The sequence below is a fragment of the Pelecanus crispus genome, chromosome 6, assembly GCF_030463565.1.
Source record: "Pelecanus crispus isolate bPelCri1 chromosome 6, bPelCri1.pri, whole genome shotgun sequence".
Taxonomy (NCBI): domain Eukaryota; kingdom Metazoa; phylum Chordata; class Aves; order Pelecaniformes; family Pelecanidae; genus Pelecanus; species Pelecanus crispus.
Window position 1 is genome coordinate 55550456 of NC_134648.1, and position 72089 is coordinate 55622544.

Below are 72089 nucleotides of genomic sequence, written 5' to 3' on the forward strand. Positions count from 1 at the left end.
CATCTTCCATAAAATCCTAAACATATTAAGAACTGTGATGCAGAACAAAATTACACAGGGTGAAACAGGTACCAGCACAACAGTGAGATTATATTACATCAAAAAATTTTAATGGTCCCAAATATATACTCAACAACTAAGCATACACTCAGGGGGGCAAAAAAAAAATTATGACACAAAAGTGACCACATCTAGAATTCCACTCAATCTTTAATCAAGAAGGGACAAACAAATCCCCCACCTCCAAAAAAAATTCTGCAGTTTAAAGGGCAAAGGGAACAGATTAAAAAAAAAAAAAGAGGAAACTTTATATTCGGCCCTCCCCCATAGAGGTTTTTAAAACCTGTTGTAGCTTGACTAAAATGTTCAGAATGTATGATTTCAAAGGCAGGTCTCTTTTATACAAAGAAACTGCTGGCATTCTTAACTAGTGAAGAATTACGGCAAAAATCGCCTTTTCTTCAGAAGTCTCATACATGGTCCAAGAAAGCATATTCTGATTGTAGCAACTGACCAGCCAATCCCAAGTTCCACTAACAAAACTCCTGCCCTGTTGGCTTTTTTTTTTGTGGGGTTTTTTTTTGTTTGTTTGTTTTGTTTTTTGTTTTCCATTTCCTTCCCTGAGAAAAGGGCAACATGTGGTCCAAGCTGGAGAGCACAAAGGCGTAAGTCTTTCCGCTAAACGAAATATTTCCCCTCCTTCTGCTCCTTTGAATTGGCACTTGATTGGCAGAAATCTGTTTGTACAGGTTGATCTGTGTCACACACAGTTATTCACAAAAGATTGCTGCTTTGCTGTGGGTTTGTTTTGTTTTTGGAAAAAATATCCTTCCTCCAACTGGTAATGTTCTTCAGCAGTTACCATTATGATGACTCAAGCTTTGCTTTCTTTGACAAAGGTAAAGTTTCCTCTTTATCTTCATCTTCATCATCCTCTTCATCATCATCAGGATAATCCACAAGCCCAACGAGGCCTCCCTACAAAGACAGACACAATTACTATAATTAAGAAAATATTTGCACATTGATACTTCATGTTGGTATTGGAAAATGATGTTTGCACAGAATATTGCCATAAGCATATCGCTTCATGAAGTTTTGAATAAAATGAAGCAGAACAAAAATAAATCCTTCAGTATGAATGTAAATGACATTATCTGAAAAATGTTTAAATGAATAAATCCAAAATGGGGTTTTATCTATCCAACTGGATAGAAATACTTCCAGCTGAAACTTAAGAAAATCCAAAAATCTACTTAGTTGTGCTAAGTTTAACTGCAGCTTTATCTGTAAAGACGTACACTTTTTTTTTAACTGAGTATAGCTGACTGCAGCAACAAGCAATCTGGAAGCACTTCAGAAACAAATACAGAATATCCTTCAATTTGAGTTTTTGAATTATGATACTTTTAGAACTCAGTCTGTCTTCACAAAAGCTAGTTTAAATGTGTAGTAACTTAAAGAATTTTTTGTATAATAGAATAGAATGAGGTGTACAGGTTACAAAATTTAAACAACTTGGCAGCTGAAAATGAAAGCATAGCTAGTAATATTAGAATCTCCCTTGTATTGCAAATAACCACAAATTTTAAGAATAGGCTGCTCTGGACACATGAAGAAATGGCATGAACTTCTAAAACTTCCTCTAACTACAGTATGTTGCATTTTCTGAAGCTTAACCAGCATTTGACTACAATGGCACTTACTGGTACTTTACTCAAAGACCGTATTACTTAGGTGTTTAGTGACAGACATCCAAAACTACACACATTCTGCACAGTCACATACAACACTACACTGAGTATACTACACATAAAATAACAGGATCAGATAATTAATGAAAAACCCCATTTCAACACTGTTTCTAGTTTGCAACTGTGGCAACATTTATAAACAGTGTACGTTTTACTGAACGAAGGTAGCTTATGTCTGAATCCATGAATGGTTTTTCAAGCACACTGCATATTCAGTGTAACCTGAACGCTTTTCTTTTGCCAAAACTTGATGTTTTTGAGCCAATGCTGTATGCAATATGCTCCACATGTAAAGACTCCATTTCAGATTCAAGGCATTATACTGTCTGGGAGAGAACAAGCCTCCAGCAGAAATACAGAATAGACTGAACTAAATTCCAAGCCATTTCTATCCCTTTTAAGAAGCGCTTGAGTATCTACTGTATTTTTTCATAAATTAAATAAATCTGCTTCCCCTTCCCACAGAATGATTTAGAGGAAGTGTCACTTAGTTCTTCCATCAGCCCAAATTTTCTCATTCAGGCTTTTTCAACAGAATGTAATCCAAACACAAACTCTTAAGCCATGTTCAACTGTAAGAAAGAAAAAAAATGTAAAACCCCATTTGCCTTTCCTAGAAGTCTAGTGAACAGCGGCACTGAAAAATAAGGATGAATCAGTTATTCCGAGGCTACCTGAGAACTGAGATACATAACTGACCTTTCAGAAATGGAAACTCTTGTTATAAAAGTAAATTCTCATTATCCAAACTACACTGTACCAACACTACCTTATCTGTCCCCCAGTGCTGAGAAAACACCAGTCGGTCGCTCTATTTCCCTGACATGGTTTAAATAGAGTTTTAGCCAAAAATCTGATAAAAACCAACAGCATCCTAAAATGTATTTAAAAATGCTGGGTTTGGATACTTACTGCAAGTTATACTGAGTCTTTTAAATGGGCTTTCTTCTTCTACTTCAATATGTTCCAACCCAAAACTATGTTATTTCAAAAGGTAAAAAAGCCATGCTAGGACATTAAAAATTGTTTACATTCTGGCTTACAGCAACCACCCGTCCATAATACAATTTATTTCTTTCACATGTGCCAGTTATATCATTTTGAACAATATTTAAAATGGTTAACAGGTAAAAATTCTCAGTGGGGGTGGGTGGGACATCGTGGAGTCTGGCAAAATTTGGCAATGTTTCCAAAGTATTTCTATATTTCTACCTGCCAAATATCCCTGTGCAATCTAACAAAAGTAAACTGTTGTCTGTATTTCACAGTAAAGATCACTGCAAACAGCAGCTAGTTGCATGCTTCACACTTTAAGAGTTTGGGCATTAAAAGAGCTTTTATTTCTTCTTTTTATATATGTCAGATCTCCTTAAAGATGCTAAAGGCCAGACAAAAAGTACACAAAAACCAGACAGTCCCCTATTGCTTAACATGTCAGAACTCACACAAACTTGAAAGAGATGCTAAAGGAAATTCCTAGTCTGTAACAACGAAGTCAACCTATGCCACTTCAAAATTACCTTAGTTGTAATAGCTGCCATCTGAGATGTGCTTTTAGAAACTGATCCGGGAGACCCAGGGGACCCTGGGGATCCGGGAGACCCTGGGGATCCAGGCAGATTACTTGCAGATGACTGGCTGGTAAGGTTAGATTTTGTACCACTGGAAAAGGAAAGCTTGAAACTTGGGCTCTGACGACCTGAAAGGTTAGTTTTCAGAAGAACTTCCTTTTCTTCAGTCTCTTTTACTGGAGAGAAAAAAAAGAAGCAAAAAAATGCAAATGTAAAGCAGTATCATTAAGCGAAACATTTAATTACAAATCATTTACTGTGTGGGAAAAGGCTTAATACTTTAAGTACAACTTGGTAAAGTGACTCATCACAGACTTTTTTTTTTTTTTAAACTACCATACCACCTACCAGCTGTTGTCATTGGCCAGGAATGAACACTTTTATTCCACCAATGATATCACCTGAACATTTACATTGAAAATTCTGAATTCTAATCCTGAATAAAACACAGGAAAACTTGACTATCAGCTAAGATTGTCATTCAAATGCTTTAAGAAATCAACAACAATATTTTGTGTCATTCCACCTCTAAAGACAACAAAACTTGTCTTGAAGGAGTGGTCCACCAACTTGGTGCTACAATTTCAAAACCTAAGAACTTCTGAATAAATACATGCAAATCCTTCAGTGCAGCAGGACTAAAGAACACAAGTTATGGCTTCTGCATAAGCCATATGGCATTCTTCTTCTCATCACTTACATTTTTTCCTTTCCATGAATTTACTGATAGGGTCCATAATATCTTCATCATTTTTAGTTTTGTCAGAAGGGGGCACCACTGCCTCTCCATCTTCCATATCATCTTCATCAGTATTAAACCACATTTCCTCCTCATCCTCTAGGGTTCTTGCATCCCTTCTGTATCTATGGTTTCTCAAGATGGAGCGCATACTGCAGAACAGTAAGTTTTAAAACTTTTGAGTCAAAACCCAACTCATATATAATAATAAAACTTCTACTATTTACAGTGACATCTTACAGATACAAATATTATAGAGCAATAAAAATACCAGCAAATCATTCTGTAATGTCAATCTTTGTATTTTCAATGCAGGTATCATCAAAACCTTTTCTTTATAAAGCAAATAAAGTACAACTCTGCTAACAGCACATTCAGAGTACTCTATCTGTCCAAAATTCTGTAGCTTACAACAGCACTATTAAAAGTAATTTTAATAAATGTCACTGAAGTGTTGCATTCAGGCTTGGTTTAACAGTTTGTACCAGTAAATAAAAAGTTGTAAAACAAAGAGTTTAGAAACTATAGACTTTTTCCCTGAAAATACTTTCTAACTCGTCAGTATTTGGGGTTCTATGTGTTAAAGGGAAAAAAAACCCACCAAAACCCCCAACCCAAACTCTAACTTAAATATGACTCCAGTTTAAAATAGATACATTAAAAAGACAGCTATCACTTTCTGCCACATCCACCTGTTACATTTTTTGGTCACTATCAGTATTTTCCATTCATCAGAGCCTTGAATACAAAGTGTTACTTCTCCCTCCCCATTTAATCTATTATTAATGTTGGTCTATCTCAGCTCCACCTTCCTTTTCCTTTTTCTCACAGAAGCAGTATTATGGCTTTGGAGGAGAGGGACAGTAATGTGCACCCTGAAGAACAGGGGGAGGAGAAGTGTAGGAGAGGCTGAAAACACTCTTTTCGTTGCTAGATGTTGATTATAACCGTCAATTTCCAATAAAAGCATGAAACCCTTGACAAATTTTTGTAGCACTTGTGCAAAATTTATGGCCACAATGTAAGTCTGAAATTTAATGTTTTTCATAAAGCCTCTGTTACTAGAATCAAAATGTTAATAATATAATCTGAGCTTATTCTATTTAGAGAAAAGGTCTTGCATTAACTGACCGCAGGAGAAAGCCAGAAGGGAAAAATTAGGAAATTACAAAGTATTAAATATGAACGCTAAATGTACTTTTAAAAATAAATCTAATTCTGAATAATTTGCTTGCCAACACTATCATCTGGATCTATACATACTGCATCATTTTACAATGCATTTAAATTCAAGTTCTGCTAATAGTGCAAAACTTACTTAAGTGGCACTCTCCTGAATACTTGTGGCCCATGTCAACAAAATTTTAGGCCTCCTTCCTCACTGAACTGTTCTTTGCTAAAATGTGTCAACAGATTCTTGTTATTTTTGCATTTTATTATTTCTGAGGTATCACCTACTGTGACAGAGCTTGCACAGCCACTACGGAAGATGGGGGAAGAAGGTAAGAACTGGGCCAGTTGAGCTACAAACCTCTTGAAGCTGTAATTTTCTGTTGCATAAACTCACATGGGACAACTATACACAATCACTTAGCTCAACTTAAGCCATGAAGAGATGAATGTTTTACTTCCTATACTGGTTGGAAATCACTGAAGGAAGCATGTGGGTGTTCCTTCCAACACATGCATTAATGTAAGAATCATAGGCTTGAATTTCACAGCTGTTTAAGTGACAAGCTTAGCTGACACAAGCCAAAATAATATCTCACCTGTAAAACATTAGTACTCAAAACTACAGATCCCACACATACTCTTGAAAGTGCTTCAACATTTTAAAGCAAATTTACAATTATACTCTCATTTTAATTGTACAAGTCTCAAATTTAAATATTGGTTAAGAAATCTTGTGGCAGGAAATAAAATAACTTAAAAGTCTGAAATTTCCAGATGTCCTAGTACAACTCATCAGGATTGTTGTTTTCAAACTAATTCAAGACAACAGAACAAGAACAGATCTCGCTAACAATTCTTAAGAGTAACTTGCCTATTCACACAAGCAGTCCATTTTGTTTGAATGAAACTACACATAAAAGTAACACCATTTGCCAAAAACAGAGTAAGGAGTCCTAAACTTCCTACTTTTATACACCCTAACCTTTTAACCTTGGGTAACTGTGTACTAAGAAAGGGAACTTTTGCTCTGGCAAACAGAAGGAGTGATTCAAGTGTTACATCAGATTGTTTTTATTCCATCAGCAAATCTAACACTGAAAAAAAAGCATCCTCTGAAAATGTATTTGTATATTCTATTTATCAATCATTTTGGTAGAGGTTATCTAAGTATCTACTCCCACAACTAACTAAAATAAAAGGAAATCTGATGCAAATTTTTGAAGGAAAAATCCACAGAATAATAATTCACAACTGAACAATCTTTCAAATCAAACAGTGGGAATATTATTTAAGCAAATGAACTTCAGATACTAGATACTTCCAGCCTCTTTACCATAGTGTACGTAAGTTTGGGATATGACAATTTAGCATTATTCCTGAAGGTCCAGCAACTAATATGTTAGCTGAAAGCTGATCAAGAGTTCGAAGCAACACATCTGGAAATGACACTATCAATCAGGTAAGTTCAACAATACCCGAGATGCAAGCAGGAGTCTAAATTATTTACATTTCCCTCTATCACACAACCACCCACCAATATTCCCAAAACAGAATTAAAGCACTGGTATACTAATAAGAGCATTTAGTGCATTCTACCTGTCAAGTTTTGGATTATCTTGTCTTTCCCTTTGTTGCTCAAATCGTAGTTTCAGTCCTTTGAATGTCTGCACATAATCTACATCTTCCAGTGCCTTCCAGTAATTTTCAATTACATGAGCCGTTAGTGATTTTATATCTTCCTATAGAACAAACAAACATAAAGTGACTTATTTTCATTCAAATTAATTTATTACAATATAAAAAGCAACCGAAATGAGAGATTATTTTTAAACATTCCACAGGAAGCATCGTATTAATTAGCTTATGTAAAAATGAGTATTATGCATACGAGTGTTGTTAAAAATCTAGGGCTTCAAGTATTTGATTAGCAAAGCAGGCATAATAGCAGCAATTTTCTAGCAGTATCTCCTTCAAAACACATGACTAGAACCTAAAACCCTGATAGAAAGTTATACCAAAACCAATTCTAAAAGGTCTTTCCTACTGTAACTTATCAATATTTTTATATTGATGATTAACTGATACCAGTTGTAATCAGTCAAAGAATGTGTTTATGAGATACAGACTTATCATTCTTATTGCTTCTTTCCTTGCTGCAAATAAATTACTTATGTAAAAATAATTATTCAATCTATTTGTTTAGGATGAGAACAAGGAAGATATTTTTCATCAGAAACTAACATCAAGTTTTTCCTTTGTGGCAATACAGTGCTGGTCAAGGTCCTTTACAAAAACCTCCCAACTGTTCTGCTATTTCAGTTTAGTGTTGTGGCTGCCCAAAGCCACTCTAGACATCTGAGATTAGCACGAGTCTGCATCCTGCAACAGAAAAATTTCTCCTGTGCATTGTCTGGCTTTCTTAGCACTGCACAGCCCCTGGAATACACTGCAGAATAAACACCTGAATTACCATCTACTAAGGACAAGCAAAGCAACATAAATCTTAATACACTGGTTATTTTCTTTTTTGGGTATACGCTCAAAAGGTCACCTCTTACGAATGGTAATACATCAGTAATAACAGCACACTTTTTTTATTTGAGCTCTTCAAGAATAACCTGAATGAAATAATATTGACAAAAATTCTTTCCAGATACCAAGAAGCATTCTGGAAATGCAACATGGGTGTCTATGAAAAGGAGGATAAGAAAATAAAAGAAGATTTATTTCCTCAGAGCATGAACTGTAGAATCAGCACACAATCCCATGGAGTACTGAAAGACCACAGCACAAAAGTCAGGGTCAGCTATACGGATTAACTTTTTTCATAGCTTCAAAACCATTTTTAAATCAGCTCTTCCATGATGACAGTCTTGAATGACCTTGAGTCCCAACTCAAAAGGAGGAGGAGGTCATCAGCACAGATTTCAAGAGGTGACAAAGCCTCTTTTTTTCTCACCCACTTACTCCTCCACAACTGTCTGCACCCTAGCTTGGCGCCACATACCACATTTACAGTTTGTACAGCATCTTGTCAAAATCTGGATGCAGACAACAGTGAGGAAACAGTACTGTGCAGCGAGCCAGACTGGCATGAGTATTTTAAGAGACTCCCCATAGAAGGGACTTTGTAGCACTCCACTAATATAACAAAAAAAGACTGGTATCTCTTCTGTATGTTTCTATAGTCCATTAAATTAGCATTACAGACCCAACTAAATTTGATGTTTTTGTAGCAGTAGCTTCAAATGACATTCCTGTCATAACAGGCCCATCCAATCTGCATGATGAAACTTGATTAGGGCTGCCTTTGCAAATCTGGGTACTGTGAGTACACTGAGTATCAAGTGAATTCAATTTTCAAGTCATGGTACTGTTTGAATGTAAGAAAGAACATGTACGAATATGTAACTGATACAAAAGAAAGTTCATTTAAATACAGTATCATATGGTCACATCACTATGATAGCATAATTTAGGGTGCAAGCAAAAAGAAAAGTCTTCTTGAACGACAAAATTAAACAATACAGTAATTATCTTCAGCAGGTAACAGCACTCACCACTCTGATAAATTCAAACATCTCTATTATGGCAGAGTTCATCAGATTGTAACGGGAACCATTATTTAGAAAGGCTTTCACCACAGGTTCAAACAAAAAACTTTTCATTATGTAACGGTTATAGAATTCATCCTTTAGTCCAATTATCTTTCTCTTGAAACGAAGGGCACCTGAAACAGAAGTGTTGTCAAAAGAATTTTTAAATTTAAAAGAACAAAAATCCAGAAATTACTCAGCATTAGTTAGGGCAATTTGCAATGTCAGTTCTTATACAGCATTACATTATTAGGACCAGGTAATACATTCAGCTATTCACTGCTTCTCAACAGTCCTGACTACACTGCTGAAGATTACTTACCTATTTTATCATAAAGAAATCATCCATCATAATTGTAGAAGTGAAACCACCTCTGTTCACTGAAGAAATAATATACTACTGTTTAACTATATTACTACTAACATAAAGGTATATTTTTGATTTTTTAAATTACTTATTATAACGGTAAAATATTTTCTCAGTAGAATTGGGAAATTCGCTTATCATTCGTATTATTCAAATGGAAGTTTGATTACATTTAATTAAGTCCTATTTGATTAGGATGCAAACTATCTCATTTGAAAATTGGTAAATGACATTTTCTTCACACACATAGTAAAGCAAAGACTTAATTTACATCCAGTTTAAAGCTCTTTCTAAAACTCCAAAGTGGACACAAGCATGTGACTGTCCATGCATAAACAGAAAGTAATCATCTGACTGTAAGGCAGCACATTTTGGTTAGCAACTAGGTGTACATAAAAAAGATCAGCCAAGGGTTCTAAAATCAAACTCAGGTGATTCAGTTACAAATTTAAAAGGTACTTCTTATTGTATGGTACTGCTCAAACTTAGGCTTTGTTTTATTCTATGTGCACAAAAGAATCGTGGAAAAAAAAAAAATCTCTTACTTGCCTCCAGAATTAAGTCACACTGCTTTCCTATTACTGTGCTGAGCATGGTCAAGAAACTATCAGAGTTTGAAGAGCAGCACACTGCACTTCTGTGCTGTTTAATGCAGTCAGATAGCCGTATCTCTAATTAAATACCTCTGATAATTTCTACTAAAAAAAAAAAATCAAAACTTACAATGGTTCTCTTAGGATATTCAATATTGAGACACCATCTTTTTGGTTCACCTCTACCCTGAGATTAAGAAAAATCCTTCTGCTTTTTAGAAAAAAAGACATCTATAAATGCAAAATTATTTACTAATACTAACTGACATTATCTATAAATCAGTATGAGAAACAGAGTGTAGTAGTAGTAGAATTTCTGTATTCAGTCACAAATCGTCATGATCTGTGAACAGTTTTCTTCCAGCAGAATGAAGACATGTTAACACTTCACATGCACAAAATACCAGTTTATTCTTTAGCTGTGAAACTTACACAATGCCAAGAAAGCATGCTTTGAGGCCATGAGAACGAGTACCCTTCGCAGGATATCTTTGTTAATGATGTAGTTCTTTATGTGATAAGTATGATGTTCTACACAGAAAGTTAGCAATTCCAGTATTAATGCCAAGAGTTGGGCTGTCTGAAAATCATCTATAATAAAAACAAAACCAAAATAATTAAACAGGTCTAGGATATTGCCTTCAGAAGCTAACTTCGAATATCCAGCTGCAGTCTGGTAAACATTTCCAGGTTCTTGTATATTCCCACAGATAGTTTCAAGAATGTGCTGGAGGGTATGTTTAGTCTTTAAAATAGAAATTGGACAAGCCTGTTATGGACTGAGTATTTTCTGTTTATACAGATATGGCAGGAAACCCTCTTAAACTAGAGAAACAATTACATTTTGTCTGTCTTAAATCAGTGTTTGAAGGTTCAGAGAGTACAGAACTTAACACTAACATAAGCAGTCAGGCTTATTTAACCAAATCTCATTATGATATCCACATGTCTGTATCATAAAATATTGCCCTATATACAGTACCTTGACTAAGTTTGTACCAAAACCATAATCTATTACGTCTCTTAACAAAAGTACTATGCAAGAAATATCTCAGGCTCTTCTAATATTTCTAAGACATAATCATATCAGCATATACAAAAAAAGTAACTCAAATGCTGCTTTTAAGTAGACAAGTAAGAAATTAAATACACATTAGATTTCATCTTTTTTAAAAGGTAATGCTACCTTTTGAAAAATATTGCCAGACTGTTGACCATTAAAGAACATAAGTATTTTAAACAGTAAAAATCTCACTTCCAATCTATCTGGAAGCCAGCTGAGAAAGAACAGATTAATTTAACTAATCCCTTGTAAATCTATACAATAAATTCAAAAGTTTAGAGAACGTTTATGTATCATTTATGTACCTTCTTTTACATCCATTTTGGATGCATTATAATATTAAGAAACAAACAGTACCACTGCTAGTAGCCACCAAGAAGTTACTTCATCAATGATCTCTGCTTTCTTAGTCCGATTTAGAACGAATACCCTCAAATTCAGCACAGCATTGTGATACACACTTTCTTGAGGCAATTTTGCATCCTCTCTAGTAATCCCTGACCTTAAAAGCATTTACGCATGTTTACGAGACTGTCACTGAACAGCACCATGAGTTACTAAAAATTATAAAAATAATTTAATTTTTGCTGAAGGAAAAGCTGCAGCAAGTGCTTTTCATTTCTTAAATCAGATCTCTCTGCTGAATTTTATACCTATAAATTATTCAAATGACTAAATCATGAATCAACATTTTGCTTCAAACTACATATCACAGTCTCAGATTCTCTTTAAGACAGAAAATGTCCTTTGACAGTTAACTCTGTTTTAAACATTGACATTCAACAGCCTTGATGAGCCCAACATCCAGAGTGGCATTACCTTTGCTAGGCTTGTCCTCTGTAGTATTGGCCAATAAAGGGGCTGTCAGAACATGCATGCAATGTTTGTAGAAGAAACCCAAGAACTCTGTCTTTTCTGTTTTCTAAAGAATAATAATAATAAAAAAAAAATTATATATGTAACATATCACCAGATACTCTACAAAAAACAACTGTAATTTCATTTGAAGGTATTTACTTACATTGGCAGTGGCAAGCATGTTTTCTGGATCAACTAAAGTACGAAGCAAACCCATGAGTAGCACCGCCCCTCCAAGTTCTGGATCTGTGTCACAAATCATGTGTTCTATAATGAGGTTAATGAGTAATATATCCTAGCAGGGAGGGGAAAAAAAAAGCAAACATCAATTCTAATGACACTCCCTTACCCCAAAATCTGAAATTATCTTCTAAAAGGGTTACCGCCTGGTTAAAAATGGTGTTACATCAAAATTTTGTAAAATTTAAACAACTACCAAGCAAAAAAACCCCAAACTTAACAGAAACAAATTAACTTTACAAGATACCAATAGTTTTATTTCCACAAACATACAACAGTAAATTTTACAATGCTACTGAACTTGATGAGGTTATTTTCACTTAAAAATAACCCCAACATGTATTTGCAGAAAACAAGAATAACACATAAAAGTAGAAAATAATAGTTACAGTGTGCTAGCACTCTGTATTAATCAGCTACAGAGGATCTCTGGGAAATGTAAACATCTGTCAAAAAGGGTTCTTGAACACTTAGGACCATAATTCCACTTTCAATATGTGTGATAGTAAACTGAACACAGGTTTGTTATGAGTAAATTAAAAACACTTGTACATGTTAAGATTAAGACTGAAATTTTTATTTCGCATTTTAAGGACGCCGTGGTTCAAAAACATTTTGGTTTGCTTCTGTGGTAGCTGATGTTAACCAAAATGGTGGTTTACGGTAACCTGTTTTACTTTACATATTCTTGTTCCATTGTGTGTAAACAGGCAAACACTCATCTCACCTGACTAACAGACCTTTTAAAAACATGGTAGTTCAGTATCCTGTAACCATCATGACTATATTCCCTACTTCTGAAGAACTAGGGCTCATGTCATTAATAGAGTTGTAAATATAACACAGTAAATTCAAAAAACAATACGCACATTGGGGACCCTCTACTTACATCATCATTCTGCTGCGCTTCCTGCATGACAAACTCTCGTACCATGGATGGGTTATATTCAACCAAATATGAGAATATATCAGTGGCTGCACTTCGTACTTGTGCATCATCCATACCCTGGAAAAGTCAAATGTTTCCTTAATGTTTCCATTCATGTTTCCTTAAAAGAAAAGGCTTAAATGGAATGAAAACCAGAGAGCATATAGCTTTTAATTCCTACTTACAAGTCATACCTAACTATTACTAAAACCGTATTCTAAAACTGAAGTGACTCTAACCTCTTCTTTGTACACTTGACAAGTGTTGGGCAAAATACATTTTATGGTTTCCCCACCCTTTGGTCTAGTTCCCTTTTTCTTACTTAATTGTACACCAAGAAGTACATAAGATAGGAAAGCAAATGAGAAAACAAAAATGTAAGAATGCCAGGGCACTTACCAAATATCATATTGTAACTGCTTTTAAAGTTTTACAAGAATATTTTAAATGTTCTGAATCTCCAGCTAAGACAAGACAAATGAAGCAAACACTTCAGAAAAGCATGTGACTGAAGTCTGGCATACTTTTTTTAAAAAAACCCCTCTGGAGATAAAAACAATTGTTATCACAGACAAAATTGAGCTGACTTACCAATATGACTTCTAGTGCTGGCAGTATGCCCATATTTGACAAGGTTTTGAAAAATGCATCTCTGTTTTGAGGTTGCAGTGTTTGAGAGAATGCACAAAACTCTTTCAGAAAATTTACCTGAAAAACAGGAATAATATACTAGTTAGTAATTCAAAAAAAGATGCATGTATCACTTTATAGTAAGTGTCCTGTTCGTGTATATTTTACAGATTTCTTACCAATTCCTGTCTTTTCTCCTCATCTGTGGCTTCATCTGTTAGTTGTGCAAACAAGTCTGTCAGAAATTTTTCATCTTCCTACAAAGGCAAAACAATACCATTTGTTTATTTGACAATTTCAAAAGGTATCCAAGTATAATACACAGTTCTTCTAAACCATGCCTCCTGCAATTAAGAGAACATATGCTTGTGTACTGTAATCATACCAGTATCAACTTTCTAATTCAATTTTCAAACAGATTAATATGAATCTTGGTTTTGAGCTTTTACCATGTTCAACACCACCCCATCCCCCAACACTTCATTCTCAGTTACAGTGTATCTTGTATTGCCTTTTGGCTGTCCTTTCTCTACTGCCATTCTCATCATCTTGTCTATGACTTCTCTAACTTCCCCCCCTTGTCACATGCCCGTCCCCCTAAACCACCCTACAATACCCTTGCTTCAACTGTTTACATACTTTGATAAACATGATCTCCCACTCAGCCCTACACATACATGCATCTTTGGAATGTTACGAGATCTCTGGAGCAGAACTAAAGGAAGGACACGATGAAGGGAGAGCTGCATAATAGCAGGAACAAGGTGAGATTCTTTCCCCCCAGTGTTGTGAAATGGGTGAATTCTAGAAACCAAATCAAAATAACTGTTCCTATTATGTACAGCATTTATTGGGCATTCTAGCCAGCAGCAATCAAAAATGATTCTGTTTTTCATGCTGCTGTACTTTAGCAAAACTACAAACAGCAGCCAACACATCACAAACATGTATTTAGACTGAAAGAATCAGCAATACTTAGCTTCCCATAACCTTTACAGTCCTAACAGCTAGAAGATTATTAAAACAGAAATCAACCTTCCCCAGTATTGCACAGTAATAAGACAGCACTTGCTTGAAAAAGATACCTGTACATCAGGTACGAATAGATGTTTTCAAAAAGCTGGCAGCATGTTGTTTCTTGTGAAGTCAGTAATACTACATGCAATATCCCTCCATCCCAAAACCACAGTGCTAGAAACCTAAGTTGCCTTGCTTATATTTACACAGCATAAAGCAGAACCATGAAAGTACTTCAGATACATCCACATAAACCTTCTTAAATTGCAAATTATCTAGGTACCACATCCAGGCTCACCTTGTAGCCTTGCTGAGAAAATGAGTACCTCAGTTCTGATAGCACACCATGCTAATGCAGCTATAATGCTGTCACAACCCAATCCAGGATCTCTACATGATACCGCACAACATAGATAAACCCAAAATAGGCTGGCATGAGCTACTGCCCTACAAGGCATTTCACCACACTATAAGGTAAACCCTATATTTAGGATATGCCACACGTTTCCTCTTGTTTGATGCTGTGCTTCTAAGCTAACCCAACAGTCTAGTGACAATGAACAAAGAATGATTTCTGGACACAATTTCAGGTGCTATTTCTGTGACTGCTTCAAAATCAAACCAAAAAGAAATAGGAGAGGCCTCATTTGAAGTTTACCAAAATTCACCGTGGAGGATCAAGCACTGGAAGTGTAAAGTTTGACTTTCAGATTTCAACAGTCAAACATGTTCAAAGCAACTATTAAGGTCTTTCATTTCAAGAAACGTAACTTAAGCTGTCACGAAAGAATACAAGGATGTTTGTTTAGCTGCTATCCAGCTGTTATATGGCTTGGTAAGTTTTCTGTTCTAATATTTAACCTGTTAGACATTACAGGTAACATAACTAACCCACAGTACAGATACTGACATACTTGTTTACTGAAATTAAAAAAAAAAAAACAAAAAAACCACCAAACCAAAAAACATAAACCCCAGTTCTTTTGAAAAACATGCAAGCTATTCTCCATCTCATTAGCAGTGCATTTAAGACAAGGCTAAGTAGTTTGCTTTCATTTCTCTTTTTGCTATTTTGATCAAATATGTAAAACTAATCGCAGCTATCAAAAGTTTTGAGAAGATGCATGCTTATCCCCAACTGGAAAGCGTAACCCCTATTTCCATTCTTACTGTGAAACCAACTTTTCACCTCCTTCATAATACCTGATAGTAAGTGCAATTCAATACCACAGAAATATTTCAAAATGCTCACTAGAAACGGAAATTTCAGCATTTAGATGTGTCAGAGCCATGATTAGTGTGCTTCTGCATAAAAAAGGTACACAATTTTTTTTTTTTTTTTTTAAGTCAAAACATGGAAGGAGAGGAGGCAGCCCTGCACCGCTGGCGATACGTGGGTCTCATTTATGACTCGCTGCATTGCCCCAGAGACAGAGGTGGCCAGGGAAGCTGTACCTCCAGCACTGCGTGGCAGAGCACAGCAGGCAGGAAGGCGTGGGCAGGACCCCAGCTCAGCTCTCCGACCAGATCCTGCCACGGCCCTGCCTGATTCAAGATGTGGCCATCAGTCACGGAGGCCAACCCACTCACCCTGTTACTACTGGGCTTGCAAACATTTGGGACTTGTAGAGGGGACTTCCTAACATTGGGAAGTGATCAAGACTTCAATGCTGACACTTAATGTTTCAGGAAGAATTGCAGAAGTTTGGTATGTAACCATTTTTCAACCCTCAACATATATACTATAATACAGTATTTCACAATTCTATATTAAATATAATATTGAAGCATCTTCCACACCATCTCCTCTCCCAAACTCCATTAAATACATTGTACTTCTAAATTAATAGCATTATCTGAAATCGCTAGGCCTCAGAACACCTGTGATCTATTTAAAATCAGACAAATTAAGGTGGATCTGAGTGATTTGAATCATCCCACCCTTACATGGATAGTATGCAGTAAATGGCAGTTATTCCAGGAAAATAAAAACAACTTATTACTAACTTCACAGTTACGTCTTAGCCCTGAAACGCGTTTAGGTGCTGTCTCATTCCAGATGCTTAATGAAAGGCAGACAGGTTGTTATCAATGGGAAAAACCCCAACCCTCTCACATTTACAGAAAAATTGTGATTGCAATGAGCATTCTAAATACAAGATTCTCTCTCTCAAGCTGTAAAATTACTGACAATGGCAGCATATCTAAAGATACATTCCTGAACAACGCTACTAGAATCTGTGGAAATGCACAGTCTGAGAGCAGCGTTCACATATTTTAGAAGTCACAAAGCACCAACACTGAATGCCAGAATTACACAAGCTTAAATGTTTTCTGTTTTTTTCCTAACTTGCAAAAATCCCCAAAATATGTCTGTGAAGTAAACACAGTGCAAATGCATAATTCTTTGCAGCATCTGGCCTCTTCATGCAGAGAGGTATCAAAACCCATTTGGATGTATCTTAGAAGCTGTGAAGATTACAGCTGTTTTCCAAAATAAAACTGCAAATGACAGTTTATGGGGTAGTTGTAGAATCCAGCTATTTTCTCCATGCACAGAAATTATTAAATGTGCAATACGTAAACTATGCATATACCAAACACTTAAGTATATTCATTTATGCTTTTGCAAGACTTAAGTAGGTGCTCCCAGGATTTAATACCTTTCAAAGTTCATGAAGATAAAATTAAGCCAGGCCATCTACTCAACTCAATCATTTATGACTTTAAAAACAAGAAAACCCACCAAGCAGGGTCACAAAAAAAGACACTATTTACATTTGTGATTCAACTTTCAAAGCAGCCCTCCCCCTCCTGAAAGGCACTTAGAAAAGCATTCTTCAAAAGCAGGCCTCTCTTAATTATATTTATCTTTCAGTTATCAGATACTTCATGTCTGATTACAGATAAATGATGAAAAACATCCCTTTCTCAAAAAAAAAAAAAAATCCAAGAAACTCAATGACACCTAAGCTGGAAAAAGAGCATACTCGCCATCCTATTTTCCACTTCCATATTCATTTTAGGCAGAAATAGTATTTCAGCCAGAAAGTGAAAGTTTCATAACATGTTACCAGCAAACAGAGAATTACGGCTTCAAACATACAGTCCTTCTTGCTACCACACCAGAAGATTTCATAGTTTAAAATGTTTCAGTCTCCTTTATCTCAGACTGCCTTCACACATGCCTCCATTCGCTATCAATAAGCGATTTCCACTTGGAACAACATGCTGAAACAGCAGCGGGATCCACCTGATCACATTTGGAGTTTCTGTACACATTGAAAATCATTTTCTACAATGAACAAGTTAACTGCAGAAATCATTAGCACGCACCACTTGCAAACTTCTTTCATTAAGTCATTTCCCCCAGAAAGTGGCATCCTTTTACACATTATTGCAAGGTAAATTTTGCTGCAAGTACATCTCCAGAGTTATTCCTAAGCCAATTACTGCAAAACAGCAGACCGGCAGGAGACATTCCAATCCTAATACCAAATGGCAAAACTACCAACATGGACTTACACACTTCTTCCTCTAAAACAGCTACAGATAATTACGTTGACATCCATGGGGTTCTGTTAAGAATAAGTAACTATCTGTAAAACCACTTTCAAAATTAAAACCAGACTATTGTTATATATAAATCCAGTAAAATACAGATGTACCTACATGCCTACAATTTTTCATTTATTGAAAAGGGGAACAGGGACTACCAGTCATATGATTTCTGTGTTTAAAAAAGCTGATTTACCAGTACAATAATGCCATGTGATCACTGCTCTACTAGGCACATAAGTTATTTTAACGTATATCCAATTTTCCCCTTCCACTCTCCACTTTCCTGAAAATAAAAGACTCTGAAGTCTAAATGCACATACTTGAAAGTAATCCTAACAACGTTCTGTATTCTGGAAGACAAAACCACCACAGGATCTTGCTGGCAAAAAGAACACGCCAATGAGAAAGGGGGTAGAGAATGGGAGGAAACAGTGTTTGCTCACTCTATGGCGCAGTTTTGCAAGTTTTTGGTTTTTAAGAACTAGTTAATAATACAAAGGGAAAGAACTGGTGGCCTCCAGTGTGAACATTAGTATATATTTTTAAAATTGCAAAAGAGCGTCATATAAAGTAAGAAACACCACTTACCTGTCCCACCCCCACTCTCAAAACTTGGCGAACTCCTCAGCAAGTTTTCTTGGTGGCTATGACATCTCAAGACTAGATCAGGTTGGAGCCCAAGCAGTAAGAGCATATTAGGAGGGGCTGAAATTGGAAAAAAATGTTATATACCTCTTTCATATCTTATGTACAGCGAATCATAAAACCTGTAACCGAGCAGGTTTCCACAGCAGTTAATTCTGTAGACTGGAAACACTGGTATCGTGGGTTTACTACCCATCATGACCAACAGTATCTAGTTTAGTGAGATCTTAACATAGTTACTTAAAATAACAGATCTTAGACAATTAAATTACAAATAAACTAACCTCCATTTCTCAGAAAAGCCCATCAGTGTAAGCGTTTTTATACAGATTACGGGAAAGCTAACTTTAATGAAGGAAGGAGGAACACAGTTCGTAACCCTAAGTGCCAAAGGTGACCCATTCTCTACTTTTGGTTTTACCACAGAACAGGCAGAAATTATTTACTTACCAAAGAAAGCAAAATCATGGAAGCAGGTATTTTCTATGACTACAGAATTTATATATTTTTTTTAAGTACATCCAAAATCTCCTAATAAAGCCAGAATTCTTAAGAATCAGCATATTCTTATCTACAGAATTCACTAGTTATAATTGAAAAACTGGCCTTAAATGTCAGTGACCTTTAATGCCCTTAAATGTCCTATCTTGACACAAAATACCTTAAATAACACACAGTGGAAATTTTGAGTAAAGTCACCCAGACTGTCAAAAAGCATAAGGCACAATCTGCACAGTCTAGTACAAATTTCTAGTCACTCTTCTGTAACTAAGGTATGGCTGAGTTAATTTGAGATGAGGGTATTGCAAGTGCCACTTTAGTTAATACACAGCCTGACATGAAAAGGGCTCTTTAGAGCTCATCTGTTTTTTTTCCATGGTGCAGCTACCAGTTCTTCTCTTTTTCTTCACAGCCAGTGAGAGATAAAAAACCAGAATATAAACCAACTCAGCTGTACACCCAATAGTTGCAGTATGTCACAGGATACCAGCTGCTTGGACAGTTTACTTTTAACCTGAGAAGTAAAATTTCCTAAAAAGATATGTCTTTCGCCACACCCTCAATGGTCCAGGAGAGACAACCTGAAGTCAACAGCAGAAGCATAACAACCTGTATTATGCATCAGCTAACTAAGAACTTGAGACTCACCCGTGGCTCCCAATAAGCTACCATGAAGCATACCAGAAATTCTTCAATTAATAATGACTTATAAAAGAAACAGCTTCTTAAGTACCCACGTAAGGTTACTGAGCACCAGGATCTTTTAAGATCTGAAATAATGAATGCCAGGAACTCCAATTACACACAACTTTAAATCTGTCATGAAATAACATGCACATCCCCGCCAAAGCACTGTGATACAACCAGCTACAGAAATGCATGTTAAACCATACACTAATGGAAGAAAGACCTTAAGAATTAGTTATAGAATTGAAATCAATAAAAGCAGTCTTTTTATTCTGCTTGAAGAAATGAGAAGGAACAGTATCATACATTTTATACATGGACTGTGGGAATGGGGAGGTGGAAAAAGTAAAGGGGAGAATGAAACTTTAGGGGGCTGAGATTACAGAAAAGTGCAACCTGACATATTGCTTTATAAATAAATGAATAAATAAATGCCAGGTAAGTAGGTTTAAACATTGACTTAGAGCTACACTGTGAGAACTTGAAAAATCAATCAAACAAGCCTTTTCATCTCGTAGAAATGCAATGGGCATATAATTTGTGATAGCTTCTTTTAATTCCCTCAAAACCAAGAACTGATCATTAATGTCAAATAATTCCCAATATTCTTATTTATAAACTCAGGGAGCTCCCCCTCAATGCTATAGAGCTGTACTGCAAAAGGACTAGGAAAGGCAATATAGCACAGGATAGATTTTCTTCCTTGTGTGCTACCACTCTTGGCTCCTCAAAGCTGTAGAAAGCACTTGAATAACTTGAAATATTTATCGAACTTTGAAAGTTAGGCAATGCTAATTCTTCTGGCTCCACCGCACAGGGAGTATACCTTCTTCTCAACCATAGACAACAGCAGCAGAAGTGAAGATAAGATTCAGAAACCTGCGGTCACACAACAAATCAAAATCAGAGCTGAACCTCTCTTTCAACTGTAAACTGCAGCTAACAAGTTTCGCAACCACACTAAACCTTGATATTCTAACCCAAGCTTACCCTGCATCTATCAACCTAACACAGGTTGCAAGAGACAGAAAAAAGGAAACTAATCAGCCACTAGTCCTTGATCAAGTTACCTCAGGATTTCTGGCAAACATGCCCTTAATGATTTTGCAGGATCAGGTCTTCTTTCTCCTTGCCCAGTTTCCTTTTCAAAGTTCAAGATCCCTCCCAGAATCAGCCATTGACACCAAGACTCCTGAATAATTTTCCCCTCCTCCTCCTCAAGCCAAAATGTATCATCCTCAGGACTTTGCTTTTAGCAACCCTTGCAAGAGGTCAAGATATTTTAGAGACACTAGTCATACTGGATACTCAAGTTGAGACCCCTTAACTGCATCTTTTGCAGCACTCTCTCAAAGACAGGCTTGTGAGCTTTCTCAAACTGGCCACTCCAAAATGATTAAGGCCTTCTGACTGTTTCAGATACGCATTTGTGACTTTTATCAGAGACGCACATACAGACATAAAGAGCTTGGTTCAACTGGGCATAAGCTGGGGTCTAGTACTACTGAAGATGCCATAGGTGTTCCACCGGGCCTCCAGTGGCTGCTCCAATAAGTGATGGTCTGTCTCCAATAACTGAGGCACATACCTCAGCTGCCAGGCCAGGTGACATCTTGCACATCTGGCTGCTTATCAAATACTTTGTGTGTAGACATGACAGATTAAAGCTCCAAGAGAGTAGATTAAATAATGTCAGTATTCTGATCAACTGAGCATGGTGGATGAAAAGTTGGGAGCCCTAGTTTTGACAATGATTTGCTGTATGAGCATGCAAAAGCAATTTCCACTCTCCTTTGCTGTATTTTCCATGAAATTAAATGGGGTGCATTCTGAAGATAAATATGCTTAAGTTAATCAGTAGCATCTAGCACTTTGTCCATTTCTCCAGATCAGACGGGCCCTGCAAAGACAGTGACTATTCATTTATTAAACGTTAGGAGAATTAAGATAATGATAATTAACTTCTACAAACCAAAATACATGTGCTCTAACACTTTGCTGAGTTAGTTGAAAACTTTAGGAAGCTCCCATTACAGAGATGTGCCACCTATTTCTGCACAGTTCAGGAAGTTCATGGGTTGGTGCAGAATACTTAAGACATGTAGGTAAGCTATCTGAACCATCATATAATCTCTTTACATTTGCAGTAAGACATACGTCATGAAAAACTCGTAATTCCAAGCAGCATTATTTAGGTACTTAAGACAAACTAAGAAAACATTCAAGCACCTAAGGCAACATTATGTTCTGAACCTGTACTTTCCAAACAACTTATTTAATTTACTTCAAAATCAGAAACAGTTATATCCTGGTATGAGATTGTATCTGTGAAATTTAGGTGAAGTAGTTTGGGGTTTTTTTTGTCATGGTAACATGCAAATATTATCCTTAACTGTAGTGCCTAAAAAGTCCCAAAATACAGAAGAAAAACCCTAACAAAATCAATTCATCAAAATGCAAACAATACTATTCATCGCAAACAGTCTCACTCAGGATTCTACGTTTGCTCCATTTAAATCAGTTACAGAGAATCTAGTCCAAAATCTGAAATTTAAGAACATATATTTACCAGCTCAGTACTCAAATCCATGCCTTTTATGTCATACTTCAAAATGACTTTCAGAATCACAGAAGCGAAGTTTCCACTGAAGCACCTCAATCTTTCAAAAAAAAAAAATTACCCAACTTTCTCTGCCCAAGCACAAATAAAGAGACTGTGAAGTTCTGAAACTTACCTGTAACATACCAACTATTTCCACTTTATTAAAAAAGATGAAAGAATGAAGTGTTGATAGCATATTTTCCTCAAAAACTGAGGGAGTGGGTAGGACCATATCTTGAATATACTGTACTCTGTATGTCTGATGTATTTTTTGCTTCAGCTCTGGATCAGATATAGGAATCACCTCTTTAAATTTTGCCGTTTTAGTCAGAAATTCCCTGTGTTTCCGTGACTGTGATAAAGACGGATCATATTCTAGGCATCCAATTACGTCCATTATACATTCCTCAGAAAACATGACTTCAAAAAGTGCAGTTCTGTTCAAAAGGAAAATTCCCTTGATAATTTCATATAAGTGGTGTAGTCCTTCAATGTTCTCCAAGTCTTCGCACACATGAAAAATTTCTAAGAGCTTCTTAATATAGCCCTCATTTTCCAGTGCTAGTGCGAGTTTTTCACGACGTAATGGTGAAGGCAGTGAAGATGCCACAAGTTCTGCAATTTCTTCTAGTCGACTTAATTCACAAGATGGCAATTCTAGACCTGGTGATGACATATCATCAAAACGTTCTTCTTCAGATTCATCGACAAGGTCCTGAGTAATATCAACAGAAGGGTCTTTGCCTTGAACCTACAAAATAAGATGTGTTCAAAAAAGTGGAGTTTAATGTTTACTGCTACTTGAACGCTTTTTTAAAAATACCATTTCAAATGTCACACACTTTTTCTATGTATGGCCAAAATAGAAGTGCAAATGTAAGTTTGACATTGAGTACAGCTGCTTTAGAAAATAAGAGATAATGAAAAGACTTCTTTAAACAGAAGGCTTTACAAATTTATTACTACATTAGATATTTAATTCCATTCTTTTTCTATAAAAAGGAGGAAGAATAAAGAAAAAAGCGACATTTTCTGCATACTTCAAATAAAAAAGGAAATTCATATTTACTAGTATGGTGGATAACTTTTTAATAGACTGCTGAACTAAGCTATTTGTTTTGAGTCTTTATTCTCTGCAGACAGATTTTCAAATACAAACCAGTATTACATTATTGCAGCAATAGCTTTAAACATTTATCTATAGGCTATTTAACTGCTCTTGATGCTTTTCAAAGCTTCTGCTATCTCAAACAGAGGAGAGAGGCCAGTCCTCTTAATTTAATTGTTGTTTTCAGTTCTGGATAGCTCAAGTCAAAATCTGTTACCGTGCACTTTCTAAATACTCAACAGAGGCACAGAATCCCCTCTTAAGAACAGAAAACCCCAGACCAACATTAACAAAAAAGCAGTAGAAATCTGCAGCTGTCAGAAAAACAAGACACAGGACCTGCGAAGATCTCTCTCGAGATAGAACGAGGAAACTGCGGAAAGCACAAATTAGTGAAAAAAACCAGACACAGATGCTTGGGCACCAGAGCATTTCAGCTTTAATGACATCTTAATTGCAGTATCTGCTTGGAGCCTGATGTTTCAAATCCAGAAAGGCACTGCTGTGTCGAATGGTAGAAGGTACTATTCTTTTTAATCTTGAAAATCAGCAAAAAAATCTGGGAGAAATAATTCTTCATGGATAACTGCAAGCCTATACGTAAGATTAAAATCCAGAATGCTGTTAAAACCCACATACTGTTCTGCTTACACATCACCAACCACTTCCAGTATAAGTGGTATCAAAGTTTTCCTTTTAGAAGGAGCTTATGATCTTTAAAATACACTAGACACAAATACAATAGCATGGCCTCAAAACAGGATGTAAAGACACTGGTTTCTTACAAAAATATTAGATCTTTACATGAGGCCAAGGAAGCTGGGCTTAATTGGGTGTTTCCAAAGAACACGATTTCCCTTTCCCCCATTTTGTTTCTGTCCCCAGCTTTTGGTCCTTTGACTGCTAAGGTTTCTGGAAATGTTTCTGTACTTACTTACATAAGTGGTAAACTGTTGAAAAGACTCATTCCTAAAAAAAGTAATAATCTATACACATGCAATTATGAAACCAGATTTCTTTTGCTTTATTTCTGAAACCAGTGAGAATAAACTCCAAAAGCCAGAGTGGAGAGAGCTAGGCATTTGTTAAGAACAGAAAGAAAGAATGCACAGAGAGAGAATTAGACAAATCTAGAGAAATTCCACCTAACAGAATCATAGAATCATTTAGGTTGGAAAAGAGCTTTAAGATCATCCAGTCCAACCATTAACCTAACATTACCAAGTCTACCACTAAACCAGTTAAGGGTAGATTAGCAATTTCATGTTTCCTGGCTTGGTGGCTCAACTATAAATAATGAAAGTAAAAACTAGGAATCATTAAGATTGGAAAGGACCTCTACGGTCATCATTCCAACCATCAACCCAACACCACCATGCCCACTAAACCATGTCCCAGAGTGCCACGTCTACACATTTTTTGAACACTTCCAAGGATGGTGACTCCACCACCTCTCCGGGCAGCCTGTTCCAATGCTTGACTACCCTTTCCATGAAGAAATTTTTCCTAATATCCAATCTAAACCTCCCCTGACGCAGCTTAAGCCCATTTCCTCTTGTCCTATCGCTAACTACTTGGGAGAAGAGACCAACACCCACCTCACTACAACCTCCTTTCAGGTAGTTGTAGAGAGCGATAAGGTCTCCCCTCAGCCTCCTCTTCTCCAGACTGAACAGTCCCAGTTCCCTCAGCCGCTCCTCATAAGGCCTGTGCTCCAGACTCTTCACCAGCTTCATTGCCCTTCTCTGAACACGCTCCAGCACCTCAATGTCTTTCTTGCAGTGAGGGGCCCAAAACTGGACACAGTATTCCAGGTGCGGCCTCACCAGTGCTGAGTACAGGGGGACAATCACCTCCCTGCTCCTGCTGCCCACACTATTTCTGATCCAAGCCAGGATGCTGTTGGCCTTCTTGGCCACCTGGGCACACTGCTGGCTCATGTTCAACCGGCTGTCAACCAGCACCCCCAGGTCCTTTCCAGCCAGGCAGCTTTCCAGCCGCTCTTCCCCAAGCCTGTAGTGTTGCATGGGGTTGTTGTGACCCAAGTGCAGGACCTGGCACTTGGCCTTATTGAACCTCATACAACTGGCCTCGGCCCATCGGTCCAGCCTGTCCAGATCCCTCTGCAGGGCCATTCTACCCTCGAGCAGATCGACACTCCCACCCAACTTGGTGTCATCTGCAAACTTACTGAGGGTGCACTCAATCCCCTCATCCAGACTGCAATGTAGCACAGAAATTAAGAAAAGTTGTAATGCTTGGAATGGAAGAAAAAAGCAAACAAGAACTGACAAATTGAACTAACATCAGTGAACATATTGACTAAACTCTTTCAGGTATTGGTCAATAGTTAATACCTGACCAATGTTATCCAGAAACAATACTGATTCAGTGACTATACACTCATCCAGTCATAGTGGTAAAACATAATGAGTTAACTAGCACATATTAAAATATATATATGCTACATATAAATTGTTTGATATCCTTAAACTGTAAAAATTGTAGCTTTGAGGTGATAATACAGGGATAGAGCTATCTCCTACTTCAACTATCAGACCAATCTTTCATACCCTGACAGTTAACAGAAGCATACTGTCACATTTACATGGAAAAAGGTTCTGTTGAGAAACTCAATATTCCCCTCACCTGAAACAGAATGAGATCAGAGAAAGAGAAGAATGAGAAATGCAGAAAGAGAAATGTAAGTGAGATATGGTTAAATCCATGAGAAATATATTATAAAATTCACTAATGTCTCACATGCATTTTTCTCTCTACAATACAACTTTGGACAGACAACCTTTTCCCTTCTGGCCAACCTGGAAAAAGTTAATTATGAATTTAATTATTATGAAACTTTTTAAGCACTCATTTTGAGCTAAACTTCCTTGGGCGACAATAGAGCTAACAAGTTATGTTAAGCAAAAAGACCTGAAAATGCTCTAAAAAAACCCCAAACATAGTTTAAGTTCATGTAACATTTTTGGAGGAAGGAGAAAGTTTCCAAGCTCAAAAATGCAAAATTTGGGGGAGGTGGCTAAGACAACAGTTTTTGCTTTCTAACTACTGTGTTCAGACTCACCTCTCAGTCTAAAAATTTTGAACACAAACATGAAGATGATTTAGGTTGTCTTAATCTTACATTTATCAGACTTACCTGACATATTTTTTCCCATATCTCATCACATCCTGCTTTTTCTTGAAAGCTAAGTGCCAAATCATAATTTTCAGCTTCAGACCACACAATCAAGGTATCCTTTAAAGAAAGGAAGAGTATTTTCAGGCAATGTATTTCAGATTTTACAAATAGTGTTTAAAGAGTTAAATTTTAAAATAAAAACAGCTTGACACCTAATTATGACAGGACAGTATTACAATACAAATGTAATCATCACACTTTGTAAGATTTTTATACGTTCTGAGATTCTTCGGATTAAAAACTTCCCTGCATAAATCAGAATAAGAAAGTTCCAGAAAGATAACTGAAAGTTTTAGTTCTTAATTCACATGACCATAATACTGTAAAGCTCAAAAAGGCTGATCTAGAATATGTACTTCTACCTCAATACATCCTCTGATAAAATACAGTAACAAAAGTAACAGGTTTTGGGTTTTTTTTAAATCTGCTTCAATTGGACCACATAAAACCACACATCTTTTGTAGGATCAAAGTTACAATCATTTTTTTCATTTTTATAGGCCCCAGAAGACACTGTGCTAATGCACAGAACAGCTGCTTAAAAACCAGCCCCAAGATGCCTACAAACTTTAAACAAGAACAGAAACTTGAATATGCACACAGTAACTGCCTAAGAGTATGCATACCTATTACACTGAACCGCACGCACACCATTTTTACTCATTCCAAACTACGATTCTGAAAGGATGTTTTGCCCTAGACTTCTAGAAGTCAGCTGAAACCGTGCTTAGCCATGTTTACTACCCAGACACTTAAGCTCTCATCTACTTACTAGAATAGTTCGAGAGTTTATGAGAGCCCTCACATTGCATGCAAAAACAATACATGGAAGTGTAAGCTGATGCTGCAAACAGGAATATCACACCCTGATGAAGTATTTGATGCAGTAGTTTACAGACAGTCTACTAAATAACAGAATAAAAAAAAACACAAAAAGAGAAGAAAATATGATCTGCATTATCTACATATTGAATCAAGTCTTATTTTAAGTCTTTTGTCTTCCTATAACAGCTAGCTGAAATATAGCCATATTAAATATATACAGCCCTATGAAACTGCATTATTTCAGTTAAGTGCTAAAACAATGCATTTACTCACTAGACAAGAGACATGAGAAGTTTTCTACTTATATTTCAATAAGAACCATAGAGTATTCTTTGCTTATAGTGATTATTCCTAAGGTAATTTTAAATATTTGCAAAAGCACTGCAAGTTGCCAGACATTTATAAAGTTTAAGACAGTTTATTAATTAGGCTTAATTTATTTCAAATATCAAAATGAGCACTGAGGATAAAGAGAAATCTGACATTCAGATTTCAATATGCACTTACTAGAAAACTCCTGAAACTAAACTATAATCTAAATAGCATAATCAGCTAGCTCTGTTAGGATTCAGTCAAGCAACACAATATAATCAATTTGCCATTACCAGAGCAGCTATACTGCTTCAGAGGCACTAATAGCTTTACCTTGCAAATGGCAAATAGTTTACCTTTTCCTTTTCCAAAGGGTTGAGGAAGAGGTGGTACACAGAAGAAAGGGATTTAGGAAGACCACCTCCAAAATACAAAAGGAAGAAGAAAGTCACAATTAATAGTTTATTCTCTACAAGACAGCTCATGGTGCAAATACTCTGGTAATAACAGATTGACAGCACCTAGTACTGCTGACTCCTATAGAGTAAGAAAAGTAAGAGTTTACAAAACTTTAGAAAGGGAAGGTCCAAAAGAAAAAAAGATTTTTTTTGTTTTAACCATCTTTTAAAAACAGCAGGTACCTTACTGCAGTATTCATTGTATGTATCAGGTTCAAAATCTAATACATTAATCTCTGCAATTACTATTTATACTGCAGTAATTTTCAAGGTCACTGCCTCACTGGCTTTCCACTGAGTAGTGCTTATTTCATTTTAAAAAAAACCAGCCCCTAACACTAAACCTTAAGTAGACCCTAGCAGAACTTGCAACATTCCTGTCTAATTACATTTCCATTTAAGTGAAAGTGGTTAGATTTCTAAGCAAGCCATTTCCAAAAGGAGATCTAAATGTATTTTCTTCTCTATAAAGAACATGACTAGCAAATAGGGAAATGACTAAAAGAACACAAATAAGGACAGTGTTATTTCCATTAACTGTGGTGTTTATTCAACAAAAGCTCTAAGTCTCTGAGTAAAATCCAGCACTGGACCAAGACAGGTCTGTCTGCCTGTCTTTTTCCTCTGGGGAGGAAAAATTAAAGGGAAGACACAAAGGTAAAGCTGCTTTTGAAAACTATAGCCACAGATGTACAGAAGTGTATTTGTCCGTAGTATAGCAATTGTTTTTGTTAAACAAGATCATCCACTATCATGCATGGAAGTTCAGACAGTATTTTTTCACCTCTACACATTCTTATTTTTTTTAATTGTTTCTTATTTGGAAAGCAAACCAAAAAACTGCTGAAAGAAATTATCTGAGCAGCAGAACAATAATCTTTAAGTTTGGTTTATTAATATTAGAAAAGTATTTTCCAGTTGCCAACATTAACAGTTTCAAACAATTAGTTATCTGTTGTCTACCACACAAGGATTTCATATTATAGAGTATTATCAGTGTCTCAACAGAAATCTATCAATTGCTACTCTCCGGATGTTTAGTAAGAGAGTATTTACTTGCTCATCCTTTCTTGTCTCAAAGGGCTTTTAAAAACAGAACATGAAACAAAGTGAGAAAAGCATTTCACACTGTTGCATAATACACAGTTCAGTCAAAGTTTAAATTCACTGTTAAATGCAGTTATTAATGTAATTCCATTTCCTTAATCCTACAAAGCTTATAATCATCAAAAAGAAGAGCAGTACAAGACTTACACATGTAGGGAGAAGTGACTGAGGGAAATTCTAGATGTAGTTAAAGATTAAAAAAAAAAAAAGAATAAAAGCCTAGTTTCTGCTTGTTTTATTTAAAGGAATCTTTCTGTGTGTTTGATCTGAAATCTCAGTGTAATTTGAATCCACTAACTACTCTGGATCTCTCAGTTATGGAATAGGACTATCTGTTGCTTCCAAATGCCAAACATTACTTCTTGCAACTCCAAAAAGCAACTGAAATGTCTTAAGGCTGCCTCCTACATTCCAAGAGAAAACAGAAGTGTGAATAAATATGCTTAGTAATAGTAGCTATTGGTTAGAAAGGTAAGGAGATGAATCCTGCTCATTACCCCTCTATGAGCATAAAATCTTGACTCTTGTATGATTCGCAAAAGCATTCTGGCTCAGCTTGATCAAACACTTTTTTTTTTTTTTTTTTGCATTACATACAAAATATTAGCTAGCCTATAGACAAGGAACTGGATGGGATGACCAAAATAAACATCTAAAATTTGTTCTTATCTAGCTTGTCATTAAACACAATTAAAACGTGAAACTGCAGCATTAAATCATAGCCACATTGTGTCAACTGAGTCATAAACACGGACACATGTTTTATCATTGAAGGCTTTTATACTGAGTGCTCTGCAAGAATCCTAGCATTCTAGCTCCTCAAATTTTTCAAGATGCATCAGAGTTTTTGGCAAGATCTTTTTTAAATAGGATGATAATCAGGAAACTACTTATGTAGAGTCCACAATCTTATTCCAAGTTTGAAGATCATTTGCTGTTTCACAAAAAAATATTTTGACAACAATGCCAGTTGGATGTCATCACTACCTGAGCCCATACAAAATCTGCTGTCTCCCTAAGACCGTAAATAAATTTTTCTTCTTTCATAGTATTGTTCATCATGACTGCTCAGATATAATCATGAATTCTTAATTTTAAGCAAAAATTCTGAGCATGGCCTCTTTTTAGAAGACCTACATATTTAACTTTCCCATAGAGAGATATTTATCATTTCTACCAATGAAGGTTAGCTTTTCGTACTCTTATCCATATAAAGATACAGCCTGAGGCAAAAGTTCTTCAGAATACAATCGGGCATTTCTCTGCTGCTTGTCTGATTGTTGGCTGCATCAAGCCCACATGGAGCAAGTTCAGATTAGTTTGAGGTTTTCAAGGAAGCACTACTGTGTGCTACAGCTTTATTTGAGACTTCATTCCTAAGAAGCTAACCTTCAAAAATACTACTGCAATAGCTTAAGCCAGCAAGCAGCCGCAATTGTACTTAGATGGACAAGGCTTAGCATCTACCATGTGATTTCTCCTCACTTTCTGAAATTATTTCCAAAAGTCTTACTTTCCTTATCAGAAAGGTTGTTGCATACACACTATCAGTCTCAAGTTCTCACCATAACACTCACCAGAAATCACACTTTTATTAGACATGAAATCAGTTTTATTTAACTACTAGGAATCTGATTAGCAGGTGTGTTGTACAGCATTCATACAATCTCCAAAGCAAGCCCTGGGATGTCATAATGAAGAATTTCAGAGCAACTAGTAGTCAGGATTTGATTCTGCTGTAAAATTGATTTAAGATTTCTTTCCTAATGTGATAAAATTAAGAAAACTGTTATTGTTTGATAATGCCCTCTCACTGGTGTTCACATCCAAGGAGAATACTAGTCTTCTCTGGAGCTCCAAAATACTCTCTTGGGATCCTATGAGATTTAGGCTACTCTCAAGAAGTAGTGATCCCCCAAATTACATAGGTGTCTCAAATTCTTGCTTTCTGTCGTAAAAAGCAAATTAATTTCTTCCTACTAGCCCTCAAACGATTTGGGCCTATGACACTTTCCTGGCCTGCCCTGGAATTTCAACAGAGCAAGGCTGTTTCTCCCCGTCTTGGACTGCCTGATTGCTGGTCTTCCTTATCTAAGCCCTTACATTGTTTACTGTTACAGACACTTCCCTGGACATGCCAAGCCACCTTTCAGCATCTTGCTAGCTCATTATTTACAGTCAGAAGTACAGTTTCATAAGAAGCTTTCTGCTTATGAAATAAAACTACTGGCTCTACCCAGGCTTTTGAAGTTAAATATATAGTCATCATGGTACGTTGCAGCAGAATCTTCAGGCTAGAAAAACCCACCCCAGTAACGTAATATAAAGTTTCAGTTCTGCATTTGGCTTTGTGCATTTGTTCACCTAGAACCTGGATATCTGGATGTGCTAATAAGTTAGCCCAAAAACTGGAACAACACATCAAGCACACTCAGTCTTTTGCCAGAACGTATTCTATTAGCTTCTACAAAAGCTCAACAATCATATGTGACTTTTCAGTTCGCCATTTCATAGCTGCATTCCCACGAATCACATGGAAATCAGTTTATTAGTTCTGTAACAGAACCTCGACTCACTGGCCAAGTGACCATACCCAGAAACAGCAGAAAGATTAGATTTCACAGGAACACACATGTGAAGATAAAGGAACATGTGATCTTTTAAAACGGATGAACCAACCCACCCCAAAACCAACAGCAGTCACTCCCCTTGTTTCTCCCCTCACCCCACAAAACCACATGCTTTTCCTTACTATCTTAGCTACAACAGGCACAAATTTTATTGAAATAGTTTCACTGTTGGCTTGCTTGTCCTGACAGCAAGGGTAGGAGGTTCATCTTCTCTGAGCATTCTGCCAGTGCCTTTTTGGATCTTTTCGAAATTTAGCTTTGTTACTAGTAAGTCTGCTCTCCATCATTCAAGGACAGCCACCTTCAAGCTAAACAGCTAGTAGATGGTACACTGGATGAATGTAAGCTTTGTATTCTTGTGAGGAACTCAAAAGGGGATGGCAAAAGCAGAGGATACGAGACACTGAAGTTTCTAGCGCAGAGACAAGACTTTGTAGCTGGAAGCTGGAAGCAACTCAAGTCTTCCTTGTTTCAGGCACAAAAAGGGATGCAATACATACTTCGTCTCTGGGCTACAGGATGTACATGGATGCATCTAAAATAAAGTTGAGGATGTAAGTCTTTACTGTTCTATTGCTAAAGCATTGCCAAAGTATATTGAAAGTATATATGCCCCAGTCCACACCCATATCAGCTTTCTCCCTAGATAAATACTATGTATATAGTTTATTTCTTGTTTAAAGTTGCATAGGAAGAGGTGTGTTGCCCTAAAATACTGGTGCAATTATTCATTTTCTAAATAAGGATCGCTTGTTTAAGAACAGCGCCTCTGTCACTAGCATTCTGAAATTGTGTCATTTTAATGCCTTTAAAAAAAAAACCATAAAAAACAGAGCACAAACTGAAGTGTGCAAACTGACTTCACCAGGACATTACAATTAAAGTATCTTCTACCTTTACTAGTGTATTAAAAAAACAATCAACAACAGAAGAGGAAAACTAAGTATCCTACGCATGGTCCAGCAACCCATAGTATAATTAAGTTCCACTTACTAAACAAAATTTGCTTTTAAGCTGTGTGCTACTTATCCATAATTAAATCCAATATATTCCATACCAAAGTTATAGGAGCATTATTGTAACATCTTACAATAAGAATACCAATAAAACTTCACATATAGCCCTAAACAAGAACACAAGTCAGGAGGCTGAATGGCTGTACTGATGCACATTCTGCTTTTTCAGAAGAAATCTTCTACCTGCAAACAGTACCTTAACATAAGAAATACTAGTCCTTTTTCTGAGCCACAGGACATTAGTTTCTCAAGTTGTTTTCTTTCTAGCTTATTTTCCTCATACGGATTCCTTTCTTCCTAGTATAAGTAAGGATGAGTTTGCCAGGAAGCATATGGTTCAGAGCAAACAAAAACTTCCACTAGTAGCAATTCTGTTACGATCAGATACATAGACATATCTTTCTTTTCGAACTCACAGCAGAAACTGACTCTTCATTGTGACTGAAAGACTAGTCTGATTTATCTGACTAGTGAAAAGGTAATTAAAAGGCTACCTATGTGTTTCATGCTTCAAGGAATTATTTCAAACCTCTAGATGGCAAGTAAGTCTGGGGAGACTGGGGACTAGCTTATGCAAACTAAAGTATCTCAGGACCATGTTGATGTATGAAAAATGAATCCCTGAGCAGGTCTCAAAATCTGCCAAGTATTCTTCCTCTCCAAAGGGAAAACCACCGATTAGATCAAGATTTATATGCACACAGAGACCTGACTAATCCACAATAAAGGGCAGTCATTGCTTTCAATCCTAAACCCCAAGAAATCTAAAGCAGACAATTTGTCAAAGTTCTACTTGAAGCTCAGGTTCACAGGGTATGACTTTTGGGTTTTGGTTTTGGGGATTTTTTTGTGGTTTCCATAGATGTTTTACACACCAAGAGAACAGAGGCAGCAAGGCAAACTTGTACTCAGTTCTTCACACTATTATTTTGACAATTAATGATCTAAGCTGTGACAGTTATCATTAAAATGTACATATGTATACACTGAGATTGCCTAATTTGTGGCATCAACAATTACGGAGATAATCTGTTTCACACTGGCACTAATAGTGCAGCATAGGTAGAAGGTTCTTTCATCAGTGGAAGAACTTCACTGTTTATCACAATGGTATCTATAGGCTTGTTGAAGAACCCAAAGCAACTGGCACAGCAAGTTTCCCCAAGAGCTTAACTACCACACATATCTCCTTCCTTCCAACCACAAATTAGGTTAGTTGGTCCAATAAAAGGTTGTTTCTTCTAACAAGCCTCGTATCAGCCTAAACAAAAAGTCAGTACTCATCCATTTATTCCATTAGATACCCAAAGTACCCACAAGCCACATGCTAAGTACGTCACAGTAAAATCGGCTCTGATGTAGTGCTATGTACCCCTTTAAAGGGAATGGAGGTTCACCCTCACAACAAAATTCTGAGATAAAAGGCTGGTAAGACCTTAACACTGAAAAGTTACTTTGAAGTTTTAAGTCTTATGTCTCTAGGAGATTTTTCTTGAAATGTTATGAGTGCAACTGACAGCTGCAGGCCAACTCAAAAGTAAGTCTTCTATCTCAGCCTGCAATTTCACTAGCAGCTGAGGTGACCTAAGAGGCATTCTGCAAGCAAAAAGGGAAGATCTCACTCACTCTTCCATCCCACAGTTCCACAAACACATCTGGTGTGAGGTGGTTCCAAACTTCTGCTGATGTAGAGAGTTACCAGTTTTTGAAGAGGGATTTGGAGTACCAAGTTAATTTTCTTGCGGTCTAGTGAGTTTAGGCAGTTCAGAGTTCTATGAGCAAAGCTGGAAGGAAGCAACTCTTCCTTTCACCTCCTAAGCTCCAAGCTTAGCTCATAGGGAATCAGGTTTAAACTCTGAACTTGCCTTTTACTAAGGGAAAAGATAAGCAGGCCTCACCTGAAAGATAATGTGCTACAAAGTAGGATTAATACATGCACTAAGAAAGATTTGGTATTTCTAAGGCTCACAGTGGAGCCCTATGTTTAATCTATATTAGATACTGCTTTGCTTAAATAACATGAACAATCCACCTGTAAATATAAATTTCTGTCTATGCAGCATTTGAAAACTTTAAGAGCAGCACTTCCTTCTCCAGCACAGAAAACATACAGTGCTGTTCTAACAGGACAGATTCATGTTTAGTATTTTTATTTCTCTAACAATTTTTTCACAATCACTAGTATTGATTTGTGCAGTGCTAAATTACAATAAATGTCTGACCCAGAATAGCAATGAGCACAGATATGAAATGCTGTTGCACTGACAGGCACGTGTGGTGGTTTGCACTGATCTTACAACTCTATGCCTACTTTAAGCAGGCTTCATGTTTGATCTGGCATAAAGCCTACTGATAAAAAGCTTGCCCCTCTAGTGCTCTTTGAACAGATTTGAACCAGCAAAGCAAGTTTACAGTAGATCAGCACTTTATGCTATGGAGCTGTGAAATAATCAATGTCATTTTAGGAGTCCTAAAGCTCAAGTTACAGTATCATAGAATCATGACCTCAAGCTAGTCAGGATTACAAGTAAGAGTTAGCTTGCTTAGCGTTTTTGCTCGTCTTGTCCTTTCTTACTCCCTGCAATTGATTCTCCACCCCACAATGACCTCACCAGTTGTTCAGTACAGACTGTTTATATGGTGCATGATTAAATATACCAAGGGGCAGATACATGTTAGATGTTCCAAGTAAGGATATTTTAAACCCAGACTGGTTCTCCCCATTCAGTTCAACATAAAATCCTACAAACAGCTGCAGCCACACAACCACTGGGACTGCCTGCGAGCAGAACTACAGTTATGTCTGTACTTATTAGAAACTATTAAAGCTGAAGACTGAAGAATGTTTTAATACATTAACTGTACTTGACAGGATTTTAGCAAGTCTGAGCTGACCAGACAGGCAACAAAATACAGTCTGGTTCAGCATTTCTAAACCTCTAAGGGTAATTCTCAGCATCCATGAGATAAGAACAGCAAACAAAATGCAAGACCTACAGTTCACTTCTCACCCATCTTATCAGCATTCTTTAGGGGCTCACAATGTATGGCTTAAATAATTGAAGCAAGGTGCAAACTAGAGGTGAGAAGCTGCTTTTACATATACGGAATGCTTTGAAGCAGTAGTAACTCATATCCATCTTCCAAGTAAAAGCCAAACAAATGTAAACATGCAAATAGCTTTAAAGCCTTCTAGTCTTCTCTTAAATAAAATACACTGAAAGTTGTAGTATCTGAAATACAAAGAAAAAAAAGCCAGATGATACTAAGTTTCAGATACTATAACCCTCAGGAACCTCAGCTACTTTGTGATTTTCACAGCTATGCTCTGCCCATCTCTCCCAAAGCATTTTTTGGTGTAAAACAGAGTGCAAGTTATATAGATAGCTTCACAAAAAATGCAGAGAAATAACACACATGTATCATGAAATACACAAAAATGTTGAGAGTTACTTTGCCTCCTATTTTTGGTACAAGAAAATACAATATAATTTGCAACAGAGGCAAAAAGTGACTGTATTGCTGAAGTTAAACAACCTGCCTTTAAACATGAGGGGGGAGGGCAAAAAAAAAAAAAAAAAAGGTTTACCTGTTGCTTCTGGTACGCTGTGTTCGGGTTAATTTTGGACTCCAAAAGAAGAGAGCCTAGGAAAAAAAAGTTCCACTTATTTACACGTGTACTAAAATTTCAATCTCAACATGAATTTTCTGATCACTCTTTCCTCAGGTAGGTATTAACACCTTTCCTCCCAACAAGAAGCCTGTTAAACCCATATTCTACAGCTTTATATTTCATTTTCCTCTCAAAGATATCATTCACATAGTACAGAACATTCAAGAGTGTTTTAAGGACTGGATTTTTAACATCTTTCTTATTCTGAGTAATGACTTTTCCACAGAAAATTCTTTAGAGATGATAACGTCTGCAAAAAATCTGCACACAAAAAGCATCATAACTGCATTCCATAGATCACCTACTGTTGTTTTGTACAAAATCTGCTAATCATGTGGTATTTGTTTTTAAAGTTTAGCTAGAACACTTAAATTAGTTTGCTGGAAAGCATATTTAGAAACTAATGCTTAGAGCTGCAACCATTGTGACTGCCAATACCAAAAAACTTCAGACATGATAAACTTAGGAACAATGGTTTTACAGCAGCTTATACTGACTTAAGCGAGAACAGCAATTCCATTCTCATGTTTGTGTGTTCTTGCCCTTTTGTCTACATAAGCATTAGTGCTAATACATGTCACATTTAAATGATTCGGAGCATTGATCTAGGTGAAAACAACCTTTAAAACTGCTTTTATTTTTGGTCCAATCACTTCCCTCATCCACCTTGCTGCTCAGCTGCACAAACATCAGCACATGAGGGACTCTTTACAGCCATGACTTAAATTTACGCATCCGCAGAGCTTCACTCAACATACATGAAGAAGTACTGATAAATTAACTTGCATGGTCAGTCTTGTAATTAAAACATAAGGCTGCAAGCACCCCTTTAAAGAGGTACTTCTGCATTCATTTATCTGCTTATATTTATTCTTTAAGAAAAGTCCAAACTTTCTTTAAGAAAAGTCTCAACGTCTCAGTTTCATAGGTACAGTTCTAAGGACAGTCTTATATTTATATTACTAGAGTATCTGCCAAATATTCTCACAAAATCTACACTAAAGAAAAATTAAATTGCTTCAACCACCTCAAATATGGAAGCATGAGAACTTGAAGACAGGACAAGAAAACAGATTACTTGGATTTGAAAAACATACTTGGAATTGAAACTTGTACTTCCAAATCTCACTGTAAAATCAGCAATGACTAGCTAGTTTTTGCTATCTGGAAAGTATACCGATTATAAAATACACAGCAAAAAAATACCCCACACCAATGTTTTTTTATTAAGTAGCACCATCCTCAATCTCATAGGTTACACTTACAAGAAAAACCCACACTCCTTTCCTGAAGAATTGCTACTGACAAACAGAAGATCATAGAATCACAGATTTGGGTTGGAAGGGACCTTTAAAGGTCATCTAGCCCAACCCCCCTGCAATGAGCAGGGACATCTTCAACTAGATCAGGTTGCTCAGAGCCCCATCCAACCTGACCTTGAATGTTGCCAGGGATGGGGCTCCTGCCATCTCTCTGGGCAGCCTGTGCCAGTGTTTTACCACCCTCATCATAAAAAATTTCTTCCCGACATCTAGTCTGAATCTGCCCTCTTTTAGTTTAAAACCATTACCCCTTGTCCTGCCACAACAGGCCCTACTAAAAAGTTTGTCCCCATCTTTCTTATAAGCCCCCTTTAAGTATTGAAAGGCCACAATAAGATCTCCCCAGAGCCTTCTCTTCTCCAGGCTGAACAACCCCAGCTCTCTCAGCCTTTCTTCATAGGGCAGGTGTTCCATCCCTCTGATCATTTTTGTGGCCCTCCTCTGAGCCCGCTCCAACAGGTCCATGTCTTTCCTGTGCTGAGGACTCCAGAGCTGGACACAGTACTCCAGGTAGGGTAAGAAAGGTTATTACTTCATGAATTCAGAAGCTTTACCAAGGATTTTTATATTCATTAGCTTACTATGTATGTGATAATCAGATGCAATTAAGTAATCTTTTTTTTTTTTTTAATTAACGAAGTAACTTACCTGTGATGGCTGCTTCTTCCTAATTTCTAAGTCTGTTGTTCTAACATGAAGCAGCCTTTACTCATGAAGTTGGCTTGAGAAGCTATCGTCCTGTCTCAACTGCTCTTGCACTAAGAGCTGTTTACTAAGATACAATCCAACAACAAAACTGAACTAAACAGTCCTCAAGGGAAAACAAGACACATGAAAAAGCAATCTCCCCCCAAAACCACGTATACTACCCTTTCTTTTTTTAAGAGTTTTTCCAGTTTTCTAACCTGCATCAGCCCTGTTAACAAAGCAGCTTATTTGCTTAAGTGTGGCAGCATAACTAAAGAAAAAAAAAATAATCACAGACTATAGAGCAGGACAAAGAAGGAAAACATTTAAGGTGAGCTTTACTGATGAATCCAAATACATTGTGCTACTTCGGCCACAGTCTCAAGCTCTGACTTTCGGGTTTGCCTAATGAACATCTGAAAACAACATTCCCTTTTCCATTACGATCAGTTATAGGCAGTATTTCACTTCAATCTTACTTTCAGTTTCAAAGCCTCAGCTTCAACTACATGAAGTTTTAGAGTATCATTTTGTGCTATTTACTTGGTTGACTAACTTCTAGAAAGTCTGTACTGTCTAGAGATACTTAATAGCAGCAAATATGAATTAGAATCTTGTAAGAATTAAAAGCAATTGATAATTTCAACATTGTATTTTAACTGCTGAACACAGATCTACAGATGCAGAAATCCTGAAATTAGCAGAATATCATACAGAACTTGAATACCATGTTTGACAAAATACTATTAAAAAAAAAAATCTTGAAGACAATTGAATGCAGACATTTAAACTTCCAGGGTAGAAGCAGACAGTAGAGAATGACCTCTTTACTAAACTTACCACAAAAGAGCATTTCTTCTTCTCTACTAAACGTGATGCTGCAGGAAAGAGAAATCAAGCCTTATAAGGCTTGACTTGCTTCTCATTACCACATGATTCAACTTATTCCTCACCATTCTGGACAATAACTAGAAAAATCTGAATTTGGAGATAGAAACTTACCTAAGCGTAAACCATGCTCTATAACTGCCCCAAATCCATCCTTGTGGAGAATCTGATGCTCCATTTGTGCAATATTTTCCCCAAAAAGGGTTCAATGACTCAAAATCAGTGACTATTCTACTAGTTAGCCCAGTGAGTTTATTTTCATACAGTAAGTTTTACAGGATCAGGCCCCTTCCTGGTATGAGAGAGCCTTAGGTCTCTGTTACTTCTGGGAACCAGGCATCAGTAACAGATGTCTGTAACGCAAATATATTCTTTAGAAAAAGGTTACAGAAATTTAACAAACAGCAAATAAAATTCTTCTCCAAAGTCAGTTTCCTAAATACAGTTCAAGACGCTTCTCTTGCATTTGTCATAAGCAACTACTATGTAGGTATTTTTCTCTTGGTTCTATCCTAGATTATGTTAAGACTATCCAGTCTACTTTATGAAAATACACAACAAAATTTCATCTTCATTGACCCATTGACTCTATCCAAAGTTAGGCAAGATCTCAAAACTCACCTTAATACAAGCTATGGTTTTAATAAACCCCCCAAAATTATGCAGATCTAGTTATTTTCTAAATTATAGCCTTGAATGAATTTGTAAAGTTAACTGCAAAACACTGGTGCCAGAAAGTAACATCTGAAACCACTATAAAGAAGAAAACATTAATTTGCAGAATTCTATTATTTGTCACTGTAATGCAATATAGCACAGCTGGGTTTTTTTGTTAGTATAACACCACCATTCTGTGCTGTGAAAGGAATGCGTGTATATGGAAAGACTTGCTCAAAAGAGATTACGTACAGATATACAATGCTATTTTCAAAGATATTTAGAGAACATCAAATATCCCAATCCAGTAGTCTTAAACAACAAATCTGCAGACTTCTTTACATAAATGCATATGGAGGAGACCTGCTGATACGGAATACTGCTCCTCTCCCATCCAACTGTTATGTGGATCCTTCTCCAAAAGGTAGTGTCAGTCATTACTCCTCACCCGTATAAACATGTTTATGTTTAAACGAAAATTTCAATTCAAGTGCTGTTTTTTTGCAAGATGCACACAGAGGTTTAAGGTCTGCAATCAGTTCTGCTGCTACTGAATCACAGAAACCAATCCACAGAAACTGAGGAAACAGCTCAAACAGAGGTCCACGAAGGCGCTCTGCATTCACAAGAGACTGTTCCTCAGTAACACATTTCTGAAGGGTCAAACCCAAACATTAAGGTGAGGGGAGAACCAGCAGAAAAGAAACATTAAAAAAAAAATCCCTCCCACCCCCCGTATTTTTTTCATTTTAGGCTAAGTACATAACCACAAAATTTTCTGTGTTGCTTTCCTATAAATAAATAAAATTCATTCCTTGAGTTTGAGCACAGTAAAGCAAACTTACACCAAATTTTGGCCAAGCCTTCTGCCAGTACTACGGGGTTACTGATACCTAGTCTAAAGAAACAGCAAGGATGTGAATGCCTACCCTGTGGCAAAAGTCATTAACATACAGAATTCAGAAGTGGCAAACTACAACTTCTGAATAAAAGTGATTAAATAGTTCCTAAAAGAAAGCTGGCAAATATGGCCTCCAATGGGGGAGCTCACTTTGGCTTCTAAAAAGTTTAGTTACAGGACTAGTAAGCTTTAATTAAAAGCTTAAGCCTTCAAATTAACCCAAGTTAGTTGAACAGAAAAGTTGATTTTAGAGGTCACTTCAGTCATCTGGGCTCAGAACAAAAAAAAGCAATCTGAAACCACACAGTGAAAATCTAGAAGCACACAGACATTTTAAGAACAAGGCAGGCCACAGCAGCCTAAAATACCACGTGAGAAACAGGTAAGAAATCAAAGGCTTCTGATTATACACAGAAACTCACGTGGAAGGTGATCCTTTGTAAGAAAAAGAGTTTGCTTTGCTCTACTGCAATTCAGGTAGAATACACTGCAACTAGGAATCACAAAGAGAAAGTTTTCAGGGTTTTAAGTAAAAGAGTTACCAGTTCTTTAAGCGTAAAAAAAAAAATTACAATTCCCTGTTTCAAAGCATCATATATCTGATCTGAAAGCAGCTTATGATATTTCTGTACTATAATAGATTACTCCAAATTGTCTGCAATGACTCTTAAAAGTTTAGTGCCTGGGAGCATTAGACATCTCGGATAGCAACATAAATCACTCATCTGCTCTAAATTCTTTTCTTTTAAGATGGTGTTAAAAAAACACCAACTCAAGATTAAAAAACCCCACTCCTATAGATAAAAAAGAATTGCACTCCTATTCAGTTCTTATTGCTCCTATTCCAGATGATAGCTCACCTTGGACTTGGCATACTGATTGTAGCTCCCTTATCTGAACACCCTGACCCTGACATAAAATCTCAACCGCTTGCAAAGCGGCTATGGAGCTACACCAAGTCACAGCTGCACAATCAAAAGACTGAGCTATGTGCTAGCCCACACCATCAGCCACACGAACCTCTGCTAACTCTGCTGTTGCTCCGTGCACAGCCAAACCAGCCCTTTTAACAGGAGGGGGAATTTCCCATACACAGCAGGAACTACCGCTAACATCCCCCACAGCCTCCCCCACTCAGGAAATGGAGCCCTCAACTTCAGGCAGATCCCAAGGTTTTCAGTCAGCTTCCTGGAGTAAGTCAGTAAGAACCTGCTAGCGTGCACGGGATGAATCTCAGCTCAAACACTAGGAAAAGCTGGTTTAGAAAAGCAGGAAGGAAGAAGTTTCATTGTGGGAAGAGGAGGAGCTGACAAAGACAATACCAGAATGCAGTGGAAACATGGAGGCAAATGGTGTATAGGTCAGGTTCCTAGTAATTGTATGTTTTTGACAACTGGGGGGGTGGGGCCAGGAAATCACAGTCAACTACTTCATGTAGGTTAACAAAGCACACAAGGAAACAGACAAATCACATAGTACCTAAACCACAAGTCTGGCATTACCTTTTTCCAAACCATTTGCTCACATGTAAAAAAGACTGCATTTGCCTTCTAAAATCAGGCCACAAACAATTGACACTGGGAGTAAATATAAATAAAAAAATCAAAACGTAAATCAAATTTTATGAGGTGTTTACACAAGCAAGTTAGAAAAACTAGCCTATTAATAGAGTGCACATTTACCCAGGACTGATACTACCTACTAAATTAAGAACTTAAGCTCTGTATATTATTCAATACTCTTTGAAGTGTGTGTGTGCTGTTTGAGTGAGGTCTAATGTGCATATCCTATTAAATATACTTCTGTGTATTAGCTGCAATTAGTAAGTTTGAGCCAGTTCTGCTTTGATTAGAGTATCTTAGCTATGCAACACAATGTAATGACTTTGTCTTTGGTTTGGGACCATTTATACCTATTTGTATTTTCCTTCTTACAGATGTTCATTTACAACAAATAAGCTTGCAGAAACAGCCCAATTCAGGTTCTAATCAGTCTTAAGCACACATATCCCACTGAAAGTCAAAAAAGAGATTTTAGTTTGAATGGGCTATTTCTTCACAAGCAGGTTATGAACTGGAGGTCTTTTGCTTTCTTTTCTAAAAAAAATAAAAAAAAAATCAGGAAATTGTTTAGTGTATAGAAGACATGACAGTTTTTAAACATGAGCACAGCAGCCATGCAGACAGAAAGGATTCTATCTACAACAAAGTATACTGTAAAGATTAGCCTAAAAATTTAGTAATAACCTTCTTTTTACCTCCCTCCCTCATGTTGAAATTAAACTATTTCCATTTTGAATGTTTTCTCTTACGCTATGAAGCTGGCCAAACTATAAATGCATCTTCTTCAGTGTGAAATAAATAAAATCAAGTATCAATTTAACTTTTTAAAGTATAATCAAGAAACTACAAAACCCTGAGATTCATGCTTATCAGAAGCTCAATTATCAAAATCCTGCTTAGATGAAAGTTTGATTCCTCCATATAAGTTTATAATCTTTGCTGTAGAGATTACTGTACAGTTTGTCAGAACTTTCTCAAGCAGTAAGAATCAATGATTCTCAAGTTGCTTTTCATCCCAGTTCCTAAAATGACAAAACCAAATAAAGAGATCCGTTGACTAGATCTACAAGTCACTAGATACAGTAGCTATACATCTAATGAAGCAGTAGGTCATGCACTGACAGGCTTTACTAGCAAAATGGTACATGCTAGATATTGCAAAGTATACATTTTAAAATCTACTCTGATCATAGCAGTCATGAACCCATTTAACCAATAATCAAGACTAGCCCAAACATGTACCTACACAGGTAGATAGTACTACTCAACCTATACTATTGTCATATGTTGTCAGAAAATGTGAAGGAAGTTGATAGTGCATCGTTTTAAATTTTAGAGGAAGATCTAGAACTGCTGAAGGACTGAGAACTACTATTGCATAAAAAAAAGCATCTCTGAAAATGCTGTTCTGTCCATTGTCTTTACAACAACTGTACTTTGATAACTGCTGATAGCAAGAGTTATGCAAGACATTCTAAAAGCTATCAAAGGAAGGTGGGGGTAGGGGGGAGGAAAAAAAAAGGGTGTTAGCCCTCCAATGACCTTTTTAAAATTTATACTAAAAAGCATGATCTAAGTTTTGAACAACTCCTTTCACGAGGCAATTGTTTCCAGAAACATCTAAGGAAGGATACATCACAATGATCAGTTTTGAAACTGGAGTACATTGGGCGTCTAGTGATAGATCACTAGATATCCAAACCCATACAAGATTTACAACAAGACCTGAACGTGTTTAGCACACAACGCTGTGTATTCACTATGAACCAAGTGCCTACTAGCTTGCACTTGATGGCAATCTTCCATTGCTTCCACTTGGCCTAACACGAATGAACTACGGTTAGTGCCTCCTTGCTTTTAGGAATCTCATTTGAATTACACAGCAAAACATTAAGGCAACAGACAGAAAGCTAAGCCCAGTTCCTTTTCTTGGTAGGATGAGGAAAGATCGTACCTTCAGACATACACACTTACCATCACTCTCTGCCCTGACTAGCAGGGACATGCCCTTCAGCCTCTCCACGTAGCAAGAGGACACATGCCCTGTGCCTCGATCATCCCACTGGCGGTCCTCATTTAGCGTGTAAACCTTCACCCTCCGCCGGGTGTCAGTCATCCTGCCGCCTGCCACACCACAGCCACCACTCTGGCTTGCAATTGCTGGAGGAGCAGGAGGCTGGTCGGGGGCTAGGCCCCCCTCAAAGGAGGGGAGCGGGAAAGAAGGTAGCAGCCCCACACGGGCACACCAAGCGAGCTCTTCTTACTCCTCTTCAGTGCTCCAACGAGATCCTCATTATCGAGGGTAACAGAGAACTGGGGGGCACGGGGGAAGAGGGGGAACAAGAAAAGAAAGGGGAGCTGCTCCAGGCACAGTCAGGCGCTGCACAAAAGGCGAGTAAGCCAACGCAGGGGAGAGCCGCAGAGAGGAGAGAGGCTCTTTGCAGGGTGAAGGGCAGGCAGGAGAGGCGGTGAAGAAGGGATCCCCGAGGAGAAGCGGATCCACGGGAGTGGAAGCTGCGGTGGACAGCAGATGGCACGGGCGGCAGCGCGCAGCCGGCCCGGGGTGACAGGAGCAGGCGACCCTGGAGGCTGGGGCCCTGGCGAGGGAAGCAGGCGGGAGGCTGGCGAGGCCGGAGTGAAGCAGGCGGGGGGAAGCAGGCGGGAGAGGGGCCGCTCGCCCCGGCCTGGAGCTCGGCTCTATTGTGCAGCAGCTGCCCAGGCCCGAAGCCCCTCGCTCGCCGTCCGTCAGCGCGGGGCTTCGAGGAGCCGCCCTCCTTCCCGCCGGGGCTGGCCGGGGCCTGCGGGCACTGCCTGGCCCGGGGCGGGATGAAGCGGGCGGGCGAGCTCAGCGCCCCGTCTCCCCCATGGGCTCCCGTCGCAGGCGGCGGCTTCACTCCCAGCCCGTCTGCGCCGCCATATTATTCTTCTTCCTCCTCCTCCTCCTCCTCCTCCCGGTGCTGCGGCGGCTCAGTCCCCACTCCTCAGCACGCCTGCGACGTGGCTGCGCTTCAGGCACTCAGGAGCCCGGCCGGCAGAGAGGCGCTCTGCCCTGCGGAGGTGGCGAGCGGCGGCGGCGCGGTCCGGCGCGGCGCGGCCCGTCCAGCCCGGCTCCCACCAGCTCCGTCTCCGCCTCAGTCACTGCGCGGCCGCCATCTTGGTTTCACCTCTCACTGGAGGCGCGGGGTCTCCCAGCCAGCGGCGGCACGGGCCGCCCGCCAGCATTTAAAGGGCCAGCGGCCCGGGGCTGGGGGCGCGCTCCGCGCCCACGGGAGGCGCCCGCCGCCCCGCACCGCGCCCGGCGCCGCCCCCGCGCAGCGCCCTGGCGGGATCGCTCTCGGACCGCGCGGGCGGGACACGCGTGAGGCCCTGGCCGGGCCGTTCCCGCGGGCCCAGGGAGCGGAGGCGCGGCGCGGCCCAGGCCGGCGGCGCGGGGGGCAGCGGCGGCTCTTTGCGCCGCGCCTCGGCCCCCGCCGGGAGCTGCCGGGGCCGGGGGTGAGAGCGCGGCGGCGAGGCGGGCTCCGAGCGGGCGGCCCCGGCTCCCAGCGCCGCGGAGCCCCCGGGGAGCGGCTCCCGCCCCTCGGCTCCCTGGCTGCCAGCTGGGACCCCGTTTCGGGCTGCCTTTGCTTTGTTGGGCTCAACCGGACGGTCCTCTCGCAAAAGGGGTTTGGGTTTTTTTTTTTTTTTCCTTTCTTTTTTTTCCAGTCGCCACATGGCTGAGCGATCCAGAAGTTCAACGGCTTCTGGTGAGCGGCTGCTGGATCTCCGTGGACACAGATAGGATCTGACAACTGCGATAACAGACAGAAGCTGTCGAGTCTCTGCCTTTGCCACTGCTGCCGCCATCTAAACATGTGTTTGACAGATTTCCCTAAAATATGCGAAAACACGAGTGCATTTGGGACCCCACAGGCACACCGCTGTGTGAGGGAGTCCATTCCAGAGTACGTTCTAGGTAGGCTACGTACGTGGGAGCTCGTTGCAATTTATATGCTCAATTAGATGGATTTATTCTTATTTTAGACTTTCAAGCAAGTATTGATACTTGTTTGCCAAAGTGACTTATACTGGGGCTGGTTTGAGCCAAACCCACAGATTATGAGCTTTCACCCCAGAATTAATTACACGGCAGGAGGAAGCCTCCAGCCAAGCACTGCTTTTTTTTCCTCTGTCTTCTATTTTGCTTGCCCCATGCGAAAGACACTCGTCACCTTCGTTTGGCAACCTGTGCCAGAATTCTCTTAGGCAGCTCTGGAGATGGATTTTTGTGACTTCAGAAAAGATTGATGTCACTTAGGGAAGCCTCCGTGGGACCGTTATACTCATTTACAATTTACAAATTGTACCCTCTTGTGGCCATCAGGTTAAGCATAGACCACTGCGGTTTTGCGTCTTTCAGGGTTTTTGTGAATTGAAAACAAGAAGTTCAATCAGATTTCAGTTTGCATAGTTTGCTTGATGAAAACTTTGGGTTCAGCTTCTCTTCATTTGCCCTGCGTTATTTTGATATCAGTCTGAACAACGCTCAGCCCAACAGTAGTGCCCACTTGGCAGGTTTTATCCTGATTCTCATTTTATTTGCCAAGGGCTTTTATTTTTTCCAAACGTTTCCACCCCAGTGACTCCAGAAGAAAAGTTGGGTATTGAGGGCAACTTCCCATGCTGGAAAGCAGATGTGAAAGAAAAAAAAACCCACTTGGTTTATTTTTCTAAGAGTCATGAGTTAGAAGGCAAAAGCACATCAGGTCACATCTCAGTTCCTTCTCTCCATCTCCAGAGGTTTGAAGGACTGTGTCCAGAAGGAAATATCTTCAGGGATCGTGAGAGGCCATTCTTAACTGAGTTAAAAAGTTAGGCTCCCTTAGTTCCTGTAAATAATCAAGGACCTTGCCCTGGCAGAGGTTTTGGCCCACGAGGAATTGAGTAATAAATGAGGAAATGGAGTATTGAATACAGTTTTAAATTTCCCATATTCGTAGGAAAGTAACTGCATATGGATCAATGTAGCAGGAATAAGCCTAAAATGGGTTTACCAGTGAGGGCCTCTTGCACAGCAGTCAAGACTAACAAGATAACTTTTTCTTTCTATATCTGCTCATAATTTTAGGAAAGCGAATTACATTGTCGTTATGAGGAACTTCAGATCAGACATATAACTTGGAGCTATGCACTAAAGCATTATTAGAGTTCCTAAAAATCCTAGCTGGCCAAAAAAAATCGTATTAGGGAAACTAACAACTTCAGACTTTATTATGGTAAAGGTAATTGCCAGAATGAAAGTCAGCACTTGCCCGAGTATTTAGATATGGCTACATCCAGTATGTGCAAACAAGGTTACAGTCCATAATATATACACGCACATGGACACTGGCTATGTCTTCCTGTTCCCAAGACGTATGTTTTGACTTGTTCCAAAAAAAGCCGTGGAAAATGAATGAATGGGTGAAAAGAAAAATTACGTAGAAAAACTATCAAAGTAAGGGGAGTCTGTAAAGAAGACATCTATAAAGAAGTCAGGATATTGTGATCAAGAAAGAGGGGAAATTCAGCAAAATACATTTCTAGTTTAGTGGGGAAGTGAATACAGGAGTTTGAAATAAATACATACAAGAAGTAGAAAAAAGGCAAACCTAGCAATCATTACAAGTTATAAAGCATAGAAAAATGGATGAGAACATCAAGGAATATGCATGGTTGGGAGTTTTAGGAACAGCTCAAGTTTTCTAAATCTTAACACTATTATAGGCCTATTTATATCTAGATTTTAAAAAATATCGATACAAAAAAGTAGAACTGTTTAATAAGTAAATTTGTTCTATACTTGAAAGAATGTGTGATGTATTTGTATCATACGACGACGACTAAGTGCCTTCCTGGTCATTATTAAGAAGGATATTGAACAACTTTTCTTAGCAATATTTTAAAGTACACGGGTCCTAAAGAACTTGAATTTGAGAGTCTTAAAGGAATTTGCATGTGTGATCTCAGGAAGCATGAAGCCAATATTAATTTTTAATAAAGCTTGAATTATTCCAGAAATTCTGCAAGATGTGAAGACTGACTATAAATATTCAAATCGGACAAGTGAGAACACAGATAATAATAGACTGATTTATCTGGCATCAATCACAGGCAATAAATACTGATACAGGATACAATAAGGAATTACGAGATGTGAATATAGCAGTAGCAGGTGATGTGGCTTTATGGAAAAAACTGTTTAATTTCATGTTAAATTACAAAGTTGCTCGTAAGCATAATGGTGCAGATATACTTAGATAGTTCTTGGGTATTCTTCTGGGAAGTCAACGTCGTATTATATGAAGAAAGCGCGCTCTGCATGGGTCAGATATGGGCTGACGGAGCTCAAAAGGATTTTTTGATCAGTGGAGATGATTCTAGATGATTGTGCAGAAATCAAGAGTAGGACTGATGCTATTTAGGATTTGTAGTAGTGATTAGAAAGTCAATGTAAAATCTCTGTGAATAAAAATCGTGTATGACTCAGAGAGCCTAGAAGAGTTGTACATACGGCTGAGGACAGAGTGGTCAGAAACAGACAGGTTCACCTACTGAAGGCTCTGATGGCGGAGGAGGAATGGCTTAGCCTAGGACAGCTGGGAAGGTTCCTGGCAGCTGCTTCTGTCTTATTCCAGCTTTACAAATGTCTGTGAGCTCATAAGCACCTCCCAGTCATCACTGCATTTTTAAGGCAAACAATGACACTTTAACTTAAAATTCTGAGCTGTAAACAGTGTTGATTCAAGAGCTGATGGATGAGCAGCTCAGGCAGCCAGGGCGGGGGGCACCATGGTCAGCTAGGGGTGGCCTGGTTGTGTTCTGACTTATACCTCTTAAATGAGACCATTCAGATACAGCCAAATACAAGGTCACACCTATGGAATAAATAGTAAGGCAGTTCTGAAAGAAGCTAGGCCACATAGTAAAGAAGCAACCCAACACAAACTTCTTGTATCACGCTGTATCTACAAGATCTAATACCTTTTGGGTATATTGTAAGCTAGCAAGCTGTGGAAGAATGCAACGTCAGGACTAAAAGCAGCTTTAATGCCATAGAGTCATAGAATCATTTAGGTTGGGAAAGACCTTTAGATCATCGAGCCCAACCATAAATTGTGGTGTCCTCATTGTTAAAAGTTTTTAAGAAATTGAAAGGGTCAGAAAGGACCGCTCTGAAGAACTTTGTTTTTTTGCAGATCCATTTGTTGCACTTCAACATCTTGGGTTCCTGCAGCATGCACTGTTTTGCAGCATGCCCTATGAATCATGTCTCAGGTGCCGCTGCTCCGTTTTCACATCCTGCTGCAGGTCTCCTAGAAGCAGTAGCCCTGTTCTTGTACCTGAACCACAAACCTGACCCCGTGTAGGTCAGCAGTTAAAATTCTGTGACTCTTTCTCCTATATAATGTGCATATGAATCCCCTCAACGGAAATGTAATCTCTTTTCTTTCAACCCATATCATTATCTTAAATTTCACAGTGCTGAAAAGACCCTAGTCCTCCAAGCAGAGCTTCCTTTTAAGAATTCTGTGCAACTGCGTACTCGTGCAAAGGCTGTATTTGTTTTGAATTCCTGTATGCCTCTCTGGAAATGCTGCACTTTATCTAAATATGCAGACCTTGTCATTGAAGACTGAAGAATTTCAAAGCACTGTTGAAGCAATTGGATGCAGAGAACATGTCTGGTCATTTATTCATCCGATGGTGAAAAGTCCCCTTTTTCTGAGAGGGTGTCCTGGTTTCGGCTGGGATAGAGTCAATTTTCCTCCTAGTAGCTGGCATAGTGCTGTGGTTTGGATTTAGTAGGGGAATAATGCTGATAACGCACTGTTGTTTTAGTTGTTGCTAAGTACTGCTGACACTAGTCAAGGACTTTCCAGCTTCCCATGCTCTGCCAGGTGCACAAGGAGCTGGGAGGGGGCACAGCCAGGACAGCTGACCCAAACTGACCAAAGGTCTATTCCATACCATATGACATCATGCTCAGTATAGAAACTGGGGGGGGTTGGCCAGGGAGCAGCGATTGCTGCTCAGGGACTGGCTGGGCATTGGTCGTCGGGTGGCGAGCAATTGCATTGTGCATTACTTGCTTTGTATATTCTTTTATCATTATTATTATTATTATTTTATCTTCCTCTGCTGTCCTATTAAACTGCCTTTATCTCAACCCATGGGTTTCACTTTTTTTCCCGCTACTCTTCCCCATCCCACAAGGGCGGGGAGAGGGTGAGTGAGCGGCTGTGTGGTGCTTAGTTGCAGACTGGGGTTCAACCACGATAGAGGGGAGCTCTGAGACATCTGAATTATGCTAGCTGTCCCTATGCAATGCATATTTCTATTTTTACATTTATTATTGTGCCTGTTGGCTGTATTTGTAAACCTTTTTGGTAAGATGTTATTGAGTACTTTTTCTCCTTCTTCTATGGCAAACTTCCTATTGCTAACTTTTGCTCCGATTATCGGGGTTTTTTTACAAGATTTCAAGTACTTTATCTGTAAACTCAGGCTGCAACAGGCTTCTTTTAGACCCATGCGGTTAGTGGTCTTTTGAGAAAATGATGGATAGAGAGGCAGGAAATATGAGATCCGTGTTATAACCTTGTTTCCAAGAGGCTTTGAAAGTCCACCAAAAATCCAGAAGAAAAAAAACTAGCCCATTTTCCTATTATGTATCTACCTAATCACCTAAAAAATTACTAACCAATGCAATACTCTCATTAAAAAAAATGCCTCGTTACCTTAGGTGCATGCTGGGGTGAGTGTGGGAACTGTTAAAGCTGTTTCCAGTTTGTGTAAATAAGGACTAGATAGGTGGATTTGGAGTGAAAAGGGAGAAAGACCAAAAGGGGAGAAGAAGGGACATTGTCAGAGCCAGAGCAAGACAGCAGCACATGGACACAGACAGATAGACATTGATCCATACACACTCACACACAGAGTCTCCATAGGTTGATCTGGGATGACTGGACTGGACCTGTGTAAATTTAAGATCAGGTTCCTGGACAAAAGCTGGCGAAGCTAACAATACCTCTGTATGTAATGAAATGTAATAAATGTGAAAAAAAGTCAGAAACCTGAAAAAATGTTCTGGAAGAAAAGGATGAAGATGCGTTTTTCGAAGGACGTGTTTTAGAATCAGCCATTGTGCTGACAGCAACTCAAATATAGGCTTATTTTTTCAGTTTTAAGAGTTATGAGACACTTCAAGGTTCATGACAACGATGGCCTTAAAAATGCAAATAATTTGAGACTTGCACAGAGCAGGAATGATTGTGGTACAAGCTGCAACTAGGTAATATGAATAGCAGGCAGACTGGGAGCATGTCCAACTACTAGAGAGATCACTTTACTAATTATCTAAGTCGGCTCTCGTATCTTCCGCTTTGCATATGAAGCTAACAAAGCAGAGGTGAGAACCTGACAGCTAGGCTGTGTAATCTGTGGATGAGCTCTGCAGTGACAGAGGCATTTAGGGAGGCAAATGCACACTGTTCTCACACCACATCTCTTCTCTAGCCAAAAGTGAAGCTTAGTAGACCAAATGCAAAATCGGAGTTTTTGCTCTTATTGTCACCTTGTCCTGGTTTCGGCTGGGATAGAGTTAATTTTCTTCCTAGCAGCAGGCATAGTGCTGTGTTTTGGATTTAGTAGGAGAAGAATGTTGATAACACACTGATGTTTTTAGTTGTTGCTGAGTACTGCTTATGCTAGTCAAGGACTTTTTCAGCTTCCCATGCTCTGCCAGGCGCACAAGAAACTGGGAGGGGGCACAGCCAGAATAGTTGATCCAAACTGACCAAAGGGCTATTCCATACCATATGACGTCATGCTCAGTATATAAACTGGGGGGGGGGGGGGGTGGCCGGGGAGCAGCGATCGCTGCTCGGGAACTGTCTGGGTATCGGTCGGCGGGTGGTGAGCAATTGCATTGTGCATCACTTGCTTCGTGTATCATTATTATTATTATCATTATTATACTGTTACTATTAGCATTACTATTTTACTTTATTTCAATGATTAAACTGTTCTTATCTCAACCCAGGAGTGTTTCTCACTCTTACTCCTCCGATTCTCTCCCCCATCCCATCGGGATAGGGGGAGTGAGCGAGCGGCTGCGTGGTGCTGAGCTGCTGCCTGGGGCTAAACCACGACACACCTAGAAATAACAACCGAAATTGTTTTGGAATGGGTGTGCCTCAGTAGTCACATTGAAATTCTCCTGATTCTGCATTCCCAGCCTAGTCCCCTCATTTTCCATACATGTTGGCTGCTTTCTGGCTCTTGCCAGAGGTAGGATGTGGCAGACGTCTGTAACATCTTGAAAGACATGAAGGTCAGCAATGGTCAGGTGTTTAATGTCTTCTCCAACAGTAGAACTAAAAATTCCGGTTAGTGGGTGGCATGGTCAAAACAAGAAAAAGAGGTCTTTTTTCACACCTCAATGAAGAAAGTGACAGAATGCTCTGCTGCAAGGTGACATGGATGCTGAAGTCCAGCGTACTAATCTACTACCAAGCTCTCTTTCAGAGCACGTGGGTAGCCTCAAAGCAGAGCTCTTAAGTCAGGGCTTTCTGTGACTAACGGGCAAAGGCATTAGCGGCATGTGGGGATTATCAGCGGATGTGCAGGGGGAAGAAGGTTGGGAATGGCGTGTGCGCTAGTCAGTGTCTGTAGCAGTGAGGTGCAAAGGGGGTACGGCAGCTTTCACGCCCCGGCGCGTTGAAGTGTGGTGTGAATGCAGTTACACGTGCTGCAGGGCACCGAGGCCTCTGCTGTGCAGCTGCCTGATGCGTGCCAATAGGACTGGGAATAGTCCTCAATCAACTGGACTAAGAGCACGCTTGGACATTGCTACCAAAGACTGTAAGTGCACACCATTCCATTTAGCATCACTACAGTTTTTCACTATGTAGAAATTACTTAATAGTTATTAACTCACAATTGTCTAAACTAATTAACAAGCAGGATTTATTTATGAGTTTTACAGTTTTCATTGGTGATGAGAAATAATCATGAGAGAATCGATAAGAATATATCTCAGTTCTCCCTGTTTACTTGTGTTGAATACTGACTAAAACAGTACAGTGAGAAGAGAATTCTTTACATTTTCTGAGATCTTATGCATAAAAAAAATCCGGTAAACATACTTTCTGGAGATTTCAAAAACAATTTGGAAATGATAACTCAAATTCTAATGGTGAAGTTACATATTGAAAAATAAACATTTCAGGAGATTATTAATATATTACCAAATCAGGAGCTACTTTTAACATAAAGCATCTGTAAGTGGTTCAATAAACATGCAGGGGAAGAAATAATTTATCTTTTGGATATCTTCTTGTCCGTAATTTGAAAACGCTGCTCCTCCACCTAGGCAGAAGTAGCAGTAGCAGCATTTGAAGTTTGTAATGCTGATCCTTTTTTGTTCACCCTGAATTTATGTTTCTTTGTTCTTTATGATTCCATCATAATTTTCTGTCAGAGATGCTACAAAGATAATGCCCACTAACTATACAATTGCTAATATCCAAATAAAATATTTTTCAGAAAAAATCACAGCATCATCAACATAAATCTGAAACAGAAAAAAATTATCATATCTGTTATTCAATTATTGCTAAAATTCTATATCAAAGTTTTAATGCATTGAATTTATAATTTCTAATACAAACCCTAAATTGTTCTTAGCACAGAGGTGGAAGAGTATGGTCTTTTTCTCTTAGATGCAAACAATCTGGGAGCTCAGCAGAAATTTTGTCCTGCTTCAGTATTTCAGAACAAAAACACTAGGTTGCAAGGTGGAAGGTGGATGGTCACCACAGGAAAGCAATTTCAGTGATGGAATATCAAAAAAGATGTTTTTACGTAGTAGGTATCAATTGTGTTATGGCAACATGGTATTTTGTAAATAAAAAGCTGAGCGAGAAATAATACGTTTCATTAGTTCCTCATTCTACCTTTTTTGTGTTTTCTTTGACTACAGGTGTTTTGGGCTAAGGGCTGTATCTATGTCTACTTTTTTGTAAAACATTGAATCATGAAGCCCCAAACCCCAGTATGGATCTTTGTGTGTTATCATTTTCCAACTGAAAAACACAAAGGTAACGATAATGACCTTTTAAAAGCACTTTCCGGATGTCTTCTAACTATCAATAAACATCATCTTAACAAACAGTATGTACTTCTGAAGGCCCTCTGCGTGTGAACCTCTGTGGGGTCACAAGGGTCACAGGCCAGCAGTGCCTTTTATTGGAAATTTCTCTGCAGGCAGGCAGAGGGCTGGAGGCTGGGTGGGAATTAATGTGCAATCCTTGTGCGCAGTAGGAGTAGGTAGGTCAAGAGCCATGACAGGCCCCAGGGACGAGACCAGAGCTGCAGGCGTTTCAGATCTCTCTGAAGTGACTGGCAGCCGCACTCTAGATGGACTTTGAATTTGACCCAAATGGATTCAGCGTACCTTATTTAGAAAACTATAGCACTATATTTGAGGGGAAAGTGACTCTGAAAATGGCCAAATATGTAATGAGGACACTGTTCAACAAGAGTTGAGGTTGGACTTGCACAAGTGAAGCTTTTGATGTAACTCATTTTCATATGAAATGGCATGATTGTTATTTTTAAATAACAATTATAGTGACACAATGACATATAGTGACTATAAATGACATAAATTACAGAATTTACAGTACCTGAAATTCATTGGACAGGTGACAATGGGAAAGTCCAGGAGTAGTTGATACTTTGAAATGGAAAAGCCCAGATCCCTTTTAAAAGAAATCATCATCGTCATTGATGGATTCTTTGTTTTGCAGAAAAAAAAAATTAAACAAAATGTAGGCTTTGCTGAGCAGAAATATTTGACGTGATTTTCAATGAGTTCCATAAGAATTTTGAATATAAGATCAAGCAAAAGTAAGGCTAGGAAGGAACATACCTATGCTGCTCTTAAAAGCAATCAAGCAATATTTAAATAAGGACCTTCAGCTAACTAAGAATTTTGTCTAGTGGTGGGTATTTTTTGCATTCTGGTGCTCACAAAAGGTCTGCTGTTAAGCAGACTGAAAGCTGGGTCACTGTTTTCTTTACGTATTTTGTTTCTTCTTGATTGATAAGAAAGGTTTCCTTAGGAGTCAGATCGAAATAAAAGTGCAGTTTCCTAGTTTGGGCAGCAGGGCCACATTCCACTGCAGGAGATGTAATCTCATCATCACAGCCCAGCTCTAAGCAGGTGATATGGGCCCAGACTATAGTTCCCATAAGGCAGTGCATTAGGACAAGATGGCTTCCATAGAGGCATTTAGGGGGTTCGAAATCAACTAGTATTATTCAATCCATTCAAATAAGGCATACTTATTCGTCTAAAATCTGTATGTCGATATCATAACACAGATTAATAAGTCATATTTCTAAGGCAAAAAATCTAGGTGACAGTGTATAGAATAAACTGGTTAGTTAAAAAAGGCAGGATTTTTAACAAGATGTCTAAAGCAACTTATTCCAAAGGTTCATACACAAAAGACTCCTCAAAAGTTTCCTTCATTGACTCTGGGGCTACCGCCTTAAACTATTGCATGATGCATAAAATATAACCCCCAATTTATCCCATCTAGATATAGGCCCAAATTATAAATGTGTTGTCAAAAAGGTATTTCAATTCATGTCGATATTGCCTCAAAGGTAAATGGTGTTTAGTTCTGGAACTGTGCTTTATTCCCATTTCTGGTCATAATATTTATTTTAATTTGAAATTATAAAACTTACAGATATGTTTAAGAACATAGACTCTGGAATATATATGGTAGTCTGGAGTATTTTTCCTGAATAGTCTTTTATTTTTAACATTCCTGGTGCTTCATCGATACCTGTAAAATTAACAAAAAAAAACCCACTTCAAAAATATTTTCAATTTTTTGTCTTCCGCAGACATATTAAATGCACCTAATGTAGGTTTTGGTTTCACAGACAGATAGGGAAAGAGAATTAGTTAATTTTTTGTTGTTGTTGTTGTTTCTCCCTGAGTGATTCCTGTGAGGCACTGAGCACTGTCTCCCATTAGGTGACAGATTACATTCACCACTGACAGAGGCGTTTGGGACTGTTTGGAATCCTGTCTCTAACACAATGCTCAAGGGTCAGTAGAGCAAGCTGCTGACTGTGAGAGATTGCCCAAACATATAAAGTGAAGCTTCACAAGAAAGAGAATAAAAACCCAGCATGTCATGCAGGGTCCATACCTGAGTCATCATTCATAAACTCCAGCTCAGTCTGACCGAGCATCATCAATGCCGGACAGTCTGGAGTCCCATTACAAAACAAGCCCAAATTCCTTGCAGGCAGCTGCAGGTGCTGTTCATACTGACTGAGACATTTCAGTAGCCATGGACTTGTATCTTTGGGTCAGCAGCTGGCTCAGGATGCTGTGAAAGCTGTGTGGGGTCATGCTGTAGGGAGGCCAGTACTGGAGGGTAAGCTGGGTAAACAGTCTAACCCCCCACTCATTTGGTGAACATCGTACATGAACAGCAGCAGGAGGTGTCAGATGCATTCTTCACATTCTTGCAGCAGTGCATGGGAAAATTGTGGGCCTGATTTTTTCCTCACTTCCATTTGTTGCCTATTAGACTTTTGGGGTTTTCTGATTTTTATTGGCCTCCACGGATGTTTGAGGCTCACTGATTTCAAGACATTCTCTAGTATTTCAAATATGTGGTACCACAGCCATTCAATTTAATGCATATGTATGGGGACAACAGAATTTCCAGCTGCCAATAGGCATTTGTTGAGGTCCCCTGACACTGCCCTCAAGCCCTGATCACCTAAAGATCTCACAGTGCTTTGCAGGCATGAGAGAATTCTAGGGCAGCTAGTGATAGAGGAAAACAAGACTAATTCCAGTCAGTAAAGCTGCAGCCTTGATCCCTTCCTGCTTTCCTCTGTGCTTCTCACTTCTCATAATCCCAAATCATTGGGATTATGATTTATGCTTTCCTGTTACCTTTTATATATCACATGGAACAGCACTAAATCCCTTCCCTGACCTTCTCACCTAGGAAACCATGGATCCAATCATGCTCATCTCCCTCCTTCACTCATGCAGCTGCCCTCCTTCTATCTTTACTGCATTTCTCCTGATTTCTTTCAGCACACGCAAAAGATGTGTGCGTAGGTGAATCCACTATAACCACAAACTATGGTGAAGGTGTGGACACGAGAAAAGTAGCAGTGTGGGGGAAAAGGGATGTTTTCTTAGAGTAATACTCAGAAAGATTGCTGGCTTCTGTTACTATGCAATGACCTTGAAAGATCATGATTCCTGGTTTCACTGAAATTACTGGGGTTTGTCATGGACTCATTGGGGTCAAAATTGTTCTGTAATTTCAAATTTCAAATTATCCTTCCCTTTAACTTCCCAGCCTGTAGGAAATGACAGATGGACCTGAAATCCTTAAGTTGGAAATGGATTGGATGCATTGTAACTGGATACTTCATTCTTCGAACCTGAAATTGAAGTTGTATATTGGCATATGGCTACATTTAAAGGAAAAACTGCTCTGGTTATTTCAGGCATTCATTAAGCCTTTCAAGCCTTGGTGGTGGTTTGGAATGTCTCCTCTATAGTCCAGTTTAAGCACAATTTTCCTTGAGCAGTTCTTACTCTAATACTGGTTGAGTGTCTGGCCAACTACCAGAATTTAGCTTAGAGACAATAACTTTCATACTTTTGCTTTATTTCTTACCTTCTCTGTACAGTCTGAGAAAGCTGGAAGTGAAGACATTTTCTCAGCCAAGGTACAGCTGCATTCAGCTTGAGATGACTTGTTAGCACAGTTTTTATACAATTCAGGAAGAATCTGTGGAAAGGCCATGAAAACTGATTCTAGCGCAGTTTCTTGACTAAATCCGGAATGCAAAACTTTACAGAAGTTATGAGGAAACCAATGCAACTATCTCTATATGGTGTAGGTGGTTTCAAAATAATGATATTTGCTACAAATCAGAAACCAGCAGATGCCAGGCCAAAAATTTTATTTCATTTCTAATCAGGAAAAATATTGAAATCTTAGGATTTTTCAAAGAATCTGGTATTAAAAAAAAGTTTTTCAGACTTACAAAATGTTTTTGTTAAGATTAAAAAATTCATCTGTACTTTACTGTTTCCACTAACATTACTACATGCAAAAATTCTGACCTTTTAAAATTTCAATAATTTTCTGTCAAAATGTTGATGGTATTCTTTGTTTTGATAAGACAGTATTTTCCAGCAGAAAATTGTTCCATTAGGGAAGAAAAATGGACTATGTTTGAAATTCCTAAAAGACTCTTTGGAAACCAAAAAGACCAGCACTGATGGGTCCAGCTCCCCCTACGCAAACCAAGGAGAAGAAGGGAAGGCAAGGGCAAAGACGAACTTCTATGCCATCTTCCTACTTCTCTACTTTCCTACTATTGCCACAGAGAATACCTCTACTTGCATGGGCCTTTCCCTTCAGTAGCATGGAAGCAGGAATAAGGGCAGATGCATTCCGGGGCCAAGGGCATAAGTGGTGAGTCCAGAGCCAACTGGTACTAAGGGGCTCTTTGGGGAGGATGGTCTTGGGGAAGCTCCTCTGATGCCCCTGTGAATTTCTGGCCTAAGCAACTGGTTTCTGTACTTATGCCTAAAGCCTGAATGACCCAGCTGCTCACCTGAGACTTTCTTTAGTCAGCCCCAGCTTATCTCATCGCCAAAGGTTCTATTTCTTTAAACTCACAATGTGGTGACAAGCCATCTGATGGGCCTTTCCCTTCCCTGCGACAAGCAGAAAGTGAACCTGTGCTTTAGTTGTTAGGAAGTGTCTATAAAGAGGAGATCTTTAAAGTTTAGAAAACTTTTATAGCATAGGCAAAAGCCAGGAACATAGAGAGGCATGTATGAGTTAAAAAAAAACCTGTGAGCACATTCCACATGACATTTTCACAGAGGAACCACAAAAATTCTACTACTTCTTTGTATGGTGTCAACTCTGTATTAACTTTTTAGGTTTATTAACACACAAAGTAAAGACCTGTTTAAAAGTCTCAATTTGACAATGTTGATAACAAAGCTATTTTTTTCCCATATGTCTTACAATTTCACAATTATCATGACTGGCACACTATGCCAGTTGTTTTAACAACAGTGTTTTGGGAGGGAAAGAGCTGGGTTTACAGATACCCTCTCCTGTCTTTCTATTTTCACTCATGACATCTTAATCAGTACCTCTGACAGTGGTGATGAGAATAGCTCTGAAGTGGAAACTTGGGCACAGGTACTTTCATCATTAATGACTATGATTTAAACATTTACATTGAAGTTACCTGATTTTATATTTCAATTCCTGTTCTGTCCCACTGTCTAGCCTCTCTGTTGATGTAATATTCATAATTTTACACCACCACATCCTTCAGAGCCCAATATAAAAATATGTATCCTCCAGTAGTGTGTAACCAAAAGGTCTTAACTGAAAGAAAATATCCTGCAGTAAGCACACCACTGAACTGTCCTGTCTGAACAGTCTGCTTTTCGAAATACTGATTATTAAAGTACATTGTAGAAAACCAAAGAACACTGTGTATGACATGAATGATGGTAAAATAACTCATTTTAAGATATGTTCAGTAACCATGAAATGATTAGGAAGGACTTAGTTTTGAATCCTTAGGATAATTTCTCATTCTTAGTTTGCTGGGTTCTGCATTATAAATGTTTTCACCATGTGGAATACCTGTTCTCTCTTCAGATACAGATCTGTAGTTTACCTGCCTATAAATGCACAGTAAGACAAAGGGATGTAGATTAAGTATACATTTATTGTGCAGAAAAGATGATAAAAAGTTATTCTTAATGTCGGGATAATACAACAGAAGAAATGGTATGGTATTAAACTCCAAAGCATATAAAACAAAGTAAGTCATTCATCTGTATCAAATATTTCACTTCCCAGGAAGTCTTCCAGAGAAAAAGAACTATCATATTTTTTTCATTCTTAGCCATCACCTCAGCAGTGACAACTAAGCCAACAGGTGCTTACTACTCATATAAATTATGTGATTTAATATATGGCCATAATTTCTTGACTGGGTCCTTCAGACTCAGGATTTTCAGGTGGTCTCTCACCTCTACCTGACACTGCTCAGAAACCATGTTCAGAAGACATCAGATGCTTTCAGTCCACTGTGACTGAACCCTAGACATCTTTACCATATATGTTACTTTTACAGGCTTGTCTTAAATTTAAATCAAAGAGATGAACAGAGTGTATGTCTTATTTAGGCAACGAAGTCAGAAACAGGAGTTTAATATGAGATACAAGTTCTGTTAATCAGTTGTGTTTTAAACACAAGACATATTATGCAGTTTTATAGTAGTGGAAAGTCAAGACCATGCATTTTGCAAAATGAAACAAAAACTTGTTAGCAAAAGAAATCTTCAGCCATTTAAACAGGAGATGTTTATGGAATGACAATTAAATGGTACTTTTCTAATAGTAGTACAGTGAATGGTATCATAGTTGGGAACTGTGCTGTTTCTTGCCTCCAGCTGTCTCAGTTCAGATCTTTCATAGCAGGAGAACTTAGGGATCCTGAGGGATTTTTTTTTTTTTTTTTCCAACACACTACTGAAAGTAAAAGCCCTGGGAGGTCATGGGGTTACATGGAAAGTAGCAATTTAATTTACTCAACACAATTAGCAAAAGGCATATTTTAGCATACATTGAAAATAGACTAATTTTATGCACTTCTTCAATCTGGTAAATGATTTTGCATGTTGATTTATTTCTGCACAATGCATTCTTGCTATAGAAATTGGTAGGCTGTTATTGACAACTTCTTCATATAAACATGCACATAAATATACACATGCTCCTGGTTCTTTTGCAAAAATGAATGCATAAGGTAGGAAGTCCTTCCCTTTCTATACCAATTCCTAGGCACCACCTAATGGCTGCTTAGCTTTCTTACCAGCAGTTCTTTTAGGAGCAGAAAACTATTTTCATTTTTTGGATCTTCCTGTGGCCACACTTCAGCAGTCATTGGAACTGGAGAAATGTAATGAATTGACTTCCCACATATGCTGCCACTTTTCAGTGTTACAATATATGCTACCGTATCACAAATACATGATGCTTCTGGGATAATGACAGCTATCATAGATTTATCCTGTAGGTAGTTATGTTGTGAAAATAAATTATTACTCCCAAAACAAAGATAGTCATTTAAAAGAATGTAGTAAATACCATGTTTGCACTGGCAGATATATCTGCATTGCAAAGTTTTCTCCTCCTGCCTACTAACTTAGTGGAAGGGTACAAAGGGACTGGTTTGAATGTGTTTATCTTGGAGCCACTGATTTCAAAACTGGCTTTCTGCCTTTATAATGCTCCTACAGTAGTGATCAGAAGACCACTTAATTGATCCCTCTTTTTGTTAGGAATGGCCTCATAGCAGAATGTGCTTAGCAGGGTGTCTTTGAAGAATTCATAGTTCTACTTTTAATGTAACAAAGCCTGATTTTGTTAGTTTTCAGTGTATGTGGCAATGCCATACTTTTATCAGAGTACTTGGGGGAAGCGGTTGCCAATTATGAGTTGGTAAAACTGATAACAGAAATGGTATGGACAAGTATGGTACAAGCAGATCACTGCCACACATGATTGGTGGTGATGTTATTTATGGGCATGTGTATATTTAGCTACTGGCAATGCCTGCCACAGTAGAGAGGGGTGGTAGACACAAACGGAAAGAATACTTTGAAAAGGATGTTATTTTTATACTGAACTTCTCATATTGCTCAACTGATGTTGCCTCAGCATGACACTGAACACAGTCGAAGAAAAAGCATCTGTCACAAGACAGGAAGAACTGCCACACTGCTCAGACCAAAGGTCCATCGATTTCAGCATTCCGTACAGTGACGAGTTGTGACTGTTCAGGGAAAGAGTGTAAGAAACAGGATAATACAAAGTGGTCCTGATTTCTGACAATCAGTTGTTAAAGCATTTTGAACCATTGAATTCAATAGTGAACAAGGGGCATATCCTCCATATATTTGTCTAATGCCATTTTAAACCTAGCTATATTTTTGATTTGTACAGCAGGATCTGGACCTCTGTAGATCCAGTGGTACCCCACTGGCTATTTTCTTTTTTATTTGTGAAAAATTATAATTTGTGTGGATCTCCTGTCCAGTTGCTAGCCCATGGATGATCTTTGCTCCCATTCCATGACAGCTTAGCTGCTTCGAGAGCTTTTAATAAGGTACCTTTCTCAAAGAAGCATTTTATGAATCCTAATATGCAAGAATCACTAGTTCAGCCTCATGATTGCTACATTTGCTACACAATTTCCTTTCTCAAAATCCATGTTGATTCTTCCCTCATTTTTTAATTTATTCAAATTTCTACAAGTTCTATTTTACAATAATTTCAATCAGTTTGCCACCCATGAAAGTCAGACTTCAGGTATTGTAGTTCCTCAGATTACCCCTGAAGTAGTTTTTAAAAACTGGTAGCATGTCTGTCTTCTGCTCTCCTGACTGATTGAAATGATAGGTTACACACCACAATTTTCAAGTGATGAATTTCATGTTTAAAATTCTTGAATGACCATTCTATGCCCTGGCAGTTATTTACTACTTTTTAGCTGATTTGTTCTACAACCTTTTCTAATGACATGTCAGTGTGAGAGAGTTCTCAGATTATTTTCCAGTTCTTGAAATCTCCCATTATCCATCTAAGATTTCCCTGCTATATCAAGGTAGTTCCATTTCATCAGGAGACATTCTTACAAAGATCGATCTTGCTCAATGCTTATAGTCTGGTCTCCTTCAAACTTGCTGAATTACATGTCATGTGATATTTATAATTAAATACACACCTCTATGTAATCAAATAGGAAAAGGACTCCAAATTGAGAACGTTTGGAAAGAACCTGGCTGTTTAGAGGATGATATGAAGGAACTGCAAGAAGTAATAATAACGAAACGAGTCAACCAAAAACAGAAGAAGAGGGGTACTCCTACCTGAAGTTTCATATGTCATTTGAACAATGTTCATTATGTAGAGGAATGCTTTGTTGACATATATTAATGTTCTATCCAAGGACTGAGAAAAAATGATCAGGAAATTTCAGTAAAATTTTACATAATTATTTTTTACACTACATAAATAAATCATTATTTTTTTGGACTCAATCTAAAGATAACTCCCCCATTTACCAAAACTATTCTATTCAGAATAAAATAATGCTGTATTTGAATAACCATTCAGAATAAAAGAATGGTGGAAGCACGGCTATTGCTCAGAATGAACTGTCTTCCCTTACTGGCTTGTAATGTTCGCTGCAAACAGAGAATTCCAGTGTGTAACTACCCATTTCATCCCAGTCCTCTTTTGCATTCACTTCCAGTAGTGATGGATTGCCAACTACAAGGTTTATTAATCACGTTTGAAACATTGGATAGGCTGTGAAATTGAGCAAGAAAGTGAAGGTACATATTCAGTACTCTGGTTTCTGTAGTTGAAGAAAATCCCAAGGAAAGAAAAAGGAATTAATTCAAGCTCTAGAACTTCCATTCAAAGCTATGTAAATGGAATAGGGAAAAATTCATAACTCTGCGTACTCCCTCCACAATACCAGTAATTGCTTCTTTGCCGGTTTGGCTGACTGGCTAACTAGTCCTTTATTGCACTGTAGCCAAGGACAATGAAAGTAACTGTGGAAGCATATTTAACTTTTTTGTCTGTAGTCTTTCCATCTCCACTTATTTCACCCTTTAAAATCTGTACAAAGTGTTGATTTTAAAATTGTCTTTCTGAATTCCACTGCTTTGAGCTATCCAGCCCTTGGGTTTAATTCTTTCTTACAAGCCAGCTGCCTCCCTCTTTTTGTTGTTTCTTTTTTAACACACACACACATACCACACACACTTCTTTTTAAGTTTATCCATGTTAGTGCATGAAAGAATATACATGCAAGTGTAAAGGAAGTTCTCTTCACAGCTGGTTTTCTTTACTTTGATCTCAGTGAGGACTTGGGTGCTTAAAATAGGATTTATCTGAGTTTCAAGCACCAAAAGCTGAGTCTGAAGCCAGAGTTTGCCTTTCTGTTTGGCCTTCGAATTCTCAGTGTTCACAGAATCGCAGAATAGCTGAGGTTGGAAGGGCCTTCTGGAGACTGCCCAGTCTAAATCCCCTGCACAAGACACAATCCACGAGAAAGGGCTGCCTGGATCTTGTCCAGTCAGTTTTTGAATATCTCCAAAGATGGAGAGTCCACAGGTGGTGTTTTACCACCCTCACAGTAAAATAGTTTTTCCTGATGTTTAAATGGAATTTCCTGTGTTTCCTTTTGTGACCGTTGCCTTTGTCACTGTGCTCTTTCAACACTCCTTCTGAGCACTACCAGGCTGCTCTGGCCTATGCAAGTAACCACCCATCTCTAACATAAGTTAATAGGCATCCAAATGTAAGTGGAGTGGCACAGCCATTTCCTAAGGAGATCTGTTGGGTTGGCACATTGAGTCAGGAATCTTCAGTGCCCCTCTTCAGTTTTAAAATGTATGTGTAGCTACTTTAGTTTTCCAAAACCAGCTGTTGCTAGGCATGCTGATCATTGGCAGTACAGTCTACTAGTCAGAGCAGTCACCTAGAAAGTACAAGCCCTATGTTCAACTTCCTCCACAGCCTAAGTCCAAACCCTTTTCTCAAGAGAGCAGCCTGACAGCTTATAAAGCTGGGTGTCCTGGTTTTGGCTGGGATAGAGTTAATTCGCTTCCTAGTAGCTGGCATAGTGCTGTGGTTTGGATTTAGTAGGAGAATAATGCTGATAACACACTGATGGTTTAGGTGTTGCCAAGTACTGCCTATGCTAGTCAAGGACTTTTCAGCTTCCCATGCTCTGCCAGGTGCACAAGAAGCTGGGAGGGGGCACAGCCAGGACAGCTGACCCAAACTGACCAAAGGGTTATTCCATACCATATGACATCATGCTCAGTATATAAACTGGGGGGAGTTGGATGGGGGTCAGCAGTCACTGCTTGGGGATGGGCTGGGTGCTGATTGGCGAGTGGTGAGCAATTGCATTGTGCATCACTTGTTTTGTATATTCTTTTATCATTGTTGTTGTCGTTGTTGTTATTATTACTTTCTCTTCCTCTGCTGTCCTATTAAACTGCCTTTATCTCAACCCATGGGTTTTCCTTTTTTTTTTTCCAGTTCTCTCCCCAGTCCCACCAGGCAGGGGGAGGGCAAGAGAGCGGCTATGTGGTGCTTAGCTGCTGACTGGGGTTAAACCACGACACTGGGTGAGCACATTGCTGTCTCCATCTTTCTTATTGCTGAAATACTTGCTGTTAGCCATGTACACAGGGCAATGAAGCCAGAAATACAGCATGCATGAGGGAGCATGATGGTTCAACCTGATAGCACTTTAGGGGAAAGAGAGAGTCCTAAGTTCCTGGCTGATGACTGGAACTGGTTTTGATTTCTTACTCCAGTGACTAATAACAAGAGTCTTAAGATCAGAGACCAGAGTTCAACTACTAAGTTGCAAAGTCATTGTGCAGTGAGTGAGAACCCAGAATGAAGGGCTTATATGCAGAGGATGGATGCATTTGGTAGCTATAGGAGGGAACAATTCAGGCCACAGCAATCAGAGCAAGATTGCCAGTGTATTTGCAGTGTACACAAGCATCAGTGGCAGCAGCACAGTTGTTTTTTTTCCTTTAAGAAGCAGAAAGGTCAAACAGGTACCACTGAAACTAAGAACAGGGCCTGAAACTAGTAAATTGACTGTAAAGATTTTAGCATTCCTGAAGGGTGTGCATACTTTTTCCATGAAAGAATTTCCTTATGGAGCTATGTAGGCAGCTTGATAGGTCACCTACTCCTAGCACTATCAGCTATAAATCCTGGTATTACTCTCTGATATCAGCAGGGTGCTTGCTCAGTGTAGGATAAAGTACTGCGGTGTCAAGAATACCTTGAATTCCTTCCTGCCTCCCCAGATAGGTTATGTGTAGCTCACATCTTACCAGATGCACAGGATAGGACTTGGTCGCCTCTGTACAGGTGAGAATTGGGATTTTCAAATGTGCCTTGTGGATTTAAGAGCATAAATCTCTGTAATTTCCAAAAGGGACCTGCATTCATAAATGCTGTAATCTTTAGGAAATGTCTTTGAAGTGTTTTGTCCTCCTGATTTAGAATGTTAAATTCTTAGACACTGTTTTCCTTAGTGATTTGAACACCACTAATAACACTACCATATGCTTATATTTTCAACAAATGGCCAGCCAGGGTAAACTCCAGCTTCAGCTGGTCGAGACCAGTTACTGCAGAATTACCCTTCTCAGGTCTGGGTGAGAGATGTTTATCTTGGCGATTATGATAATCTCCTCCTAAACAACTTTACCATGCAAACTTTTACCAGTAGAAATAACTTGCTTTACAAGACAAAGCTCACCAAAATCCACAATATTTTTCACACAATTAAAATAATTGTCAAAACACACATTATTTTGTTAGGTTAAGATTCTGCTTCAGCACTGATCTCTGTTACTTGCATTCTCTTTGCTTCTATTCTATTAATTTGACTTATTCAGTGATCTGCTAAGGACCAACTGTTTTGTTGTGTATGTGAGTCAGGGGCAGTAACTATGTCCACGTGCAATAGAAAATGAATAAATACTTAAACAATAGATCATTCAGCTTTAAATGTCTTTATGTTTATTTATATGGTTTTCATCTGAAAATTGTCAAAAGCCATTTTTCTTTGGTGAAAGCAAAGAGTCATATGTATAGCCCAATTAAATCAATGGAATGGTGCCCACTTCTCAAATTAACTTTGAGACATTGAATCAAAATTACAGATGAACCTACAGACTTTACATTTATAGCTAGCTTAAGACTTTAAATTAGGCTAGTGCTAAGGTATTTGTCAAAAGATAACACATGTATGGATGTTGCCAAATTGAAAGAGACTTAAAAGATTTCATAACAGCCAAAGTAAAGTGCTTTTATTTCTCAGTAGAAAAGACAAGAGAGACAATCTGGTAAGATTCACTTTTGGCTGAATATAAGCATTTAGAATACATTTCCCAGGTAATAGCATTTGAAAATAAGGAAGAAATCTTTTAGCAGACATACCTAAAGTTAGAATTTGCTGAGGTTATTGAGCTGTGCAGAGGTACACAAACTAGCTAATGGCAATCGCATATATTGCACACAAACTATATGCTTAAAAGAGGACTGAATGCTAAGTCTCTTAAATAAATTGAGGGACTGCTCTGAATCTGAAAGGGCACGTTGTGTTCAGATCCAAGTATTTAATACTATTCTTTGCTATATTATTATAGTCTTGCATCAAATATCTTCACTCTTCTAACTTCAGGTCCCTTTTTTTTTCATTTATAGTACCAAAGTCATGTAAGAACCATTGCTTGGATGCAAAGCTCCTGTTGAAAGACACCTTGACAAGCATGGTGAGCTCTGCTATAGCAGTTTTACTGTCCAGAATTCTTGTGATTAGGAAGCTACTGCCCTCTGGAATCACTACTATCTTTTCCACATCAGTGGTCCTAAATCCATTTTTAACTAAGAAAAGCAAAGCAAAGAGTTAAAGTTTTCTTGTTTATTTTTAGCATTGTGGTTCTGTGGCCAAATCATTACCTTCAATTTGAATAATTCCTTATCCCTGTGAAAGACCACAAAACAACACAATCTGCCCTATAGCTTCAGTTTAAAATGTCTGTATACAAGCTTTCTGAGTAAAATTCCTCATTGATTAACAAATTCATGTTAGCTACAACAATCTCACCATTAGAGGTAGAATCCATGGAATGATCAGCACTTCTATTTTAACATGAGGTATATGATTACAGCATGTATCCCATGATTCTGAACATGAGCCAGCAGTGTGCCCAGGTGGCCAAGAAGGCCAACAGCATCCTGGCTTGTATCAGAAATAGTGTGGGCAGCAGGAGCAGGGAGGTGATTGTCCCCCTGTACTCAGCACTGGTGAAGCTGCATCTTGAATACTGTGTCCAGTTTTGGGCCCCTCAATACAAGAAAGACATTGAGGTGCTGGAGCGTGTTCAAAGAAGGGCAATGAAGCTGGTGAAGGGTCTGGAGCACAGGTCTTATGAGGAGTGGCTGAGGCAACTGGGCTTGTTTAGCCTGGAGAAAAGGAGGAGCACTGCAGACCTTATCACTCTCTACAAACGACCTGAAAGGAGGTTGTAGTGAGGTGGGTGTTGGTCTCTTCTCCCATGCAGTTAGCAATAGGACAAGAGGAAATGGCCTCAAGCTGCGCCAGGGGAGGTTTAGGCTGGATATTAGGAAAAATTTCTTCACGGAAAGGGTAGTCAGGCATTGGAACAGGCTGCCCAGGGAAGTGGTTGAGTCACCATCCCTGGAGGTATTTAAAAGGCATGTAGATGTGGTGCTTAGGGACATGGCTTAGTGGTGGACTTGGCAGTGTCAGGTTTACGGTTGGACTTGATGATCTTAAGGGTCTTTTCCAGCCTAAACGATTCTATGATTCTATTCATTTAAAAATATTAATGAAAATCACCTTCCCTCAAAGCAGTAATTCAATGCCATTACTACAGCTGGAGATGGGATGGAAGAAAAGTCCTCTAGCTAATCACAATATTATTTTCAGTTATGCTTGCCATTCTGACCAACACACAGGCAAGAAATGACATTGAAACACTTTTTTGGGCCTGTCCAATTCCTTGCAAAGTGACTTCAAACTCTGCTTTGTGCACTGCAGCAGGAGTCAAGTCTGGCTCTCTGAGTTTTTATGTTTCAATTTTGATTTCATCAGCTACTCCAAAAAGAAATTTAGGTGTAGCATGAAACTTGCTCCTAAGTGAACCATGCAGAATCACCTTACGCATACTTGTAACAAAATTTTAAAATAATGTAGCTGCTTTTTGTCTTAGAAAATTAATTCTGTTTGAGCTTTTAAAACAAACAATTTTTAAATAGTACTGCATAAAATTTAACTAAAGATTAGTATTTTTAATTAGCCAAAGTTTAGGAATTGGAGACATACACTCCATGAAAGGAAGGACAATTCAGGCTTAGAGTATACTGGCTTTTCCAAGACGTTGATTGTAGTTTCCCTTTCTAGGAAGAAAGAATCAGGAAGTATGTGAACAGCTCAGATCTCAGAAGGTTTTTGCTGATCAGAAGGTTTGTGCTGACCAGCCTCTCCTTGTCCACATTTCAAATTACCTTTCTTACTTCTTCACAACCCACCTAGCTTTACATGTCTTTTCCTAATCCCACTGTGGGTTTTCTGGACACTATTGGAATGTGATATTAAATACTAATAATATCAATAATAATTTACAACAGTGAGGAAGTGAAAATTGTATAAAAAGTTATTTTTATTTATTATATTGTTTGGGTAGGGTTAAGTAATTTTGAAACTGGCAGGTATGGCAGCTGCCCTTCACAAATTATTAAAGAAATTATTAAAGAAGTGACTGAAGTCCGTTTAGGTCTAGAGGACTGAAACAATAACAACCTCTACCCAGAGCCTGTGGAGCTTCCAAATGACTTACATTGGGCATGTGTAAGCAAGGGTAACATAGATTACCTGCACCTAATTTCAGTGTGGACTGCTAATCTGTGAAGGTGCATCTAGATGTCTGTCATAGAATCATAGAATCATAGAATCATTTAGGTTGGAAAAGACCTTTAAGGTCATCCAGTCCAACCATTAACCCACACTACCAAGTCCACACCAAACTAATCAAGGGTAGACTAGACTAAACCATGTCCCAAAGTGCCACATCTACCCTCTTTTTGAACACTTCCAGGGATCGTGACTCCACCACCTCTCTGGGCAGCCTGTTCCAATGCCTGACTGCCCTTTCCGTGAAGAAATTTTTCCTAATTTCCAGCCTAAACCTCCCCTGGCGCAGCTTGAGCCCATTTCCTCTCGTCCTATCACTAACTACATGGGAGAAGAGACCAACACCCACCCCACTACACCCTCCTTTCAGGTAGTTGTAGAGAGTGATAAGGTCTGCAGTGCTCCTCCTCTTCTCCAGGCTAAACAAGCCCAGTTGCCTCAGCCGCTCCTCATAAGATTTGTGCTCCAGACCCTTCACCAGCTTCATTGCCCTTCTTTGGACACGCTTCAGCACCTCAATGTCTTTCTTGTATTGAGGGGCCCAAAACTGGACGCAGTATTCAAGGTGCAGCTTCACCAGCGCCGAGTACAGGGGGACAATCACCTCCCTGCTCCTGCTGGCCACACTAACACACTGTCTGTCCATGGGTTTAGAAATACAGTAGCAGGTGCATGCCCAGTGTACTCTACTGTAGGATTAACTAGCATATAGCCTCCCAACATCTAGCTACTCTTACTCAGTGGCCAATGGGATGTCATCTATGCTCCATCCATTATGAAATAAGCATCCTTATATTAGCTCATATTTATTTCAGGATAAAACTGTGCACTTGAACAACAGTTGTCATGAACAGTTTTGTCAGGATTTCATTATCAATAGTTCTGAAATAGTCTCAGGAAGAGAATCATGAAGACTCAGCTTATGGGTACATTGGGGAAATCAATTGATTTGTAGTGGAAATGTTCTCCTTTGACAGGGTAGAAATCCTGACAGTGTTTACCTGACACAGTATCTTTTAACTTAAATTTTTAAAAAAGGATGAGTTAAATTCAGTTTTATGACCAAGATTTCTGGGGAGTTTTGGCTTCAAACTTTCTTGATGCTCAGAAGCAAAATATAACCCTGGAACTGAGCTGACTGTTTCAAACAAATAACAGATAGTGCAAGGGGAACTGCAATTGCTTAATCTTGATCAACAAATTTAGTAACTGCTGTATAGATAAGAAAGGGAGGTGAGAAAGCAAGCTTCTGGAATTTCTTTTAGATTTGTCCAGTGCAAGGTCACACCTGAAAATGAATGCAACAAAACCAGAGATTTTCTGGTTAACATGCAGTTAACAAAGACATAGGTGTTCATCTGGCACAAGACTGAACTTTGCAAGAAGCTGATCTTTTCCCATTCACCTCAATATTTCCCAGTAACAAACAGAGAAAAGATCTTACAAGCCACTGAGAAAATTCAGATCAAATTAGAGCTCCTTATAGGGCAGATAATGATATCATCTTTGGGTGTAATTAGAAAGTAATTAGG

At 38.6% G+C, this 72089-nt stretch overlaps 1 protein-coding gene across 4 annotated transcripts; it reads right to left on the minus strand.

Annotated features, from left to right (window-relative positions):
• Nucleotides 1-592: 592 nt before the first annotated feature.
• Nucleotides 593-45460, minus strand: PPP4R3A (protein phosphatase 4 regulatory subunit 3A). 4 transcript variants are annotated; one of them, XM_075712083.1, is made up of 15 exons: nt 44848-45460; nt 36773-36828; nt 26794-26892; nt 22659-23276; nt 13692-13769; nt 13474-13590; nt 12844-12960; nt 11878-12009; nt 11676-11778; nt 10226-10384; nt 8798-8967; nt 6834-6976; nt 4026-4216; nt 3275-3501; nt 593-978 (listed from the first exon to the last, which is right to left on the minus strand). In XM_075712083.1, the coding sequence occupies exons 1-15, from the start codon at nt 44987-44989 to the stop codon at nt 865-867; spliced, it is 2466 nt and encodes an 821-aa protein (XP_075568198.1). In that variant the 5' UTR covers nt 44990-45460; the 3' UTR covers nt 593-864. The 4 variants fall into 4 exon arrangements, with proteins under 4 accessions (XP_075568198.1, XP_075568197.1, XP_075568199.1 ...); XM_075712082.1 differs by having other exon boundaries at nt 11628-11778; XM_075712084.1 differs by lacking the exon at nt 44848-45460 and adding an exon at nt 39868-39992.
• Between the last annotated feature and the right edge of the window lie 26629 nt (nt 45461-72089).

Bases quoted from the DNA above. Each gene is read 5' to 3' on its own strand.
- PPP4R3A (XM_075712082.1), bottom strand. From the start codon at position 44,989: ATGACTGACACCCGGCGGAGGGTGAAGGTTTACACGCTAAATGAGGAC. The intron at 4,217-6,833 runs GTAGAATGCACT...ACTGTTCTGCAG, and splicing joins GATAATCCAAAACTTGACAG to TATGCGCTCCATCTTGAGAA. The intron at 3,502-4,025 runs GTAAGTGATGAG...TTTTCTCTCCAG, and splicing joins ATTCATGGAAAGGAAAAAAT to TAAAAGAGACTGAAGAAAAG.